Raw genomic sequence first — 68231 nt, 5'->3', positions numbered from 1 at the left:
TTTCCCTAAATGACTGCCTTTAATTAAATCTTTCTGACTTTCATATTAAAATAATGAAAAACCTTAATGTTTCTCACTAAATACAGTTTTAAAGAGGGTATTCTCATTGCCTACAGGGGGAAATTACATCTTCAGACAAGAATTTGCTGTCTGTGAGATATCATCACATAAGTACTAAATACCCATTACAAAATTTCTGTTATATTGGTTATATGGGCCCTTCACATTTGAGAACTGTAATAGCCTTACATTTATAAATATATTTCATAATACAGCAGAAAAGAACATTTAATTATATACATGTTTCTTTTGTGATTCATTATATCTAATGAATTTTAAAATGTGTGACTCTCAAAAAAAAAAGTTAATGGGAAAGTAAAAATGTTGATGGAGGTAAAATAAGGTAGCTTGTGTTTAAAGAGAAATAATAGCTTAGTAATAAGTCTATCAGAAGAAAAATAAATGTACATTTTAAAATTTATGAAACTGGTTTTAGTCCACAAATTTAAAACTTAGTATCTTCAGCAACACACACATTTACTCTACAGATTCTTCAGTTCAAAAATCCTTGCTGGGCTTCCTTGGTGGTGCAGTGGTTGGGAGTCCGCCTGCCGATGCAGGGGACTCGGGTTCGTGCCCCGGTCCGGAAAGATCCCACATGCTGCGGAGCTGCTAGGCCCGTGAGCCATGGCCGCTGAGCCTGCGCTTCTGGAGCCTGTGCTCAGCAACGGGAGAGGTCACAATAGTGAGAGGCCCGCGTACCGCAAAAAAAATTTAAAAAGCCTTGCTGTCAGGGTAATACAAATACACGAAAAGGATAGATCAAATGGAGCTGAACAAGAATATCAGTCTCCTCTCTACCTGATCACGTAAAAACAGTGTAAATTATTGGTTTCTTAATTTGTTATGTGAATTTATTTCCTGTCTCTTCCAAGCCCATGCCTTGGTAGAAATGCTAAAGAGAATGAAATGACTAGAAGGAGAACAATAAGGAAAAGAAAAAATATGGTTCATGGTTACAAATTAAACTATGCCTCTTTCTAATGCCTTCTACTTTGTCAGGTGAAAGTGATCTTATGCTTAACAGTCTTCTAATGATAAATATCCTAAACATTTCCTTTCATGGAGATTTCTACAGACTATTTATTAGATTTAGTTAATGTGCAAAACTTTTCAATGAAATTTCTTTTGATTAAAAGTCATTACCTACATTTTGTTCCCCAAATCTTGCAGCCTTTAAAGTTATAATGTGTTTGACAGGTTTTAAAAAACACGTAAAATATCAAGTGCTGTTTTCAAGATAATTATCAAATGCAATAATATTAACATGCTAACCAAAAGACAGAAGCTTCCCTGACTTCCCTGACAGGGAAAAAAAGACAATGCTAAAAATATCTTTAAAAATAATTAAATTTAAAAAAATTAAATTTTCTCCCAAAATGAACAGAGAAAATAAAGAAAACTAATTCTATTTTTTTAAATAGTTGTATGCAGAATATTAGTAGTTTCAAGTTAAAGTTGTAACTATAAAATATATGTCTTTGTATTTGTGTCTGTATGTGTGTGTGTTTGTATGTCTGTCCACACATGCACTCAGTACATAGTGCCTTAACACACTTTTGCCCTCTGAATCTTTCTCCAGTGCCATACCTTGTTACCATTTTTCAAGGAATTCTCAATGGTCAAAACTTTAAAGAGTCGGGCTTCCCTGGTGGTGCAGTGGTTGTGAGTCCACCTGCTGATGCAGGGGACATGGGTTCGTGCCCCGGCCCAGGAGGATCCCACATGCTGCAGAGCGGCTAGGCTCGTGAGCCATGGCTGCTGACCCTGCACGTCTGGAGCCTGTGCTCCACAACGGGAGAGGCCACAACAGTGAGAGGCCCATGTACCAAAAAAAAAAAAAAAAAAAAAACTTTAAAGAGTCATTTTTACTTGCCATTTTGTATGTTTAAAAAATATTTTATCCTGGAAATACTAAAGGGTTATGGCATAAAGTTGGTTTGATATGTAAACTACTTCTCCCATTTAGATTTCAAAATGAGTTTTACAAAGTTCAAGCTAACCAAAAATAAGATTAAACGTCATAGGTTTTAACATTGTGTTGGTGAATGGATTATGCTCTCAAGGCTCTTATCCAGTGCTGTTGTCTTTCATTCAGATGTCAATATTTATTCAAGGGAAACCAACTTGTTTATTTTCACAAATCTTAAAAGAATTTGAGTCTGGAGCAATCATATAACTAAGAATTTGCAAATGAACATAATAGAGAAGTTTACCTTTAAAAAGCTACAACCATATTAAATAAATTGTATATTACTATAATTGGTAGAATGAAGAGAAAAGGAAGGCTGTTCTACTTATTAAAACAAAGTATTTAAAGTGTAGAGCAACTAACAACAAAAATCATATAACAATGTCAATACTTATTTTTCCTTTACTATGAATCTTGTTTTATTACAATTAGAATATAAGTATAATTTCTAAACTATCTACTAAAATGAACAATTTTGAAATACTTCAGAGAAGAGGAATATGTCTATTTGTATAATACTAGAAAACTTTTCATTTAAAGGAATTTTATATTTCAAAGGTGATATTCTTATGAAGTTATAATAATTTATCCCTATTTAATGACACAAAGCATCTATCTTTAGCTTTAAAAATTTATTTTAGAAAAATCAGTTTTAATAAACGTTATTTATCAGAAACATTTTAAATATACTTAAGAAAATGCATTCTTTTCTGTTTGTTGCTATTTGCTATAATAAATTATATGGACAAAAGCACTTTAGACATAATGACCATAACTTTTAAGATAGGTGTAAAACAGAATTTCAAGATCTTAGATTACATAAGAGTTTGCAAAAAGGAAATTTCTTTCTTTATAATTCTAAAGAAATATTCATAAGAAGCACTCATTTTCACACATAAGAAGATAAATATATAAATAACAAAACAGCTATGAAATAAAATTTCCAACTTCAAATTGTTTGTTCTCTCTTTTTCCCTCAGCCACATTACAGAATGTGAAGGAGTTGTATTCTGTCCTGTTTCCCTCTCCTGCTAGGGAACCTTAGGTAGCACTTGTGCTTCTTGAGTATAACCTGAATTCTTTGGCCTCACCCAAGGCTCTCTATGCCCTAATCTCAAGTTTTATAGTACTAAAAGTTTTTTTTTTTTAAATTCAGTATCTACTGTATGCCAGGATTTTCAATATGTATTTTTTATATTTGATTATGCCCATGCATCAAACTAAACTGTATTGTTGCATAATAAAGAAAACAGTGGAAAATTACATCGAATTTCCTTGAATAATATAGGTGTTTATCTTAAATTTACTAATGGATAACTTTTTTTTTCTTTCTTAGTTTTCCTGTAAAGTAATACTAGAAATAACTAAAATATTGGTATGCATCCTCATCAGTAATTTATGTTTACCAGAAATAATATATAACACTAATATTAGCTGGGTACACTACATATAACCACTGAAATTTGGGAACAGCTACAGTTTGCACAACTCATCCACTTGATCTTCAGCAGTTCTTTTCTAGGGATAGCTTCACTTCAGTTTTGGAATTCTTTGAGAATCACTATTTGATGAGCTAATTTCTGTACACAATTGCATTTACAACACAGCATGACAAAGACAATATTACTTGTTTGCAAACTGCTAATTTCATAAAGGATGAATTTTTAATTCTGCCTAGTCCAGAAGGTATATTCTTTACTTTTAATTTGTGCCATGAGAAAAGTTTCTATTCTCCTGGCAGAAATATGGGAAATGTGCATTCAAGGAAGAGAGAACAGAATGTTTTAAAAGCATGAAAATATGAAGTAGCTCATGTTCAGTGAATGGCAGAAACACAGACCATAGGGTATAGAGGAAGGATAGCATATGATAAGGATAAAAATAGACTGGAATGGATTGTGAAGAACTTTGCATGATATGATCAAGAGTCTAAGGGTGAATTCTATGCACAGTGGAGTCCCATGTGTGGGTTATGCCTGAACATGACAGGATTATTTTCTTCTATTTGAAAGGTTGTTTTTGGCTTTTGTGGATGTAAGTGTCCAGAAGAATGAAAGAATTAAAGATTTATCCAAGTTTTCCAACTAAGATAACTAAGACATGATTATATTAACACAGGGCTCCCCAACCCCCAGACTGGAGAATGGTACAGGTTGGTGGCCTGTTGGGAACTGGGTAGCATAGCAGGAGGTGAGAGACAGGCAGGTTAGCGAAGCTTCATCTGCTGTTCCCCATCTCTCGCATCACTGCCTGAACCACTGCTCGTATTACCACCTAAACCATCTCCCCATGCCCCCAGCTGTGGAAAAATTGTCTTCCACAAAACTGGTTTCTAGTACTAAAAGGTTGGGGATCACTGTATTAACACATATTTTTAAGAAGAGTGTTAATAAATAATTATTGATTCTAATTTGTTCCCTATACTTGAAGTGAGATCAAGTGAGGTAAGTAAATAGATACCTAAAAGATTAACTTAAAAAAGTCATATTAAAAGTAGATATAAAGGTGGTGATAGTTCAATGATCTTTAATTCTTTTTAATCTATATTATTCAGAAAAATACATGAAACTATAAATTTTCTCCTTAATTATATATTCAGGATATAGAAACCTACCTTATTCAGGGTAGTAGAGAGAAAATTAAAAACCAAATTTGGAAAGTCATGTTCATATGATTTGCCAAATTTTACCCTGTTTACTGCATAGCTATTCTTTACCCTGTGTAGACTTATGTATAATTTAATGATTGAATTTGGCATAATATTTAAGTGCAGAGGCTTTGGAGTCAAATAGTCATGAGTAGAATTCCCAGTTCCGTTCATCACTTGCTATGTAAAGTAGATAAAGTCCTCTGCATCTAGGTTCCACATTCCACATTCTATTTCATTTCTAATACAATATGACTAGCAGTACCCATATAATATTATTAGAGAGTGTTTAAATGAAGTTGGGCATGTGAAATATTTATTTCAGTGTTTGGCGTATGATAGTAGTTTAAGATATCATGGAGGAGGCAGAGTCAAGATGGCAGAGTAAGAGGATGTGGAGTTCACATCTCCTCACAAATAAGGCAACTTCCAGGTGCTGGTGTAGGACCTCAGAGACCTAAGTGGTAGGGAGAATCCCCTGAGTGACTGGGTAGGATGTTGGGGGAAGTGAGGAGGGGAGAAGAAGTGGAGGTGGGATGGGACCAGTGCTGCTGAGGGGAGACTGGGGAGGGGAGGGGTTCCTACACTCAGGAGGGGCCCAAAACGGTGAGGGGATCAGCAGGGAGGGGGAGAGAACCTTGGAAGATTGGAGAATCAGAAAGGAATTCAGACAGCATTTCTACCACTCACTTGGGATCCAGTAAGCCTGCTGGGGTCCCAGGCCTAAACGTCACCACTTCAAGACCATCTACATCTGTGCTGAGCCTAAGCCCTACCCTTCAATAGCCAGGGACTTTCCCTGGGCCTAGGCACTGCCCCTGCCTAAGCTCCAACCCTGCCTAAGATGCCCCCACAGCCAAGGCCTTTTCTGGCAATTATTTTTTGCTATTTTGATTCTGCTTTACTGTGTTGTTTTTGTTTCATTTATATTTTTATATTTTTTCATATTTTTTAAATTTTTCTAATTTTATTTTATTTGTTATTCTTTGTTATTTTTCTGCTCTTTTTTTTCCTGCAGCATATGGCTGGAGGGATGCTGGTTCACAGACCAGAGGTCAGGCCTGATCTCCTGTGGTGGGAGCACTGAGTTCAAACCACTGGTCTAGCAGAGAACCACAGACACCAGGTAAAATTAATAGGAGTGAGGTCTTCTGGAGGTCCTAATTTCAGAACCAAGACCCGGCTCTACCCAACTGCCTACAAACTCCAGTGCTGGACACCTCAGGCCAAACAAACACCAAGACAAGAACATAGTCCCACCCATCAAAAAAATGAGACAACAAAAATATATGTTATAGATGAAAGGGCAAGGTCAAAACTTATAAGACCAAATAAATGAAGAGGAAATAGGCAACCTATATGAAGAAGGATTAAGAGTAATGATAATAAAGATGATCCAAAATCTTAGAAATAGAATGGAGGCACATATCAAGAAAATACAAGAAATATTTCACAAAGACATAGAAGAACTAAAAGAAACAACAAACAGTGATGAACAACACAATAACTGAAATGAATAATAAACTAGAAGGATTCAATAGCAGAATAACTGAGGCAGAAAAATGAATAAGTGAGCTGGAAGACAGATGATGGAAAAAACTGCAAAGGAGCAGAATGAAGAATAAAGAGTGAAAAGAATTGAGGACAGTCTCTGAGACATCTGGGACAATATTAAATGAAAAAACATTCAAATTATAAGGATCCCAAAAGAAGAAGAGAAAGAGTCTGAGAAAATATTTAAACAGATTATAGTCAAAAACTCTCCTAACATGGGAAAAGAAATAGCCATCCAAGTCTAGGAAGCACAGAGAGTTGCATACAGGATAAAACCTAGGAGAAAAACACCAAGACATATATTAATCAAATTAACAAAATTTAAATTCAGAGAAAAAATATTAAAAGCAGCAAGGGAAAAGCAAAAAATAATACACAAGGGAATCCCCATAACATTATCAGCTGATCTTTCATCAGAAACTCTGCAGGCCAGAAGGGAGTGGTAGGATATATTTAAAGAGATGAAAGGGAAAAAAAAAAAAAAAAAAAACTACAATCATGATTACTCTACCCAGAAAGGATCTCATTCATATTTGAGGGAGATATCAAAAGCTTTACAGACAAGCAAAAATTAAGAGAATTCAGCACCACCAAACTAGGTCTACCACAAATGCTAAAGGAACTTCTATAAGGGGGAAACACAAGAGAAGAAAAAGACCTACAAAAACAACCCAAAACAATTAAGAAAATGGTAATAGTAACATACACATCAATAGCTACCTTAAATGTGAATAGACTAAATGCTCAAGCAAAAGACACAGACTGGCTGAATGTATATAGAAAAAAGATACATATATACGCTGTCTACAAGAGACCCACTTCAGACCTAGGGACATACACAGATTGAAAGTGAGGGGATGGAAGAAGATTTTCCATGCAAATGGAAATCAAAAGAAAGCTGGAGTAGCAATACTCATATCAGATAAAATAGACTTTAAAATAAAGACTGTTATAAGAGACAAGGAAGTACACTACATAATGATCAAGGGATCAATCCAAGGAGAAGATATAACAATTATAAATAAGTATGCACCCAACATAGGAGCACATAAATACATAAGGCAAATGCTAGCAGCCAAAAAGGGGAAATGGACAGTAACACAATATTAGTGGAAGACTTTAAGACCTCACATATACCAATGGACAGATCATCCAGACAAAAAATAAAGAAAGAAACACAAGCTTAAAATAGCACAATAGACCAGATAGACTTAATTGATATCTATTGGACATTCCATCTGAAACTAGCAGAATACACTTTCTGCTCAAGTGCACATGAAATATTCTCCAGGATAGATCACATCTTGGACAACAAATCAAGCCTTAGTAATTTTAAGAAAATTGAAATAATACCTAGCATCTTTTCCAACCACAATGTATGAGATTAGCAATCGGTTACAGAAAAAAAAAAAAAAATATATATATATATATATATATATATATATATATATATATATATATATATATATATATATATATATATATATATATATATATATATATATATATATATATATAGCACAAACACATAGAGGCTAAACAGTGTTCTGCTAAATAACCAAGTGATCACTGACAAAATCAAAGAGGAAATTAAAAATTACACAGAAACAAATGACAACAAAAATGACCAAACAACCCAAAACATATGGGGTGCAGCAAAAGCAGTTCTAAGAGGGAAGTTTATAGCAATTAAATCTCAAAACAAGAAAAAAGAAAAATCTCAAATAAAAAATCTAACCGTACACCTAAAGCAGCCAGAGAAAGAAGAATAAAGAAAACTCAAAGTTAGTAGAAGGAAAGAAACATAAAAATCAAAGCTGAAATAAATGAAATAGAAATGAATAAAACAATAGAAAAGAGCAATAAAATTAAAAATTGGTTCGTTGAGAAGATAAAATTGATAAACCTTTAGTAAGACTCATCAGGAAAAAATGGGAGATGATTCAAATCAATAAAATTAGAAATGAAAAAGGAGAAATTACAACTGACATGGCAGAAATGCAAAGGATCATAAGAGACTACTGCAAGCAACTATATGACACAAAACTGGACAACTTGGAAGAAATGGACAAATTCTTGGAAAGGTACAACTTGCCAAGACTGAACCAGGAAGAATTAGAGAATATGAATAGACAAATCAAGTAATGAAATTGAAACTGTAATTAAAAATCTTCCAACAAACAAAAGTCCAGGACCAGATGGATTCACAGGTGAATCCTACCAAACATTTAGAGAAGAGCTAACACCTATACTTCTTAAACTCTTACAAAATATTGCAGAGGGAGAACACTCCCAAACTCATTTTATGAGGCCACCATCATCCTGATAGCAAAACCAGACAAAGATATCATAAAAAATTTACAGACCAATATCACTGATGAGCCTAGATGCAAAAATCCTCAACAAAATACTAGCAAACAGAATCCAACAGCACATTAAAAGAATCATACACCATGGTCAAGTGGGATTTATCCCAAGAATGCAAGGATTAATCAATATACACAAATCAATCAATGTGATACACCATATTAACAAATTAAACAATAAAAAGCATATGATCATCTCAAGTGATGCAGAAAAAGTGTTTGACAAAATTCAGCACCCATTAAATGGGTTTTTATGATAAAACTCTTAGAAAGTGGGCATAGAGGGAAGCTACCTCAACATAATGAAGGCGATATTCGACAAAACCCACAGAAAACATCATTCTCAATTTTGAAAAACTGAAAGAATTTCCTGTAATATCAGGAACAAGACAAGGATGTCCACTTCTGCCACTGTTATTCAACCTAATTTTGGAAGTCCTATGCACAGCAATCATAGAATTAAAGGAAATAAAAGGAACACAAATTGGAAAATAAGTGAAACTGTCACTGTTTGCACATGACATGATACTATACATAGAAAATCCTAAAGATGCCACCAGAAAACTACTAGAGCTAATCAATGAATTTGGTAAACTTGCAGGATACAAAATTAATGCACAGAAATCTCTTGCATCCCTATACTCTAACAATGAAAAATCAGAAAGATAAATTAAGGAAACAATTCTATTTACCATCATAAAATACATAGAAAAAAACCTACCTGAGGATGCAAAAGACCTGTACTCAGAAAACTATAGATCACTGATGAAAGAAATCAAAGCTGACACAAACAGATGGAGGAATATACAATGTTCCTGGATTGGAAGAATCAATATTGTGAAAATGACTATACCATGCAAAGCAATCTACAGATTCAATGCGATCCCTATCAAATTACCAGTGACATTCTTCACAGAATTAGAACAAAAAAATTTTACAATTTTTATGGAAACAAAAAAAGACACTGAATAGCCAAAGCAATCTTGAGAAAAAACAGAGCAAAATGGAGATGGAGAAATCAGGCTTCCTTACTTCAGACTATACTACAAAGCTACAGTCATCAAGACAATATGGTACTGGAACAAAAATAGAAATATAGATTAATGGAACAGAATAGAACGCTCAGAGATAAACTCACGGACCTATGGTCACCTAACCTTTGAGAAACGAGGCAAGGATATACAATGGAGAAAATGGAGTCTCTTCAATAACTGGTTCAGGGAAAACTGATCAGCTACATGTAAAAGAAGGAAATTAGAACACTATTTAACACGATACACAAAAATAAAACCAAAATAGATTTAAAACCTAAATGTAAAACCAGACCCTATAAAACTCTTAGAGGAAAACATAGGGAAAACACTATTTGCTGCAGTTTACCACAGTGGGATCTTTTATGACCCACCTCTTAGAGTACTGAAAATAAAAATGAAAATAAACAAATGAGACCTAATTAAATTTAAAAGATTTTGCATAACAAAGGAAACCACAAACAAAATGAAAAGAGAACCCTCAGAATGGGAGAAGATATTTGCAAATGAAGAAATGGATGGATTAATCTCCAAAATATACAGACAGCTCATGGAACTCAATATCAAAAATCCAACAACCCAATCAAAAAATGGGCAGAACACCTAAATAGACATTTGTCCAATAAGACATATATATGGCCAAGAGGCACATGGAAAGATGCTCAACATCACTAATTATTAAAGAAATGCAAATCAAAGCTACAATGAGGTATCACCTCACACCAGTCAGAATGGACATCATCAAAAAATCTACAAACAATAAGTGTAGGAGACAGTGTGGAGAAAAGGGAACCTTCTGTTGGTGAGAATGTAAATTGATAGAGTCACTGTGTAGAACAGTATGGAGGTTCATTAAAAAACTAAAAATAGAACTACCATATGACCCAGCAATCCCACTACTAGGCATATACCCTGAAAAAAACATAATTCAAAAAGAGTAATGTACCCCAATTGTTCATTACATCAGTATTTACAATAGTCAGGACATGGAAACCACCATGGATATGGTTGATAAAGAATGGAATGGATAAAGAAGATGTGGTACATATATACAATTAAATATTACTCAGCCATAAAAAAAATGGAATTGGGTCATTTGTGGAGAGGTGGATGGACCTAGAGTCTGTCATACAGAGTGAAGTAAGTTAGAAAGAGAAAAACAAATATCTTATATTAACACATATATGTGGAATCTAGAAAAATGGTAGAGATGAACCTATTTGCAGGGCAGGAATAGAGACTTAGACATAGAGAATGGACATGTAGACATGGTGATGTGGGGGGAAGGGGAGGGTGGGGTGAATTGAGAGATCAGGATTGACATATATACACTATCATGTGTAAAATAGATAGCTAGTGGTAACTTGCTGTATATCACAGAGAGCTCAGCTTGGTGCTCTCTGTGATGACATATATTGGTGGGATGGGGGGGTAGGGGGGGGGAGGGAGGTCTAAGGAGGAGATATAGGTATACATATAGCTGATTCACTTCATTGTACAGCAGAAACTAACACAACACTGTAAAGCAATTATATTCCAATAAAATAATGAATAAGTAACTAGATTTGGAAACCTAATATTGTGGGGCTCTGATTTGGGCAAAGGCTTGGACTAGGTGGGAGATAAAACAGAAGATGTATAAACATTGCTTCTGATCTGAAACGGAATATGATCTGGCTAGGACCCAGTATTCAAAACTGTTAACCGTATCAGCACTATTTAATACTAAAGGATTTTAGATAGAATATTTAAAAAAAGAAAAAGAGCAATCATGGAACTTAATTATTCCTTTTAGAGTTAGAAACTTCTGTAAATGAGTCTTGGTTTATAGAAGCAGTGTATTTAGGTAGAAATAACTTTCAAACTGGATATGTTTTAATTCAACAGCTAACTTTTATTTATTTTTTTACTTTTTAATGTTTTGCCCTTGAGGCTTGCAGGATCTTAGTTCCCTGACCAGGGATTAAACCCGAACCCTCAGCAGTGAAAGCACAGAGTCCAAACCACTGCCAAAGAATTCCCATCATCTTTTTATAGAAATAAAACATTTCAAAAAACAAAAAGGTTAAAAAATGATAAAATGTAACGTTGTTATATCCTAATTCTTAATTGTATTCTTTAAATTCCAAATAAGTAAAATAATACGAAAATATATTTTCAAATATTTATACAATGAAAAGAAACCACATTAATCATTAAATACTCCTGGATTTTCTTTGCTTCTCCCATAGATGAATTCACATCTGTAAAAACGGATGCACATTTACATTCTGAAGTACAAATCCCCAGCAGCCAAGTAATTATTCAGTTTATTTTGTTATATGCAAAGTAGGCATTTCATATGTACTTGCTATTTAAAGCAGAGTATAGGCTCAATGAAGAATAATCATTAAACACTGATTATTTTTAAGAACAATTCTATTGTAAAAATGTACAATAGTACATATTTTTGGTAATTATGTACTTCTCTTTTAAAGTAATTACAGCTTTTATAATAGATGTAAATCTTTCGAAGGCTATCTCTGAAGAGCAGTGAAATGACTATTATTTCAGATTTGATGAATGAAAATTTGTCAGTAACCTTCTCAAAAACCAAGTCAGGGGGAGAATTTTTTTTTTTTTTCTTCTCCATGTGGTCAGTTTCATTCTTAAGTACAGCCTGATATAACAAGATGTATTTCACAAACCTATAACACAAGTTTGTGAAATGTCAACTGAAGACACCACCTCTGATGTGGATGGTTTCATTCAATCCATGTTCTACCAACTTATCTTCTAGGTCATCTTTTATGATGGTAATCAAGTGGCTAAGGTCTTCCTGTTGTTGTTTCAAAAGCTGCTTGATTTCTCGTAACAGGTCTGCATCTATGTAATATCTTTCTTCAGATTTGACTGCTTCAAAATGATTCTGCCTCCTGATTTAGGACATCAGTTCATTTAATCAGTCCTTAAACTGAGTAGGGTATTTAGTGCACAATGAAATGTATCTAGCTGAATTACTTCAGCTTGGATGGCATATACAGTCTCCCTCTGAATTTCCTGTTTGATTAGGGCCTGAAGATTCTATGGGAAAGTCCATGAGTTTCCTCTTATATTGTGCAATTTTGGCCATAGTTGTAGTTGTAGTTGAATTCTTCTGTAATTCACCAATATCTTCAGATATGATATCTAATCTGGTCTGATGCTGCTTAGTCATCTGATCTTGAACCTTCAGTCTTCAAAGAAGTTCTTTGAAATCCACCATTGGTACAGGAATTAAGTTTTCAGAATCAGGGTTATCCATTTTGACTTGCTCCCAGATAATAGGATCAACATCAGCAGGAGGATTCTGTAAAAGCTGTTTGATCTGTGCAGAAGAATGTTCTGTCCAAGTCATAGAAAGCATTACACAAAGTTGCTGCAACTGTGGTTTTATATTGGTTTGTTCAAAATGGGCATATATTATTGTAGCTGGGACGCTTCTTGAAGTACCATTTGGAGAATGCTCAACAACATAAGTGACAACTTCTGTCTGATCATCTGACAATGTTTTAATACCCTCTACATTTACAGTAAGGGTCTGATTTCCTCCCAAAATTTTATGCAATGATTCTACCAATTGCTGTTGCTGGCTTTGAATATCTGTTTCTTTTTTGTTGAAAACTAAAACCACTAGCCTATCTTCATGTTTATTATTGGACATACAACTATAACCTACTGCCTTAAACCAGCAAAAGGGATTTTCTTGTTTGAATTCCGTTGGTGGAATGTTATTGTTAAAATTTCCTTTTTCTGTTCCCCAAAAAGCCTGTAGTTAAATTCTGTCTTGCCAAAATAGCATCTCTCTCATCTCCCAGTAGTATTGGAACAGAAAGAGCACTGCAGTATTTATCAGTTGTTTGAACAGGGCAGGAGCTTTTATAGGTTAAATGAAGAGACCACCTAATGTAGTTTGTTGCTGCCACTTCTGCTGTGTATTAAATCCTCCAAATCCAAGTCTAGTTACCAAGTCAGTACCTAAACCGTACTAGTTCCAGCTGTTGTGCCAAAACAAGTACCAAATCCAAAACTTTGTTCTGAGTACCACCAAAGAGTCCAGTAATGCTTGTGTTAGCTGGAGAAGAAAAACTGAATGCAGAACCCACTGTTGTAGATGTTGTCCCAAAAGCTCCAAATCCACCTGTGGGGGCCTCAGTGGCTGCAGCAGTACCCTAGGTGCATGAGGGAGTCCCAAAGTTGAAGGTTGTGTTGTGGAGAGCAGGGGGATAAGGTGCTGCTCCCATGAACATACAGAAAAAAAAAAAAAAAAAAAAATCGTAAAGTAAATCAAGCATATAGTGTTCCTAAACATATGGAAAATTAGATGTGGAATATTAAAGTGTAAATAAGTAGAGCATTTAATATTGAAAGAGGTTAAAGTCAACATACAAAAATAATTTACATTTCTTTAACCAACAGTGATCTATCAGAAGACATTCTAATTCAGAATAGCATCAAAAAGAGTAAAATATTTGCAACAAATTTAACCAAGGAATTCAATGATCTATACACTGAAAAATATAAAACATTGTTGAAATAAATTGAATAAGATACAAGTAAATGGAAGGATATCCTTTGTTCATGGATTGGAATAATTAATATTGTGAAGGTGTCCATACAACCCAAAGTCATCTAGGTTCAAGGTAATCCCTATCAAAAATCTAATGGCTCTTTTTTCACAGAAAAAAAAAATCCTAGAGTTCATATGGAACCACAAAAGACCCTGAATAGTCAAAACACTCTTTAGAAAGAAGAACAAATCTGGAGGCATTACATTTTCTGCTTTCAAACCATATTACAAAACTATAGTAATCAGTAGAATTTGGCACTGACATAACAACAAACATATTGACCATTGGAACCAAAATAAAGAGCTCAGAAGTAAACCAACACATATATGGTCAACTAATATTTGGCAATAGTGTCAAGAATATACAATGGGGGAAGGATAGTCTCTTCAGTAAATAGTGTTAAGAAAACTGGATAGCCACATGTAAAAGAATGAAATCATACCCTTATTTTATACCATACACAAAAATCAACTCAAAATGGATTAAAGACTTAAATGTAAGACATGAAACCATAGAACCCCTAGAAGAAGGGAAAAGCTCCTTGACATTGGCCTTGGTAATAAGTTTTTGAATATCATAAAGCATAGGCAACAAAAGAAAAGATAAACACGTGAGACCACATCAAATTAATAGCTTTTGCACAGCAAAGGAAAAAAATATCAACAAAATTAAAACTCAACCTAAATGGGAGAAAATATTTGCAAACTATATATCTGATGAGGGGTTAATATCCAAAATATATAAAAACTCATAAAACTCAATGGCAAAAGAACTCAACAACACCCTGTTTAAAAAATGCACAAAGAACCTGAATAGACATTTTTCCAAAAAGACATACAAATGTCCAACAGGTATATGAAAATGTCCTCAACATCACTAGTCATCAGAGAAATGCAAATCAAAATCACAATGAAATATGACTTCCCAACTGTTAGATGGCTACTATCAAAACTATGACAAGTGTTGGCAAGGAAACCCCATGTATGTTGTTAATGGGAATGTAAACTTTTATAGCCATTATGGAAAAGAGTATTGAGTTTCTGCAAAAATTTAGAAATAGAACTATCATAAGATCCAGTAATTTCTTTTCTGGGTATAAACCTCAAAGTAATGAAATCAGTAACTCTAAGAGATATTTGTGCTTCCATGTTTATTACATCATTATTCACAATAACTAAGGTGTGGAACCGACCTAAGTGTCCATTGACAGATGAATGAATATAGAAAACGTGGTTTACACACAAACACACCACACACACACACACACACACACACACACACACACACACACACCTCACACACACTGGAATATTTTTCAGCCATAGAAGAAAAACCTGGATGAACCTGGAAGACATTATGCTTAGTGAAATAAGCCAGACACAAAAAGACAAGTATCACATGATTTCATTTACCTGTGGAATCTAAAAAAGTTGAATACACAGAAGCAGGGAGTAGAGTGCTGGTTACCAGGGGCAGGAAGGTAGAGGAAATGGGTAAATGTTGGTCAAAGGATATAAAATTGCATTTATACAGGATGAAGGAGTCTAGAGATCTAATGTATAACATACATATGATTCTATAACATATAGTGAATATCCCACAATAAACATGTAAAAATAGCTTCAAAATAAAAGATTTGAGTTACAGTCCATAGAAGATGGAAATAACTATTCCAGGGAAAGGTCTTTGGGTTTCTCAGCAAACAAACTAGCCAGGGTTTTATTTTAGGATGACCAAGACACAGAATATATATTAATATAATAGAGAGAAGATATTTACAGTATTTGGCCAAAGTTCTGTATTCTTTCTCACTTATGTAAATATTGTTAATATTATTAACCTTTCCCATTATCTTTACAGTAAAAACAATCATGTCAATGTCATGTTAATGTTTTACATTCTCTTACACCCTTTGTCAAGTAACTTTCTTTCTTCTCAAGGTTCTCATTAATGATATAATCAACTATCGTCTTACACTTCAAACTATGTTTTAAGGGTAGAGTCAAGCATGTGGGTAATATATATGTTTAAATATATATATTTAAGATTTTAAATATTATATTTTATATATTTAAACATTTTCCACATACATATTTCAAACCTAGGTCACCTCATTTTTCTGTCACTAACTTAGCATTGTCTTCTTGCCTCAAAATTTATACTCTTTCCTAAACCATTTTTTGCCTTCAAAAATACTTTTTAAGTATAATTTTAATACATTATTTTGTTACCTAAAATATACCTTTTTCTTAGAGCCTTTAACTTATATCCATAGAACTACATCCAATATATAGCTTAATCTTACCTTACTTATTTCTCTAGCCTTACCGTTTTCCTTTCGTTCCTCAGATCCTACATTTCATTCATTGTGAAATCCTTGTATTTTCCCACAGTATGTTGCTCTAGTAGATTTTGCATGTTCCCATTTTCCTCAGTTTAGATTACTAGCAATTACCAAATTTTATTGTATAATAATTTTGTAAACAAATATTGTAAATTGTTAATGGTGGACCTTTTTTCAGCCTTTATGAGTAAAAATACTTTACCTAAGCTAGTCCAAAATGTCTTAAGTGAAAATGTCTTAAGTGAAAATTTCTGACAAAAAGTAAATACTGATTTTATATAACAGTATTATATAATATATAAAATATTTGCAAAATATGTTTTTGTCTTAGCTTATTTTTCAAATTTTTATCTGAATTCTGTATAACATAGGCTTATATCAGAGATTTTCCTGCTATTATAGAGAATATACCCCTTTTATTTATAAAAATTTGGTACAGTTTATGGTAATAAGAGATGTCATAGAGGAAATAAAATAATCTGCCTCATTTCCAACCCCATAGGAATTGTGATATAGAGAAAGATTAATGGGTGTATATATAGAATGGAATTGTGATATAGAGAAAGATTAATGGGTGTATGTATAGATTGGAATTAATTGGTGTATGTATATGATGGAAGAAAAAATGCTTGATCTACTAGAGATTGGGGCTCTGAAAAACACTGAGGAGTCTAAGGATAGCTTAATTCCAGATTAAAGCAAGCCATCTAGAAGGCACTACTTGTCCATGAGTAAGTCAGAAAGACTAAATATAATGGTATTAGTTGTCAAAATTAGCTAGGAACTCCAGCAGGGTAAGCCATATCTCATGGGAAAGTGAATTTTCCCCAAAGGCATGTGACAGAAGACAGTGAATCTCCAAATCCTATCATAGAACCAGTTTGTGCTTTCTCCCTGTTTCACATGGATGCATAAGCATGGCCTCAACACTAAATAAATAAATAAATAACCTCCTTTATAGAAAGGAATGGGGGAAGAAATGTAGATTTGTTGTTTCTAAGTGAGAGTACTATCTCCAGGGAGTGTTTACATTATCCTATATTTTTGATCTGGTGCAATATTTAGTTAACTGTCTTTATCTCCTTAGTAATTTTTTGGTAAAGAATTGGGGGAGAAATTAGTATTCAAGTAAACTAATATCAAATATGTTTACTTTATTAATTTGAGTTACAGTGTGAGTTAATTTGCAAAACCTTCATATAATTATCTATTTTCTTATCAGTTTTTCTATCCAAAATATAAATGTCTTAATTCATGAGCCATACATTTTCCATCTATATATTGTCTACCTCAGGACAAGCCCAAGCTGAGTGTACAATAGCTGCTCACTATTAAATATTTGAATAAAGACATGTTAAATTAAAGGGAGACGGTGGTGACAAGATTAAAGAGAATATAGTACAGTTTAAGAATTATTTATAAATCTACAGTAATGGAAAAAGCTAAAAATGAATAGGTTTTCAATAGGTTTCCCATATTTTTCTCTACCTTTGTTTCTTTTTGCCCCCCTTCTCTACTTTTCAAGGATAGTGTTTTTTTTGTTTGTTTGTTTGTTTGTTTTTTAATAATGCACATTTAATTTAAGGGCAGAATTACACAATGTAGTCACATGATAATATTTACATTTTAGTAAGTTTTCTCAGGCAGCAGTCTAGGAAATTTATTCAAAAGGCAGAGTCCTGAAAAAAGAATAAAATTAGAAGACTCTTACAGGGGTCATGGAGATATAAATTTTAAAAGTTATTATAGTTTTCCAAATCAGATTTTATTCAAATATGTAATGTTCATTTCACCCTTCTTATTTTATGCATGAAGATATTTATTGTTAGTTATGGATAGGACATATTTCCTTTTTTCTCTGAAATATATTTACATGTATTTTTTTCTGCTCTGAAAAGAATGCTTATGCAGTATTACAGAAAAATGTATCATCACTTAGGAGATAATGAAAATGTTACTAAAAAACTACTTTTATATTCCAAATAATGTTTCTTTAAGTCATATTTTAATGTAGTTTTCCAAAATACGTCAAAAAATAAAATATTACTTTTAGGAAGTGTGTGAATGTAGGTTAAATGATTTAGACATTCCCTTCCTTCCATCCTTCCTTCCTTTCTTCAATGTTGCCTTCATCTTTTCCACCTTCCTGTCTCTTTCCTACTCTTCTCTTCCTTTTTTCTACTTCCATTTCTTGCCTCTTCTGGGGGAAAAAAGCCAACAAACTTTTGGCATGGGGTATCACTAGTAATCCTTGTGGTAAATACTTAATAACCATCAGGAGGTGAATAGCAAGGAAGCCCTGATTTGTGGATTTGTTAACTATCATGGTGTAAATATTATGCCACGCTCCATTTCAAGCTACCAACCTGTTATAAAATGCTAGCAAAATTCCTGGAAATTTAGCATTCAGTGCCAAGAGGCAGTTCAAGCTCACTGCAGCATACCACTGTTTACTTTAGACAACCTAAAGAATACAAGTTTGTACACCATAAGGACTGTCAGATTTGAAAGGGCTATTTATGTAGAGGTTTACTTGTTATCTGACCCTAGAAGTATGAACTGGTACAAGTAATAGATGTTTGTAGTCACATGGGGAGGGGATTCCTTAAAAAAAAATGGAGTAGTTGGAGTAGCTCAACAGTGAAACCATTTATGTACTTAACATGAGAATTTCTTCTCCTGTAATAGTGTGTTTGTTGATTTGAAGGTTCTACATGGATTGTAATGTTACTAATAGTTTTAAAATACCATGAAATAGAAATTATCATTTGAAACAAGGTACTAACCCAGAGTAGCAATTCAATATGTCAAATTTTAACATAAATAAAGAATTTCAGGTTTTCTGCACTAAGTTCTCTAATTATTTTGACTTTTCAGAAGAACCAGCATAATTTTTCCTTTGCTAGTAAAGTTAATGTTTTCATTCAATTCTCATGATATCTCACAAATGAACAAATAAAATGTTCTAAAACTTGATAACCAAGGGCTAAGCTACATCAGTTTAACACTTTATGCTTTTCAAAGGATTCAGAGGATTTTGACAGTGATGTTGGCATATGTTTACACATGATACTCTTTCTGGACACTAATGAATTAGTAACATGTGTACATTTGCTTCTAAAATATATTCCTAATTTCTTCCTCTGTTCTAGTTTTAAAACATTTATGTGTATGATTAGTAAGTAAGGTATATTTTTGTCTAAGATTCTGCATAATCTAGGGCATTACTGGGCGTGTTATGATGGAAGATGTTTATGATATTTAGCTTTCATATTTATTTTTACATTGGTTTGGAAGGAAGGTAGGAAGAAGGAAAGAAAGGAATAAATCTTACATGCACAAGTATGTTATATAATGAGGACAAATGAGCATTTTCTCTTTTTCTAAATTTAGTTGCTAACTTCATTAGTGATGCCATCAATAGCTTGACTAGCAACAGAGCTTTCATCTTCTGCAAGGAGCTTATGTATCTTTCTGACTTTGTTCTTTGGTTGTGCCACCTTATTTGTTGTTAAAAATCAATGCTTGTGCAGATATTGAGCAGGTAAGAACTTAACGTTTTACCTGGGGATTGAGAAATGTGGAATAAAACCCAAGAGAGTGGCAAACACCCCCTGATCGATAGTGTGCATTTTCTTCTTCCCACATTATTTGGAATATAATTTGGTGAAATAAAATGTAGCACAATTTCTAACCTCTATTGCATATATCAGTCATATATGTTTCCTTATCTGATCTAAGTTTTAGAGTGTTACAACTGTCTATAGCATTAAGATATTTATCTTAGTTAATAAAAATAAACATATGACTCAAATTAGTAGTTTATGGTAATTGATTATTTCAATTGAAAGAAGATGCATATATATCTTTTTCCACAGTATTTTTAAAAATTTCTTATTTTTATTTATTTTTGGCGGGTTGGGTCTTTGTTGTTGTACATGAGCTTTCTGTAGTTACAGCAAGCAGGGTCTACTCTTCATTTTAGTGTGCAGGCTTCTCATTGTGGTGGCTTCTCTTCTGGAGCACAAGCTCTATGTGTTTCAGTAGTTGTGGCACGCAGGCCCAGTAGTTGTGGCACATGGGCTTAAGTGATCCACAGCATGTGGGATCTTCCTGGACCAGGGATCAAACCCATGTCCCCTGCATTGGCAGGCAGATTCTTAGCTACTATGCCACCAGGGAAGTCCCTGTATATATCTTTGACAATTACTTAGAGAACATATTGAATGTTGTTCTTACAATTAGTCATTCAAAATATTTTTTACTTCTCAAATCTCCTTATAGAGGTGTCTTTTATACACAATAAAATGCACCCACTTTAAACATACAGTTGAATGAGTTTCCAAAAATGTGTGTGTCCAGTTAATCACCATCTCAATGAAGATATACACCACTTATATTCCACCAGAAAGTTCTATTTTGTCTTGTTACAGCCAATACCCCTACTCAAACCTGACCCAAGGCTACAGCTCATTTGCTTTCTGTCACTTCAGTTTTGACTGTTATAGATGTTCATATTAATACAATGCCAGCTTCACATAAAAAAAAAAAAAGTGTTCGTTTCATAGCATGCAGATACAACTTTTATAAACATCATTACTACAAGTACGTATGAACACTTCTCTAAATGCAGCACAAAGAAATATCACATCCATTTCTTGAAAGAATACTCGTCTCAAAAATAATAATAGGGAGAGGGGTCAAGATGGCAGCATAGAAGGACATGGGTTCACCTCTTTCTACAGGAACATTAAGAATAAATCTGAAAATGGAAAAATTCTCACAGAGAATTTGCTGAACACTAGCAGAGGACCTTGGACACCTAATATCACAAGAAAATATTCCCTCGTAACCAGGTAGTGTGAAAGAGAGAAAAGGAAAAAAAGAAAAGAGGAAGTGGGACTGAACCAATGCCCCTGAGTGGGGGGTACTAAAGGAGAGGAGAGATTCTCTCACCCAGGGAAGCCTCCTCACCAGTGGGGAGATCAGCTGAAACAGAAGGGGAGCTTTGGGGGCCCAGAGGAGAGTACTGTAATTGATCTGTGACAGGCAAGACAGATTTAAGACCTAAACAGATGGTCCATGCACAGCCCTGCATGTCTGAGCCTGAGATGTGTGTCTGCCAGAGAAGACGGGAGCTGGGGGCCAGAACATGGGTTTGGAGATCAGGCCTGGGGAGGAGACTGCTGTTTGCTGCTCAGAAACAGCCTGAGGTGATGAGACTGAGGAGCTCCGCAACCTGGAATGCTCCTGGAAGAAGCCAGGAGCTCCTTAGAACTGAAGCACCATTGTTGAGTGACATGAAAAGGGCAGGCTGCCAATGAAGCCTCTCTGCCCATGTGCCTGCCCCCACCTCTGCAGGCACTAGGAGGGTCTCCCAGCAGAGCAGGTTCATATGCATCTGTTGGTTGCTGCCTCCACTCCCTCCTCCCTGGGCAGGGAGCCAATGCCTGTGAGTGACCCACACACAGATGTGAGCCTGAAATCAAAGCTGAGTCTCAGGCACTCTGCAACTAAGGAAAAAGGGCTTAAATCTCTCCTTACAGTTTCATGAACCTCAGATTAAACCCCATGACTGACTTGGTAAACTCAGCATCTGTGGAATATCTGAACAGACAAGTGCTCATGCAACTGAGACAGGTCTAGCTTTAGCAGTTGTGGACTTTGTGAGCATGTGCACATGGAAGTTGGGCCAGGTCAGAGTCTGAGCTGCCCTCATGGTACCCACAGTGGGTCCAGATCCATGATTACTGCAACTCTGGGACCTGACTTCAGTGGATCTATGCTGGTTGTCTAGTGGAAACAGCACTTGAGAGACACCAGAGTCAGTTGCTGCCATACCTGTGGTTAAGGTGTGGATGAGAGTAATGCCAACAACAGAGTAATTTGTGAGCTTGCACAATGAGTGAAAGGTGGCACAACAGAGCATGCTCACAGGTAAACAGCTCCAGAGAAGGAATATTCAGTGGCTTCTCTCCCAGTGGGAGTGTTCCAATCCTGCCTAAACTTATACCCTTTACACCGCAAATCAGAAACACAGCTAAGAAACAGAACTGGAGGCCTCTACTGGAAGAACTAAGGAGCAGACCCTGTCCATAACAGGGCAATGACAACCACAGAGCAAAAGGGAGACCCCACTCAATAGCCATGGCAGGGTCTGGTCACTACAACACCAATCAAAGCCCCTATCAAGGGGATAATGGCCAGCATACACTGAGGAAAGAGACAGTAGACATCCATTCTAAAAGCAGTCCTCACACCAATAATAATGATGATGATAATAATAATAATAGTAAAATATTAAACACACAAAATCTACACAAGTAGTTTCCCACATAAAAATAGTCCCCCCCACCATAAGACAGTCTGCGTATCTGGCATCAGGAGGAACCCCCAGAACATCTAGCCTTGAAGGTCAGCAGAGAGTGAGTTTGGGAGTTCCCCAGGGCTGGGGAAAACAGTGACTCCACTCTTCAAGGGTGCACACCATGGCTCACATGCACCAGGACCCAGCACAAAACAGTACCTCCATAGGAACCTAGGCTAGACCTACCAGGTCTCCTGGGGAGGGAGGAGTTAATTGTAGCTCACTGAAGGACAGAGGTAGCAGACACCCCAGGGAATATTAACTGATTTGAGCTCTCACAGAGGTCCGGGTTTCTGCACCAAGACCCATCCCTGCCCAACAGCCTGCAGGCTCCAGTTTTGGAATGCCTCAGGCTGAACAACCAGCAAGAGATGAACACAGCCCCACTCATCAGCAGACAGGCTACCTAAAGTTATACTAAGTTCACAGCCACCCCCAAACACACACTGTGACATGGCCAAGCCCACCAGAAGGTCAAAACTCAACTCCACCCACCAGAGGGCAAGCACGAGTCCCTCCCACCAGGAAGCCTGCCTCTGCACCAACTTAACCCACCAGGGAGCATACACCAGAAGCAAAAGGAACTATGATCATGCTGCCTATTAAAAGGAGACCACAAACACAGTGAGACAAAAATGAGATGATGGTGAAATATATTGCAAATGAAGAAACAAGTTAAAAACCTAGAAGAACAATGAAAAGAAGAGTAGATAGGCAATCTACTTGAAAAATAATTCAAAATGATAATAGTAAAGTTGATCCAAAATCTCAGAAAAAGAATGGATGCACAGATCGAGAAGATACAAGAAATGTTTAACAAAAAGATAGAAGATTTAAAGAAAAAACGGAGATGAGCAACACAATAACTGAAATGAAAAATACACTAGAAGGAACTGATAGCAGAATAACTGAGGCAGAAGAACAAATAAGTGATCTGGAAAACAGAGTGGTGGAAATCACTGTCACAGAACAGAATAAAGAAAAAAAGAATGAAAAGAATGAAAAGAAATGAGGACAGTCTCAGAGACCTCTGGTACATTAAATGCACCATTTGCATTATAGGGGTCCCAGAAAAAGAAGAGAAAGAAAGGGCCTGAGAAAATGTCTGAAGAAATTATAGTGGTAAACTTCCCTAACATGGGAAAGGAAATAGTCACCCAAGTGCAGGAAGCACAGAAAGTCCCATACAGGACACCCCAAAAAAGAACATGCTGAGATGAATATTGTTCAAACCAACAAAAATTAAAGACAAATGAAAACTTTAAAAGGAACAAAGAAAAGGAAGAAATAACATACAAGGGAATCCCAATGAGGTTATCAGCTGATTTTTCAGCAGAAACTCTGCAGGCCAGAAGGGAGTGGCAACTATGTATTTAAAGTGATGAAAGGAAAAACCTACAACTAAGAATACTCTATCCAGCAAGGGTCTCATTCAGATTCAATAGAGAAATCAAAATATTTACAGACAAGGAAAAGCTAAGAGAATTCAGCACTACCAAACAAAATGTTAAAGGAAATTCTCTAGGCAGAGGGGAAAAAGGAGTCCACCACCAGAAACAAGAAAATCACATAGCAATCAAATTGACAAAAATTAAAGACAAAAAGAAAATACTTAAAGCAACCAGGGGAAAACAACAAATAACATACAAGGTAATTCTCATAAGGTGATCAGCTAAGGGAGTGGCAAAGTTTATTAAAATTGATGAAAGGGAAAAACCTACAACAAAGAATAAGCTACCAAGCAAATCTCTGGTTCATAGTCAATGGAGAAATCAAAAGCTTTACAGAAAGCTCACTGATAAAGACAAACATAAAGTAATAGAATGAAATCATCCACACACAGATTTATCAAAACTGGCAACTGTGAGGAGAGTACAAATGCAGGAAATGGGAATTTCATTTGAAATTAAGAGATCAGCAATTTAAGACAACCTTGTATATATACAGACTCCTATATCAAAACCTCATGGGAAATGCAAACAAAAAAACAACAATAGATACACACACACACAAAAAATGCAACCCAAATGCAATAAAACTACCATGTGATCGAACAATCCCACTCCTGTGCATATATTTAGAGAAAATCATAATTCAAAATGATACATTCACCCCAGTGTTCTTTGCAGCACTATTTACAATGGACTGGATATAGAAGAAACTTAATGTCCATCAACAGAGGAATGGATAAACAAGATGTGGTACATATATACAATGGAATATTACTCAGCCACAAAATGAATGAAATAGTGCCATTTGCAGCAATATAGATGAACCTAGAGATTGTCATACTGAGTGAAATAAGTCAGAGAGAGAAAGATAAATATCATATGATATTGCTTACATGTGGAATCTATAGAGTCACAGATGTAGAAAGCAAACTTATGATTACCAGGGGGAAATCAGGGAGCAGGTGGAGGGATAAATTGGGAGATTTGGATTGACATTTACAAACTACTACATATAAAATAGATAACTAATAAGAACCTTCTGTATAGTACAGTGAACTCTTCTCAATACTCTGTAACGACCTACATGGAAAAAGAATCTAAAAAAGAATGGATATAATTGTCTGACTCACTTTGCTGTACAGCAGAAACTAAGACAACATTGTAAATCAACTATACTCCAATAAAAAATTAAAAGAAAAAATAATAAAACATAAAAATAAATCAGAATGGCCATCATCAAAAAGTCTACAAATAATAAATGCTGTAGACAGTGTGAAAAAAGGGATCCCTCCTACACTGTTTGTGGGAATGTTAATTGGTACAGCCACTATGGAGAACAATATAGAGGTTCCTTAAAAAACTAAAAATAGAGCTACCATATGATCCAACAATCCCACTCCTGGACATATATCTGGGGGAAAACATGGTTCAGTAGGATACATGCACCCCAATGTTCATTGCAGTGCTGTTTACATGGAAGCAACCTAAATGTCCATCAAGAGAGGAATAGAGAAAGAAGATGTGGTACATATATACAATGGAATATTACTCAACCATAAAAAAAGAGTGAAATAATGTTATTTGCTGCAATACAGATGGACATAGAGATTGTCATCCTGAGTGAAAGAGAAAGACAAATATCATATGATACCTCTTACATGTGGAATCTAAAAAAGGGGTACAAATGAACTTATTTACAAAACAGAAATAAAGTTACAGATGTAGAAAAACAACTTATGGTTACCAGAGGGTAATGGCGGGGAGGGATAAATTGGGATATTTGGATTGACATATACACTCTGCTATATATAAAATAGATAATTAATAAGGACCTACTGTATAGCCCTGAGAACTCTACTCAGTATTCTGTAATGGCCTACATGGGAAAAGAATCTAGAAGAGTGGATATATGTGTATGTATGACTGATTCACTTTGCTGTACACCTGAAATTGACACAACATTGTAAATCAACTATACTCCAATAAAACTTAAAAGTAAATAAAGAGCTTCCCTGGTGGCTCAGTGGTTGAGAGTCCGCCTGCCGATGCAGGGGACACGGGTTCATGCCCCCGTCCGGGAAGATCCCACATGCCGTGGAGAGGCTGCGCCCGTGAGCCATGGCCGCTGAGCCTGCGCATCCAGAGCCTGTTGCTCCGCAACGGGAGAGGCCACAACAGTAAGAGGCCCGCGTACCACACACACACACACACACAAAGTAAATAAAAAAAGAAGTAAAATGCCGGCACTTTATGAGAGTACAAGTTTGTCCCCATTCTTGCCAATACATGATAACATTTCACCAATGACAGATGATTTTGAGAAATGTTTGTGCTAATTGTTCATTTGTATATCTTCCTTTTCTGAAGTTTACTCAAAAATAAACTTTTTATTATATTATTAGTCTTATTTGTGAACTCGTAGAATTTTGCATATACTGAATACAAATTGTCAATATATATTATGTGTATATGTATATAATATATATAATATGTGTATATACAATATTTACATTTAATTTGTAATTGAAAAGATACATAACTAATTTTAATAAAGCCCAATTAATCATTTTTTAATGTTTAGGACTTTCTATGTCTTGTATAAGTACTCACCTATAAAAATATATTTTAATCTTTTGTGGTTTTCTATATTATTTATCTTGACACAATATTGTGTTTGGTGTGAGATAAACCTTAAGTTATTTTTTTTCTTATGAATGTCTAGTTGTTTCAGCACCACTTTTTTCTATATTGAGTGAATACAGGCAGGGACTGATCTTGGAGGGCGTATTGCAAGGCGTAAAATTTCATGTGCTGCCTTGACATCTTTGAGCTTCGGAGAGGCCCAAAGGCCTAGCTGAGAGTCTCCTGCTTTCACCAGATCTGCCCCCTGCCCAGCGGGGAAAGCTACTCACCCGGCTAGTTCCCTGATCAGTCAGACTGGCCACACCCCACCCTCTCGGCAACCTCACAGGCTTCACCTCCCTGCCAGCCTGCAAAATTATTCAGACAAACCAATCCCATCCTCCTGCGGAACTAGAGGCTACCCCACCCTCTTGTTACTACAAAGCAGGATCCCTTACAGCCCTGGTTGTTCACTCTGTTTCTGCATGCAATCTCCATGTGGCATCACACAGCAGGCCACATCCTCCTCCCCAGGCTGTGAGTACACGTGACTCAAAATAGGCTGTCAGGGCTTCCCTGGTGGCGCAGTGGTTGAGAGTCCGCCTGCCGATGCAGGGGACACGGGTTCATGCCCCCGTCCGGGAAGATCCCACATGCCGTGGAGAGGCTGCGCCCGTGAGCCATGGCCGCTGAGCCTGCGCATCCAGAGCCTGTTGCTCCGCAACGGGAGAGGCCACAACAGTAAGAGGCCCGCGTACCACACACACACACACACACAAAGTAAATAAAAAAAGAAGTAAAATGCCGGCACTTTATGAGAGTACAAGTTTGTCCCCATTCTTGCCAATACATGATAACATTTCACCAATGACAGATGATTTTGAGAAATGTTTGTGCTAATTGTTCATTTGTATATCTTCCTTTTCTGAAGTTTACTCAAAAATAAACTTTTTATTATATTATTAGTCTTATTTGTGAACTCGTAGAATTTTGCATATACTGAATACAAATTGTCAATATATATTATGTGTATATGTATATAATATATATAATATGTGTATATACAATATTTACATTTAATTTGTAATTGAAAAGATACATAACTAATTTTAATAAAGCCCAATTAATCATTTTTTAATGTTTAGGACTTTCTATGTCTTGTATAAGTACTCACCTATAAAAATATATTTTAATCTTTTGTGGTTTTCTATATTATTTATCTTGACACAATATTGTGTTTGGTGTGAGATAAACCTTAAGTTATTTTTTTTCTTATGAATGTCTAGTTGTTTCAGCACCACTTTTTTCTATATTGAGTTGCACCAGTGCTTTTTTTAAAAAAAAAAAAAAAAAAAGTTGACCCTGTAGACATATATTTATTTCTGTTCCATTAATCTATGTATCTGTGAGCCAATACTGTGTTCTCTTGAAAAATGTAGCTTTATATTCTCTCTCAAATTTAGGAAGTTACCTCTTTGAATATTGTTTCTCCCTTTCAAAATTATTTGGCATATTTTTGTTTAGAATCAGCCTGTTAACTCCTACTAAAAAAGGTGTGAAAATTTTGATTTATTATGAATTTAAAGCTGAGCAGGACCTTGTGGGGCCTTTCTGGGTAAAAAAGCCTATCTGTGTCCCCTGTTTCTTGTTTGTAGAAAAAAGGCGTCAGCCTTTTAGACCTTCCCTGAGTTCCAAAGTGTGGATTCAAACAGTTACTAACTAGGGCAGAAAGTGAATGCAGAAACTAAGGAAAGGTATTCAAGGAACAATAGTGCAGTGATGGAACAGGGTCTTGGTTCCTCCTTGGGGCTGTGCATAGCAATCTGATACATATTTCTCAGTTCTTCTACAGGGGGTGGGTTCCCCACCCAAGTTGAGGGTGGTAACTTCAGACAGAGCACAAGCACATAGATACCAGACTTGTTGGAACCAGAAGGTTGATGATTAAGATTCCTAGGACACCATCCTGTTAGCTCACCAGCAACCAATCAGAAGAAAGTCACACACCCTGCAGCCCTCTTCCCAAATTTTGCTTATAAAAACTCTTCCCCAAAAACCATAGGGGAATTTGGGCTTTTTGAGCATGAGCTGCCAATTCTCCTTTTGTGGCCCTTGCGAACTCTGTTCCAAACTATGACATTTTAGCTTGTTGGCCTCACTGTGCATTGGGCACATGAACTCAGGTTTGACAATTAAATGTATTGTTCAAATTGGATAATAATGCTCAGATATTCATACTGTGCAAGTTCTGTGAATTGTTTAGATTACCGTAGATTTTTGTAGTTTTTCTATGACGATCTCCTTCTCTGGTACTCTGCCCCATGAAGTCCAGACTCAGACTACTGAAATCCAATTGCTGTCTCCATATCTCAGTGAATCTTCTTTGTTCTGTTAGGCATTGATCTCCATACTATGAACAGAAAACTGCAACCAGGCAAATTCCAAAGGTGACTGTGGTATTCACTATTCTTATTTTTTTTCTCTCATTGGTCATTGTCCTGCATTATCTATTATCCAATATCTAAAAAAATAGTTGTTTCATATATTTCCCCCAATTTTCTGGTTATTTATGGAAAGTAGATGTGTATGTTTATCAGATATTCCATTTATTAATAGTATGAAAAAGAAGTCACACGGTCATATACTTTTATTATTAAGTTTTTGGTGTGCTTACCCAATCAGTTTTATCACACACACATTTTTCACTATTAGCTTATTAAATACTTAACACAATTCTATTAAATAGGTACCCATATGCCCCATTTCCAGATGAGAAAATTGATAATATTGAGGCGTGATATATTTAAATAACCTGCCCAAGATAAAATATCAAGTAAATAATGGAGGAAGTATTTGAAACCAAGAAATCTGCCTTCAGGAGCAGGATAACTCAGAGGTTTATTCTAATAATTGTATACATTAATAGCTTTCAAAACACTTAATACATGACATAGCACACAATTAATGTTTAGAATATCCTTTTTTCTAATTTGATTGGCACTGTAGTGAGTTGAATAGTGTCCTCCACAAAAGATATGTCCAAAATCCTAACCACCAGAAGCTGCAAATATAACGTTAGTTGGATAAAATATCTTTCCAGATATAATTAAGTTAAGGGTTTCCAGGTGAACTCATTCTGGATTTACAGTGGGCCCTAAATCCAATGAAAGTTGAAGTGTGCTTATAAGATAAAACCAGAGCAAAATTTGAGACACAGAGAAACACCGTGAAGGCAATGCCAAAACTGGAGGTGAATTTGGAGTTATGCAGCAGTAAGCCAAGGAGCACCAATCATTTTTGGTAGCCACCAGAAACTAAAAGAAGGCATAAAATGGATTCTCCTTCATCTTTTCCAAAGGGAATTGACCCTCTCAAAAACTTGATTTCAGACTTCTGGCTTCCAGAATGTGAAAGGGTAACTTTGTGTCATTTTAAACCTCTCAATTTGTGGTAATTTATGATGACAACCACTGGAAATGAATATGGACATTATTCTTGTTTATATTATTGTATTTGCCTTTTTTACCTCATTTTAATTTAATATATTAATGGCTTCATAAAATTCCAGCTCCTTGTACACCATATAATAATATACACCGTTAAATTGATATTTTAAATTTTATCATTAAAACTAATATTCCAATTAATCTCTTCCTGAATAAATATTTTGATGGATTTATATTTCTTTAGGAAGCATTTGTAACTATTTACTAATGCCTAATGAATCCAGATAAATAAAAGCCAAAGTAAATTGCTGATGAGATATCAGAGTGTTGTATATCAATTATAATTTATCATCTTAGTTGTATTTCCACTGTCAATTTTGTGCCATGGAGTAATAAAGTGCAAATAAAAAGTTAGTAGTGTTTTTTTTTTAATTAAATGTACATATAGGTAGAAATTTTAGATGCCTTATTTCATTTCTCTGTTTAAGTTTAAAGAAGTTTCTAAAATATTATTTTTTAAACATTTTAGTCATTATGGAAAACATCAAAATGTAGGACTCTTAAAATTTAAGGTAATAAGAAGAGTTGAATTTACTTAAATTTAAACTCTTATTGGCTGCAGAAATAATGAATTTAAAATTTTATTATTTTAGTGACTGGGGAGTTATAAATGCATATTAACAGTCAAAAACTAAGTTTAAACATATTGCTGATTTTTTTTCTATGTATGAATAAACCAAGAATTATGATCTGAAGGAAAAAAAACATAGTTTTCTATAAAATTGGATATCTTTATTCCATTATTACTGATTTGACAGAATAATTTACACTCCCCCATTCTTGCTCATCACTAATGATTTTCAAATCATCCAATATAACTTTAAAAATACATTTTGATATTCTTGATATTATTCATCAAAGGCAACTATTTTTTTCTGTTTACTGAGATATAGGGTTCGGGTGTCTACAGAAAGGATGGTTAAGGAGTTTCCAATCTAGTTCAGAGCTATAACATATGTGAACTCAGAATAGGAAGATAATCTATCTAATTGAGCAATCCACAAGTATTTTGTTTTAGTTTCCCATTTTACAGCCCATATTTTTGGTTCTTTTCAATAACTTTTATATTCTGACATTTTATTAAGTTCTGTCTTCAAACTTTTCATTTTTCTCTCATTCATTTCCATGTATTCATCTATCTTCTTTTCATATGGCTCCAAAATCCATGTTCTAAAATAATATCTCCCATGTGATTTAGTATGCAATCTTGAACAGCTAATAATTCTACTAGAATGTAATGTCAGTCCCTCAAATTCAATGTATTTACAACCAATCTAATTATTTCCTGATACCAAATTAGTTTTTTTTAAATTATTATTCTTATTGTTTTATTAAAGGCTCCATGCTGAAAAGCCTCTAGTCCTATATGACAACATCCTCTCTTTCACCATACTGCCTCCACCTGAGGGTCACGCTTACTTCAACAAATTTATCATCTTCTTACTTTTCTTTCTATGTCTCTTTGCAATTTGTGAAGGCTCTTTTACTTATCAAGGAATATTTGAAACTTAATTGGCTCTCATGTCTTTACATTTTCTCCCCATATACACTCTGGTTATTATCATTATCGTCATTTCATGGCACTACTTCACTATGTTACTCCCTACCCAAAAATACTTGGCTACCTTTTTTGTCTATATTAAAGTGGATATTATAGAAGAGTGATTTGGGTCATATAAAAAATTACAGTACTTATATTTCAGTAAATGTGTAAAATAGTTAATGTAAAAAATGAATTACCTACAACGTCTCCTTAAAACCCAACACAGTACTTTTTTCTTATAGGTTATATAGACTGAGAATTATTATGTCTTCAAAAAGGTAAGAAAATATATTTCCGTATATTTTAAAAAATTATTTGAGGGAGATAAGGCTTTCAAAATAATTTTATTTAGTCCTCAAATATCAACCAGAATTTGGATGGTGTATTTATTTATCTATTTATTTATTTATATGTAAATATTATATGTGAATGTTTATTTATTTATATGTAAACTAAAATACAGGGGATAAACATGTCTTAAATATTTCACTTAAAAATTAAAATTTTGCAGACCATGAAATTTACTTCTATCAAGCACCTAAGAAGTAATACAATGTTTCTAGTTTAAATATATAAATTGTACCACAGCTTAAAGAGAAACACACTAAAAATTCCATGGTGGGATTCAGATCTTTTTAAATAGGCATATATAATAAATATATGAACTACTTTTATAAGACAATAAATATTTAAATGGTATTAGTTGGTGAAAAAACAAGCTCTAGTAATCTCTTTTCCATCTATTTTTGTCACGTAGGTAGATTGTGAAGTATGTACAAGTTGGCTTTTAAACTTTTCAAAATAAAAAATATTACCCAAATCTTGAATAATTTTAAAGTGTATCAATAATCTTACCAGTCCATTGTAAGCACACATAGGAAATAATGACAATGAAGTGATCCCTACTATACTCATTCATCATCATTAATCCAATTGTCCTGCATTTGTTTATATATTATATATATATTATATATATTATATATTATATACATATCATTATATTAATATATAATATATATATTATTTATGTGATAATAACAAAATCTCTAGATGGCTATGTATATGTGCATTATTTCAATACAGAGTATTAAAACAGACTTAATTACTCGAGTTATCTTTTCTGCAAATTCTCTGTGTGATTTTTGTAACTTACCCTAATTTTATTTTATATATCTGTAAAATAAGAAATTTGTTCTATATATAGAGTTATAAAATTTTTCTAACTCTAAAATTCTGATTTAATATCATGTATATTTCCATTTTTGGAGGTAAAGTGATGAAAAAGTTTATTAATACTATTTATGTTATCTTAAATGACATAACAACAAATAATATGATAAATTTATTGTAAGTATCCAATGAACTCTCCCTACATAAATCATTCAAGATAAATTGTCTTTTTTGCAAAACAAACAAGCCAACAAACAAAACCAAAGAGAAAACATGCAAACAGACAAGCAAAGGAACAAAGTTAATATATGGACACTTTGTCCTTTCTAGTTTTGAATTTTGTTTAAGTATAGCATATCCTAAAGTGTAATTTTGCCTCTGAGATTTTATTCACTTACTGAGCAGTAACAATGATATAGCTTCTAATAATGGATTTGAATATTGTAGAAGTGTAGCAAAGCAGTTAGTTCTGCCAATTAGCTAAACGTTGTGGAAAGTGAATCTCCTACCACCCTGTGGTAGTTTAAAATCATTGCATATTGGCATACTTCATTTAACTCACTCTGCTGAATTGATGCTTTTCTAATGAATGTGCATATCAAGTGATATTTGTGATATATAAACAAAGCACATGACAGAACCAAATGTCCTCGCCCATTCATTTTTGGGGGAAAAAAAAAACCTGCTAAATACGCAGACACATTTTTAAGTTCAAAACCAGAAGTAGCACTGTCTGGCTTAGCATTAATAGTTTAATCAGTAGACCATAGATGTCTTAAACTATACTGTATCATTTTTGAGATCTCTCAAACAAGGTTATCACCCTAAGCCTGATTCATTTCTACAATGATTTAAGAGAGAATATGTCTTTTGGAGTTCCCCTGAATTTCACTTATCCTCTATTAATTGATTCATTTCTGAATCAAGGTAAGTTGTATTCTTTTTTCAAAGAAAATTATGAGAAATACTGAACAGTATCAGGAATTGATGACTGAATTAGGAGAATTGTGGTATTTTTTGTTTAATTTATGTTATTACTTTTGTTTAAACACTTAACTGATGGCAATAAGCTACTACATATTTAATTTATATTTGTAAATTATTGTTGGACATTTTCCATAATCAAGTTATCATACTTACTTGTTGTAATATAAATAACATTCATCAGCTAGTTTATTTATTTGAGAGATCCAAAATTCAAATGATATCAGGACCCAAACAGGTAAATTGAGTAAAGCAGGAATGGTGAAGAGTGAAGAGGACTCAAGGTGTTTAAAGCATTCACATTTTGTGTAAGATCATTATAACATTGTTTTAATTTCACTTTTTGATATACATATGAGACCTGGGAGCTAAGTATGTTTTTTAATGTTTTCTGTCTTTTTCTCTGTCTTGCTCGCATGCTTTTACTTTTCTCACCACTCGCTGCATTCCCTACTACAGCTCTAAAGTAAGACATGACATCACATAACAAGGTAATTTAGGTATATAGAATTACCTTTTTCTTAAATTATGCATAAAACCTAAAAGTACAATTTCAAAAATACAGCAGAATACAAAAAGACATAATCTATGATATATTTGAGTGCATAAAATGGGAAGCCTACCTGTGACTTTGGCAATAGATTTCTGTCTCAAGTCACAAGTACGTTTCTCGTTACTGATATATTTGTTGTCAAAAATGGATGAAATTACAAGCTGTCTTTTTCTCAGTTACATACTAAACATGCCTATTTGTTTTATTTTAAGTGTTGTTTCTATAACAACTATTGGTTCTTTCTCAGAATGAATTGATCAGCTAATAGCATGCCAACATAATCCAGAAATTATAAGATATCCTCATTTCTTCATCTCCTTGAATTATTTTAATAAAGAGCAAAACAAAGTAAAAAAATATATATACAATTTCACAACTCATAGCTTAATTATTGATGCCATAAGGGTGCTTGGAAATCCACCTCCTTCTCCCTTTTCTGAATCTCCTGTGGGTCATATGAGCTCAAGCCTGCTCCTAGGAATTTGAAAACACCAGCTTTATGTACATCTGGAGTATTTGGTCTAATCCCAACTTAATAATGTTGCTAGTTTCTAGGATACCTTTGGGTTTAAATAGAATCATATTTAAAGTGGGCTTCTGCAGCCAAATAGTTATTTTTCCTTTCCTTACCCTGGTTACATATTCAAAATCATCAAACTAAACTAAGAAAAAAAAAAATGCACTGCTCAATTTGAATTTAGTTCAGACGTGTATTGCCAGACTAGGTTCAGATTAAATTATTTTCTTAGCAGCAAAAGCCAGGAATTAATACATCAATTTGTAATAAAATTATTGTTTTCTTTTTTTATCCTTTTTATCTTGTTTATTCCTTTTGTTATCATTAGATATATTTTATTAAGAAGAACATTCCTTATATTATACTTTTACAGAGTAAATGTATAATAAAAACTTCAAACTCTGAAAATGTTGTTAATGAAGAAACAGTCTTCTTATGTTGCTATTAACTATATATATCTTGCTGCATATTAGTCCTCTAGACTAATTCCTTCTACATAACTGAAACTTTGTACCATTATGTTAAATAAAATAAGCCTGATATGGAAATACTTATTTTTTAAAATACATGATCTCGCTTATATGTGGAATCTAAAAAAGTTGAATATATAGAAACAGATTAGAATGGTGGTTACCAGGGTCAGTGAGGTGGGGAAAATAGGGAGAGGTTGGTCAAAGGTACAAAATAGCCCTCTTTTTATTTATATTTTCATTCTAGTTGTTTATGTCTGGTGTCTAGATGTGCAGTTGACTTTTACATTTGACTTACATACAACAACCTTCTAAGCTCATCTAGTAGTTCTTTAAAGTCACCAATATATTCTTTGCAAACTTTATATCTTCTACAAATAAGAATGTTTTCTATTTTTAAACTTTATGAATATAATTTTTCTTTTCTTATTGAATAGATCATGATTTTCAAAGCTATGTTTACTGAAAATAGTGGTGGTAGTCAGCGACGTTATAACCTCCTTGATTTAAAAAGAAATATTTCTGATGAGTGTCCATTTATTGTGACATTTTTCTGTAGGCTTTGATGATATACTTCATCAGGTTAAGAAAGTTTCTCTAAGATAAGATAGTTTTAAATGAATGTATATTAAATATTATAAAATGCTTTTTTCTACACCTAGTGAAATTGTCAAATGCTTCTTCTTTTATCAATATGGTTAGATGAATTTATAGGTTTTCTAACATTCACCTAGTCTTTTATTTTTGAAATAAATACATTAGCCTTTCAGCATTCTCTCTTTTTTGTTTCATATTTTAAATTTCTCTCTATTTCTGCTATCATATAGTACTTATTTTTACTTTGGGACACAGTATAATATTCAGACTCTCAAAATAGTATTTCTTTACTTTATAAAAATAAATTTTGATTCAAAAATTATGCATCATTTCTTTTTTGTCCTAATCACATTGAATGTTGTGTGTGTGTGTGTGTGTGTGTGTGTGTGTGCTTTATTCTTCTTAAATACATAAAGTATATTCTTTTGATTTCTATTTTCTAAATGTTTTGCTATTGGTTTATTTTCTATTTTTTTAATCTTTTTTTCATGTCTATTAAAGTACAGCCAATTCAATTTACATAAAATCACGTGTCTTGTTATATTTTCTTTGAATTTGGTTTGTTTTATGTTTCTTTACTTCATAGAGTCCATGGGAAAAAGTTTATTGTATATATTAATTTGTTCTTTTATTATTTTGTCATGTTCTTCTGTGATTGTTCACATATTTCAGAATCATTTCAATATGCTGTTTTCTGATTACTGTTAATTTTTACTGAAATAAATTTAAAATTAGTTTGAAGCTGCAAGTTTTGTTTGTTTGCTATATATTGAGGACAAGAGCCTTGTAGATATGACACTGAAAATCAAGAAGTTAGGTATGTTTGTTGAAAATACTTATAAAGCCTCTTATATATTTGTGTATACTTTAATTCTGGACTGACAATGAGAAGAGCTGGTTGACCCAGGAGGCCTACAGGTTATACTCCTGTGGTGACTTAGCATTTATTTTCCTTCAAAAGACAAAGTCAGCAGTAGTGGACCAGGTTGAAACTAACACTTTCCTACGTTTTGGCCATCAATCTCTTTAAAAACACAATTACAATCCTCCGGTATCTGAGGGGAATTGGTTCTAGGAACTCTGTGGATACCAAAGTCCCAGGAATGCTCAAGTTCCTTATATAATATGGCATAGTATTTTCATTTAATCTGTATGCATCCTCCTGTATACTTTAAGTCAACTCTAGATAACTTATAGTACCTAATACAATGGAAATGCTGCATAAATAGTGGCCAGTGTGTAGCAAATTCAAGTTTTGTGTTTTGGAACTTCCTGGAATTTATATTTTTCAAAATATTTTTCATCCATTGATTGAATCCATGGATGTGGAAGCTGTGGATACTGAGGGCTGACTATGCCAGTTTTAGCCCCTGTTTTCCCTGACAAGTTTTGGCAAATGATATTTAAAATTTTCTGAAAATAGTGGGGAAAAAAGAGTATTGGTTTCATGTTTCAGAAAAGGAGACTTAGTGTTCTCCAAGGTCTTTACATATGACAACTGTACAAGATGTAATTTATATCTTGTGTAACTATTCCTTCATAGGTAAGAGTCAAGATAGTAGGTATTTTCTATTATTGCTGAAAAAATGTTTCCTCTTACTCCTCCTTTTTTTCTATTAGTTTCAAGAATATTGATGAAGGACTTATTTAATCAATATATTTTCTCCACTAACTTATTATGACTGAAGAAACAAAATTAGGGAAATGGTGTGATCATTTTATTTGGTTAGAGTTGCTGTGATCAGCTTTATTTAGGAGGTTAGTCAGGAAGATTTATTGACTTCACACTTTTATGAAGCATCATGCTAAGTATATAGAAACTGTCACTGAAGTAATTAAGATCTACTGAAAGAAGCCAGAAATTTTTTTTTTTTTCTTGTTCTGGGCTCCTAGGAAGTTTAACTGACCTTCTAAAGACTGAATTTCTTCACTTATAATAAGAAAGATAATAACTTACTATGCTGCTCTTAAGTGCTTATGCTATAATAAAGCAAAACACAAAACACTGACATTGCTGTATCAAATATATTTTTCTCAATTTATGTGAAATAAACAGAAAAAGGAGATACATGAAATGTAGACTTTTTAGCAATGTTTTAGAAGATGAAAATATGAGATAATTGAAATTGTTGACTAAGTGTACATATGGTGCATAACACCTGAAAACTTTGATCAGGCAATTGCTCATAGTTATATTGTGTCTCACTTTTCTATATACTCAATGACTCATTTCTTATCACAACATTTGTGACAATATTATTGAATCAAACTCAACATTAGTTTAGTCTATAACCTAGAACTTGTAGATAACTGATCCTAACACCAGTAATTTATAATAAAATTAGATCAATTGTTTTCAATACTTATCAGTAAAATACATTTATATTTCTTAAAGAAATATTATGAGAAACATTAAAATGAAAAGCTGAGATATGTGGCAGTTTGTATTAAGAACATGTGGTTGGGTTGTTGTCTCACTGGGAGATAGGCTTGCCACTTTCCCCATTCCCTTGCAAAAAAAAATATACCCCTTCAAAGGAGGGCTCACACACTAGATATTAGAGATAACTGAACCTATCAATTCTATTCTATGAATATTCCATGTTACAAAAGTTGTTCCAGGTTTATCATATGTTTTTAACTTTCAAAAAATACTGAGGTGGACAAAGGAAGTGATAGCAAAATACAGATGAAAATAAATCTCTGAAAAGTCACACAGTTTTTATTCCATGTGTGTTGATATTTAAGACAGTCACCAATTCAGTAGAAAAATAGCACCATTGAAAACGTGGACATTTTGTGGGAGCAGGTTTCTGTGGTGCTTTTTGGGTCCATTAAATAGTCAAAAGTACTTAAGAATAAATTGATAAGCATTATTACTACCTTTGTCCATTAGAAATATGGGCAGTTTTATTAATAACACACAGAACAGTGATTTGGACATACTAGCATTGTAGGTCTCTATTAAAAGTTTGTTTAATACATGATAAAACAAATCTAATAAAACAATCTTTGATTGTTAAGAGGGAATAACAACACTACAATAGGATTAAGAAAGATAAATCCAAACAGTAGCTTCAAGGTGGTGTACTAGAAAGAACTGAAGCTCACTTCCCCCCTACAAAAACATCAAAACTGCAATTATATACCAAGCAACTCTGTCTGAGAATGACCTGAAAACTCTTAGAATGGCTATTCTACAACCAAGATTATAAAATAAGTGAACCACAAGGAGTCAGATGGGGAGAAGAAGCAATCTAGTTGGGGTCCACAAATCTGATAGGTAATCCCAGAAAGGAGAGTTTTATTGTAGCCTAGAAGAACCTGTCTAAGGAGCAAGGGGTTCAATACTCATATTGGAGACCCCAGTTGTGGTGTCTGGAACCATGAAGACAAGCCACCTTGGATAGTTTGACAACCAATGGGACTTACTGAAGGGCTGTAGGAACTGAGATTCTGATTTTGAAGAGTGTACACACAGACTTGCCTTCTCCCAGTCCCAGTGCAGAGGCAGCAGATTGAAAACTGTCTTGCATTCTGGCCAGCCAGCCAGGACAACACTACCATTCCCCCCAGACCTCACTAGGCTCTTACTCCAACCCTTCCTGCTTTGGAACTGTTTCCAACCAAGGTGGAAACAATTACCTTGCTAGAAAAATACCAAGCTAGCTGATACTTACAGCTCAAACAAGCTGGGACCTTTCCCTGCCACCATACAAAGCAGAGAGTACCATACTGTGGAGAAGTCCAGCTCCTGCTCCAGTCCCTTAGACTCAGACCCTGCCCCTCCATCAGGCCAGGAACTGCCATTGAGCCTTGAGAAGCCCTGGCTCACACCTGGGCCCTAAACCCACACTCAACTCCAGCCCTATGCTCCACCAAGGTGGTGGCTGCCAATGTACCCTGAGACAAGATGTGGCCAGTTATTACTTCAGATTCAGCTGTCCCACAAAAACAACTGGGTACACACAGACTGCATAGGAATACTCACACATAAGAACCTACCTTCAAGACTGTGTAGATAACTGTTTTGCCTAATATCAGAGACAAAAAGAGAATGTCAAGCAAAATGGGAAGGCAGAGAATTATGTTCCAAATGAAAGAACAACATAAAACCCCAGAAAAATAAAATAAAATAAAATAAAATGGAGATAAGTAATTTACCTAAGAGTTCAAAGCAGTAGTAATAAAAATTCTCACTGAACTCAGGAAAAGAATAGAAAAGGACAGTGAGAATTTCAAATAAGAACTAGAAAATATAAAAGGAAACAATCTGAGTTGAAGAATAAAAATAAGTGAAATAAAAAATACACTAGGAGGAATTAGATGAAACAGAAAAACGTATAACTGAGTTGGAAGATCAAATAGTGAAAATCATCCAGTCAGAACAGCAAAAAGAAAAAAAGAAGTTAATGAGGATAAATTAACGAACCTCTGGGACAACATCAAATGTGCTAACATTCATATTATAGGGTCCCAGAAGGAGAAGAGACAGAGAGAAAGTGGCAGAAAATATATTTGATGAAACAATGGCTAAAAACTTTGCTACTTTGAAAAAGAAATCAGATATAAGTAACACATAAGTAGCAAATATTAATAGACATAAAGGGAGAAATTGATAATACACATTAATAGTAGGGGAATTTAATACCCTATTGGATAGGTCATCCAGACAGAAAATGAAACAGAAGCCTTTAATGGCACATTAGACCACATGGAGTGAATAGATATCTACAGAAAAATTCCATTCAAAACAGCAGGATTCACATTCTTTTCAAGTGCACATAGAACTTTCTCCAGGATATATCACAAGCTTAGCCACAAAATCAATTTCAATAAATTTAAGAAGATGGAAATGTCAAGCATCTTTTCTAAACACAACAGTATGAGACTAGAAATCAATTACAGGAATAAAGTTGGAAGAAACCCAAATGTGTGGAGACTAAAAAGAACCTGCTATTAAAAACAGCAATGGGGCTTCCCTGGTGGCACAATGGTTGAGAGTCCACCTGCCGATACAGGGGACATGGGTTTGTACCCCGGTCCAGGAAGATCCCACATGCCACGGAGTGGCTAGGTCTGTGAGCCATGGCCACTGAGCCTGCGCATCCGGAGCCAGTGCTCCACAATAGGAGAGGCCACAACAGTGAGAGTCCCATGTACTGCAAAAACAAAACAAACAAACAAAAAAAACGCAATGGGTCAATGAAGAAATCAAAAAGGAAAACTTTAAAATACACTGAGACAAATGAAAATGGGAACACAGCTGTAAAAAATCTATGGGACACAGGAAAAGCAATTCTAAAAGGGACATTAATAGTGATACAAGCTTACCCCAGGAAACAAAATAAAATTCAAATAAACAACCTAACTTTCTGTCTAAATGAATTAGAAAAAGAACAAAGTCCAGAGTCAGCAGAAGGAAGGAAATAATAGCAGAGTGGAAATAAATAAAATTGAGAAAATATAGAAAAGATCATTGAAACCAAGATCTCATTTTTTTTAAATGTTAAAGTAAATTGAAAAACCTTTAGCCAGATTCATCAAGAAAAAAGTGAGAGGCCCCAAATATACAAAATTTGAAATGAAAAAGAAGGTAGAGCCTATATCACAGAAATACAATCATAAGAGAATAATACAAACAGTTATACACCAACAAATTGGACAATCTAAACAAATAGATAAATTCCTACAAACAATATCCTAAGACTGAATAAGGAAGAAATAGAAAATTTGAACAAAAAGATTGCTAATATTGAAATTTAATCAGTGATCAAAAAACGCCCAATGAACAAAAGTCTGGGAACAGAGAGCTTCAAAGTGTAATTCTACCAAATATTTACATAAGAGTTCACGCCTATCCTTCTCAAAATATTCCAAAATATTTAAGAGGTGGGGACACTTTCAAACTCATTCTACAAGGACAGTGTTACCCTGATACCCAAAACAAACAAAGACACTACAAAAATAATTATAATAAAGAAATAAATTTATAGGCTAATATTTCTGAAGAACATAGATATAAAAATCTCAATAAAATATAGGAAAATAAATTCAGCAATCCACTAAAAGAATCATACATCAAAATCAAGGGGATTTATAACAGGGATACAAAAATGGTTCAATATCCATGAATCAATCAACATGCTACACCATGCTAATAAAATGAAGGATAAAAATCTCATGATCAACTCAATAGATGCAAAAAAATATCATTTGATAAAATTCAACATCCATTTATCATGAAAACTTTCAACAAACTGTATGCAGGAACATACTCCAACATAATAAAGGCCATGTGTGGGAAAAACTCACAGCTAACATCATGTGCAATGGTGAAAAGCTGAAAGCTTTTTATCTGAGATCAGGAACAAGACAAGGATGCTTACTCTCACCACTTTTATTTAACATAGTATATAAAGTCCTAGTCACAGCAATAAGACAAGAAAAAGAAATAAAATATTCCAAATTAGAAAGGAATAAGTTAACTCTCACTGCTTGCACATGACATGATACTATGTTTAAAAAATTCTGAAGTCTTCACCAAAAACATTTAAAACAAATAAATCAATTCAGTAAATTTGCAGGTTGCAAAATTAAGATACAGAAATATGTTGGGTTTCTATATACTAACAATGAACCCAGGAAGAGAAAACAGGAGAAAGAGCTTATTTATAATCAAATCAAAAAAGAATAAAAAGCTAGGGCTAAATTTAACCAAAGAGGTAAAAAAAAACCTGTACTCTAAAAACTGTAAGTCACTGATGAGGGAAATTGAAGACGTTAAAATAAATGGAAAGATAGTTTGTGTTTATAGATTAGAAGAATTAATACTGTTAAAATATCCATAATAATCAAAGAACTTTACAGGGTCAATGCAACCCCTATCAAAATACCCATGGCATTTTTCAAAAGAATAGAAAAAAGTAATCCCCAAATTTGTTTTGAACCACAAAAGACCCAGAATAGCCAAAGCAATCTTGGGGGAAAAAAAGAACTAAGCTGGAGATATCACAATCCTTGACTCAAACTATTCTACAAAGCTCTAGAAATCAAAAAATCATGGTGTTGGCACAAAGACAGAAACATAGATGAATAGAGCAGAATACAGAGCCCCCAAATAAACCCAAGCACATATGGTCAATTTATATACAAAAAAGGAGGCAAGAATATACAATGGGGGAAATATTGTCTCTTTGATAAGTGGTGTTAGGAAACTAGACAGCTACATGTAAGAGAATGAAACAAGAATATTTTCTTACATCACAATCAAACAAACAAAAAAAATCAAAATGGATAAAAAACTGAATGTAAGACCTGAAGACCTGAAAACTCCTAAAAGAAAGCATAGTCAGGATGCTCTTTGACAATGATATTGGCTATATATATATATATATATATATATATATATATCTCCTCAGACAAGGGATTCAAAAGCAAAATAAACAAATAGGACCAAATCACATTTAAACTTTTGCATATCAAAGGAAACTATCAACAAAACTAAAAGACTACCTCATGAATGGGAGAAGATATTTGCAAATGATATGACGTATAAGGGGTTAATATCCAAAATATATTAAAGAACTCATACAATTCAATATCATAAAAGAAAACATATAATCTGATTAAAAAATAGGCAGAGGACCTGAATAGGCATTTTTCTAAGGAAGACATACATATGGCCAACAGACACATGAAAAGATGCTCAATGTCACTAATCATCTGGGAAATGCAAGTTAAAATCCTAATGAGATATCACTTTACACCTGTCAGAAAGGCTATCATCAAAAAGATGAGAAATAACAGGTGTTGGTGAGGATATGGATAAAAGGGAATCCTCATGCACTGCTGGTGAGAATGGAAAACATTATGAAGTTTCCTCAAAAAATCAAAACTAAAACTACCATATTATCCAGCAACTCCATTCCTAGGTATATATCCAAAGAAAATGAAACCATTTATTCAAAAATATATGTACAATGCAATATCCATGCAGCATTATTTACAATAGCCAAGATATGGAAACACCCTAAGTGACCATCAACAGATGAATGGATAAAAAAAAGATGTATATACATGACGTTTCAGTCATAAAAATATGAAATTTTGAGATGTGAAAAAAAACTGAATGGACCTGGATGGTATATGCAAAGTGAAAGAAATGCAAGACAGAAAGACAAATACTATATATTTTTAGTTATATGTAGAATCTAAAAATTAAAACTAATGAAAAAATATAGCAAAACAGAAACAAACTCACAGATACAGAGAACAAACTTTTGGTTACCATAGGGGAGAGGGGTGGTGGAAAGAAAAATAGGTGAAGTGTATTAAGAGATATAAACTACTAGGTAAAAAATAAATAAATAAATAATTTACAAGGATGTAATGTATAGCACAGGGAATAGAGTAAATATTTTGTAATAACTTAATATGGAGTGTATTCTATAAAAATATTGAATTACAATGATGTACATCTGAAACTAATATAATATTGTAACTCAACCATACTACAATTAAAAAAATAAATATTACTCCCTTTTGTAGGCTACATTAAGCAAATCAGAGATACATGAAAATAGTGAGATTCTAGTAACCACACTGCCATGCAGTGTTCACAAATAGAGCACCTAAGAGCAAAGGCCAAGAGCTGTGTGGAATTTTCAATTACCATTTAATTTAATATAGAATTTAACATATAAAAATCAGTGACTGAACAAATTTCTGTATCCTACATCAACTTCTGAACAGTTTTCCTCAAACTCAGTCAGTAGAATACCTCTAACACTGAGGTTCTGGAATGTAGTTATGCTTCCAGCATTGAAGCAGCACTGATTACAGGGTAATTTTGCCAGGTCAATGCATTTAGAAACTTAAAGTACCAAAGTAATTTTTGAATGATAAGCTGAAAGGATATTTAAAATAAATGATGGATTAAGTTATTTTAGTATGTCATTAAGCATTGCATAAAATAATCTGAAACACTAGATAAAGATATAAACAGTTATTGGTGTTAATAATAGCTTGAGTTCAGAGGTAATTTCTATTTAGCAGACTCAAGTAAAAGCAAAGCAATAATTTCAGATTTTTTTGTTGTATTTTTGTTGTATAATCAGCTACAGGTTTTCACACTCTTTAAAATTGGAATCATCTTTGCACAATAATTTCTTCCCAAAAAATAATACCAGAGATTGAAATAAGGGGGAGTTCAACATTAATTGAACATCTACTATAAGAAGAGATTGTGCTATTTTTTCTCAGAATTCATTAGCTTATTTAGCCCTTACAATTAGCTCTGGAAAAAAATGAAGCTGTATCATGCACAATTTCCAGAAGAAGGTTCAGAAATTCTAGCAAACTTGCTAAGGACACAGAGTTAGTAACTGACAAGAATCTGAACTCGATTTTATTTATTTATTTATTTTATATTGATCCTGGTGTGTGATCCTTTTAGTATATTATTGGAATCAGATAGCTAACATTTTGTTGAGGATTTTTGCATCAAATTTATCAGTAATATTGGCTGGTAAACCTCTTTTTTGTGGTATCTTTTTCTGGTTTTGGTATCAGGATTATAGTGACCTCAATGAATGAATTCAGGAGTGTTACTCCCTCTGAAATTTTTTGGAAGAGTTTCAGAAGGATAGGTGTTAACTCTTCTCTAAATGTTTGTTAGTATTTGCCTGTGAAGCCATCTGGTCCTGGACTTACATTTGTTGGGAATATTTAAATTACAATTAAAATTTTAGTACTTGTAATTCATCTGTTCATATTTTCTATTTCTTCCTGGTCCAGTCTTGGGTGATTCTATCTTTTTAAGAATTTGTCCATTTCTTCTAAGTTGTCCATTAATTTGGCATGTAATTTCTTGTAGCATGTAATTTCTTATGATCCTTTGTATTTCTGTGGTGTCAGTTGTAACTTCTTTTTTATTTTAATTTTATTGATTTGAGCCCTCTCCCTTTTTTTCTTGATGAGTCTGGCTAAAGTTTTATCTGTATTGTTTATCTTCCAAAAACCAACTTTTAGTTTCATTGATCTTTTGTATCGTTTTCTTCATCTCAATTTCATTTATTTATGGTCTTATCTTTATGATTTCTTTCCTTCTACTAACTTTAGTAGAATTTGTTTAGTAGATTTGTTTGTTCTTCATTCTCTAGTTGCTTTAAGTGTAAGGCTAGGTTGTTTATTTGGGATTTTTTTTGTTTCCTGATATAAGCTTGTATTGCTATAAACTTCCCTCTTAGAACTGTTTTTGCTGTGTCCCATAGTTTTTAGATTTTTGTGAGTTTGTTTGTATTTGTCTCCAGGTATTTTTTGATATCCTTTTTGATTTCTTCAGTGATCCATTGGTTGTTTAGTAGCATATTGTTCAGCCTCTATGTGTTTGTGTTTTTTACTTTTTTTTTTTTTTTGGTAGCTGATTTTTAATCTCATAGAATTGTGGTTAAAAAAAGATGCTTGATATGATTTCAATTCTCTTAAATTTACTGAGGCTCACTTTGTGGCCCAGCATGTAATCAATCCTGGAGAATGTTTCATGCTCAATTGAAAAGAATGTGTATTCTGCTGCTTTCATATGGAATTCTCTATAAACATCAATTAAGTCCATCTGGTAATATGTCATTTAAGGGCTTCATTAATTTTCTCTCTGGATGATCTGTCTATTGTTGAAATTGGGGTGTTAAAGTTCCCCATTATTACTGTGTTACTGTCAATTTCTCCTTTTATGGCTGTTAGTATTTGTCTTATATATCGAGGTGCTACTTTGTTGGGTGCATATATATTTACAATTGTTATTTCTTCATGGATTGATCCTTTGATCATTATGTAGTGTTCTTCTTTGTCTCTTCTAACAGTCTTTATTTTACCATCTCTATTGTCTGATATAAGTATGTGTATTGTCACTCCAGCTTTCTTCTGATTTCCATTTGCATGGAATACCTTTTCCCATCTCCTCACTTTCAGTCTGTATGTGTTCCTAGATCTGAAGTGGATCTCTTTTACACAGCATATATACAGGTCTTGCTTTCTTTCTTTCTTTTTTTAAGCTATTCAGGTAGTCTAAGACTTATGGTTGGAGCATTTAATCTGTTTACATTTAAGGTAATTATCAGTATGTATGTTCCATTTTGTTAATTTTTGGATTTGCTTGTGTAGGTCTTTTTTCTTCCTTTCCTCTTTTGTCATCCTCTCTTGTGATTTGATGACTAAATTTACTTTTGTGTTTAGATCCCTTATTTTTTTCTGTGTGGGTATCTATTGTAGGTTTTTGGTTTGTGGTTGTATGATGTTTTGATAAAACAGTCCATATATTAAAAAGATTATTTAATTAAGTTAATTAATTTATTTAATAAATTTATTTGTTTGTTTTTTATTTATTTACTTTTGGCTGCATTGGGTCTTCATTGTTATGTGCAGGCTCTTTCTAGTTGTGGCGAGTGGGGCTACTCTTTGTTGTGGTGTGCAGGCTTCTCATTGTAGTGGCTTCTCTTATTGTGTATCATGGGCTCTAGGCATGCCGGCTTCAGTAGTTGTGGCTCACGAGCTATAGAGTGCAGGCTCTGTAGTTGTATCACATGGGATTTGTTGCTCTGCGGCATGTGGGATCTTCCTGGACCAAGGTTCAAACCCATGTCCCTTGTGTTGGCAGGTGGATTCTTAATCACTACACCATCAGGGAAGTCCTAAACAGGATTATTTTAAATTGCTGGTCTTTTAATTTCAAATGTATTTCCAGTATCCTGCATGTGTACTCTCCTCTTCTCATGATTGCTGGTTTTGATATTGTATTTGTGTATGGATGATTTCCAACCTTTACGGTATATTTGCCTTTACTGGTGAATTTTTCCACTCATAATTTTCTTGCTTCTAGTTGTGGCCTTTTCTTTTCCACTTAGTGAATTCCTTTAACATTTGTTGCAAAGCTGGTCTGGTTTTGCTAAATTCTGTTAGCTTTTGCTTATCTGTAAACCTTTTGATTTCTCCATTGACTATGAACCAGAGATTTGCTTGGTAGCTTATTCTTTGTTGTAGGTTTTTCCCTTTCATCAATTTTAATAAACTTTGCCACTCCCTTAGCTGATCACCTTATGAGAATTACCTTGTATGTTATTTGTTGTTTTCCCCTGGTTGCTTTAAGTATTTTCTTTTTGTCTTTAATTTTTGTCAATTTGATTGCTATGTGTCTCAGCATGTTCCTTCTTGGGTTTATCTTGCCTGAGACTCTCTGTACTTCCTGGACTTGGTTGACTGCATCCTTTTCCATGTTAGGGAAGTTTCCATCTACTATCTTTTCAAATATTTTCTCAGGTCCTATCTCTCTCTCCTCTCCTTCTGGGAGAAGATAATGCAAATGTTGGTGCATTTAATGTTGTACCAGAAGTCTCAGACTGTCCTCATTTCTTTTAATTTTTTTTCTTTATTCTGCTCTGCAGCATTGATTTCTACTATTTTGTCTTCCAGCTCACTTATCCATTCTTCTGCCTCATTTATTCTGTTATTGATTCTTTCTAGTGTATTTTTTAATTTCAGTTATTGTATTGTTCATTTTGTTTTTCTGTTCTTTAGATCCCCTAGCTCTTTGTTAAATATTTCTTGTATCTTCTCAATCTGTGCCTCCATTCTTTTTCTGAGATCTTGGATCATCTTTACTATAATTAACCTGAAGATTTTTTTTGTTTTTTTTGTTTTTTTTCAGGCAGATTGCCTATCTCCACTTCACTTAGTTATTCTTCTAGGGTTGTTCCTTCATCTTGGACATATTCCACTGCTACCTCATTTAATCTAACTTCTGTTATTGTGGTTTCCATTCTGCAGACTGCAGGATGGTAGTTCTTGCTTCTGCCATCTGCACCCTGTTGGATGAGGCTGGCCTAAGGGGCTTGTGCCAGCTTCCTGGTGGTAGGGACTGATTCCTCCCCACTTGTGTGTGGAACTTGGTCTTGTCCTTCTGTTGGGTAAGGTCATGTCAAAGTGTGTGTTTAGCAGGAAGCTATGGGCTCAGGAAGACTTTAGGAAGCCTGTCTGCTGATTGGTGGGGTTGTGTTCCCATCCTGTTGGTTGTTTGCCCTGAAGCATCCCAGTACTGGAACCTACAGGCACCCTACACCAGTGGGGCCAGGTCTTGGTGAGAAAATGACAGCCTCCAGGAAGGATCACACCAATGACTCCTCCCCAGAACTATTGCCATCAGTTTCTTTGTCCCCACAGTGAGCCACAGCCACCCCCACCTCTGCAGGAGACCCTCCAAGACAAGCAGTTACATCTGGCCCAGACCCTTATGAAATCACTGCTTTTCCCCCTTTGTCCTGGTGCACATGAGACCTTGTGTGTGTCTTCCAAGGGTGGAGTGTGTGTTTTCTCCAGTTCTGTGGCATTTCTGCAATCAATCTCTGCTGGCCTTCAAAGCCAGAAGCTCTGGGGTCTCCTCCTCCCAATGTCAGGCCCCCAGACTTGGATGTCTGATATAGGGCTCAGAACTTTCATTCCTGTGGGAGAACCTCTGTGATATAATTACTTTTCAGTTTGTGGTCACTCACCCAGTGGTTATGGGATTTGATTTTATGGCTATTGCATTTCTCCTACCATCTTGTTCTGTCTTCTTCTTTGTCTTTGGATGTAGGAAATCTTTTTTTTGTAGTTTCCAGTGTTTGTTTTTTTTTTTTTTGATGGTTGTGATTACAGTAGTTAGTTGTGATTTTGCTGTTTTTGTGAGGGGGTGGGCTTACATCATTCTACCCCACCATCTTATCCCAGAGGCCTGAACTCTACTTTAAAGCCAACACTTTCACTTACAAGATGATAGATCATTCTTCCTAATTATATCCATGGTATTTTATTTAAAAAAATGTACACAAAGTTACACTGCATAAATATAATATATATATATATCTGTAATTTGAACAGTTGTATGTACAAATTCTTACACACACAGACATATGTAGATATAGCTATAAATATATTTTTATGCATCTGTATATGCATATGTACATATATAAAATATATGATTAAAGTACACACATATTAAACTATAAAGTGTGGTATGTATGTATATATATATATATATATATATATATATATAAGTTTAATGGAACTTTAGCTATATACACATGGTTTAAACCATTTTCTAGTTATTTAGAGTGCAAAATAAATGATGCTTCACTGGATAACCATATGTAAGGTATTGATTACATACCATTGAAATTTATAATTATGTATACTTTTGTTTTATAAATACACAACTGAGTAAAATTCAGTTTAATGTGACATTTACATCATCATTATTTTTACAAATTTTCTCAATTTTTCTAGCCAATTGATGCATTATTATATTTTTCTATGTGATGAAAAAAAGAGGAGGTTATTACAGTGGAGGACAAAATCAAAAGACAAAGCAAGAAATATAAGTAGAAAATGAGAGGATCCTGTAAAAGCCAAAATGATTAAAGGGAGTCTTCCACTATGTTTGTATATGTTGTCAAAATTGCCAAGACATTTTTTTCTGTGATCTTTTGCTCATGTACTGAAAGAAACAATGAACTTTTCCTTGTTTTATGTTTGACAAGTTGAGGCTTCAGTTACATGACACCTGATTTGTGATCTCTTTCTTGTACGTTTAATGATAAATTCAACTGGTAACTGAAGAGAGAATAAAATAACAAACTTCCAAATTAATATATCTTTGTCAGTAAATTATTTATGCCTAGTCTTTAAAAATGCTATATGTGTATAAGTACGTACTAAGGGATAGCTGTGGCTGTACAAAAGAATCCCAAATTTCTTATTTTTTTTTCTAATTCAAATAATAGACCAAGTTTTGTAATGAGAGAATATGTAAAATGTCATTGAATTTATATTTACAGATTTCCATAGTCCATTTTTGTGTAAACTTCATAGACATTTATCTCTGACACTCTGGATGTGGTTAGTTATTCAAGACCTTACACAAGCATCTATTTGAGAATCCTGAGCAAGAAAAAGAGCTTACTTAATTAATAAAATTATCTAACTTTTTTCAATGTTCAGCCGTGACAGGTAAGAGAAATAACAAAAATCTAAGCCTCAAGTACTTCATTGATTGTAATTTATTAAATACTTTAGAATTAAGATAATATTATCTGTAATAATAATATTTTTTAAAATTATATGAGTTCCCAGGTATAAACCATTATTCTATGAACAGAATGGATATAAAGTTATTATTTTGCTATGTCAGTAATTTCAATATATATTTTATCTGAGAAAACATTAATATCTGTATCGAGGTTTCTGTCTTTTTACTAGGAAAAGAATACTTGTAACAAATACCCAGTGATTGTAGAATATGTTTTTCTCAAATTATATAAAGTAAATAACAGAAAAAAGTCCTTACTGTATTGGATCTAAGGGAAAAATTGAGTTCTGGCAAGATTACTTTTAGAAAAAAATTAATATGTACTTGTGCATATTTATGGTTAAACAGCTTTTATAACTTATTAATTAAAAAGTAAAATACAACATCAAGGTTGGGGAGAGTGGAGGATCTCTTCTAACACTTCTTATTGAGAACTAATTGTATTAAGATAAAATATATAGCTAAATATTTTAACAAGCTTTGTTCAAGGCCAGACACTATAATTGCAAAAACATATACAATATTATCCTAAAGTAACTAGATGACAAGATTGAAATCCAAGCCATGTCTGTCTTTTCTATTATTATGGGCCTAGCAGAGTGGCTCATAGTGGGTGATCAATATATTAAAAAATGATAAAGAGTATATAAGTTTTTGTCATGCATGGTTTAAAAGAAAGAGAGCACTAATTTGACAATAATATTCTAAGAAATTGTTTTGATAAGAATAATAGATGTTTAATAAATATTTACTTAGTGTACAACATTATTTAGATTACAATTATTCTTTAAATGTAAAAGATAAATATTTCCAAACTCATAACCTGATGCTAGTATTCCTTAGAATATCAAGTTCCACTTGTTTGAGTTAGATGATTATCAATTTCTCATCTAACTTAGCTTCTATACCAGAACAAATGACTCTGAGGAAGTGATTTGTGCAGGCAACCAGTAAATACTAAATACATAAAATAGGAATTTGGCTTATAATATGCTATCATGAGAGCAATTTTTGTGAAATTCTTGCTTGGAGATCCATTGCTTTTCTTTATTCCTTTGTATTCTCCAATGTGTTTAGATATTATATACATTGAGAACCAGGACAAATGTTACACTTTTAACCCTTCCATGGCCATGACTAACACAGTTATTGTACAGTTATTATTATAGACATTTAACAAATATTTGTGAAATGATTGAGTAAATCACTTAGTAAATGAAAAAAACAAACAAACAAACAAAACCTACAGACCTGGAGACCATATTCTGCATGCGTGATGCAAAACCTCTAACTCTGCTATCACCAAATCACTTTCCTTTAAAATCATCTATCTGTTTCATTTAGCTCAAAAATACTATCATTTGGTGATCTATTTTAATATCGTGACTAAATTAATAGTATGTTTTGAAATTTAAAATGTCTTTGTTTATTGTTCCCTTTCTTAATCTATTTATTCATTAACAACATATTTATTAAGCTACTGAATGTTTACTGAATAGTAGAAATTGTTTTCTACATTTTGTGCAAGTAGGTGCAAAGTCAATTTTTTCACAATTTATATCAAGGCATAATTATATACAATTGGAATCTAAAATACACTTGTAAAATATAATTAAATTTTTTTTTGCCAACAACATATCATCTAAACCTAATTTCTATCTTAAAAATTATATCTGTAAAATTTATTGAGAAGCAAATTTGTAGGACATTTCAATTCCTTGCACCGATTCAATACTATACTAAAATTTCCTGAACATTTTTTTATGAATGTCTTCACTAACAACCTATGCATTAAAATATTTTAATTATTTTTATTTTTCTAATGGACAAATGGAGATAGATAGTTTAATAACCTATTACTTTTTAAAAAGACAGTTTTCAATCTATTAATTTCTTAGAAGAAAGAATACCAGATGCACATAATTGACCAACTTGTAAGATCTAAATTTAATAGCTCATGCCCAGTATTTCTGAAGGAATCTAAGTACAATGGCACTACCAATATTTATAGATATTCTATTTTACTTAGAATTAGAAAAAAAAATTAGGAATAGACATCACAGAGCTTCTTTCTAGTTTGTGGAAAAGACAGTTGCCTCACTTAATAAGATATTCTTTTTTTTTTTTTTTTTTTTTTTTTGTGGTACGCAGGCTTCTCACTGTTGTGGCCTCTCCCGTTGTGGAGCATAGGTTCCGGACGTGCAGGCTCAGCGGCCATGGCTCACGGGCCCAGCTGCTCCGCGGCATGTGGGATCTTCCCGGACCGGGGCACGAACCCGTGTCTCCTGCATCGGCAGGCAGACTCTCAACCACTGTGTCACCAGGGAAGCCCAATAAGATATTCTTGACAATATTTTGTTAAGAATTTTCTGCACCGATGAACACATTTGTGACTCCCTGACTTTCTGGAGAAGTTCCCACAGTTCATAGTGATGGGAGAACTTCATTTTTATCTCAATACAAACTGAATGCTCTTCACAGGAGAACACTTCTGGAATAACTTAGCTCTATTTTCTGTGTAGCCCTTGAAAAGAACATATTCATATTGAAGGACTATGTAAGAGATTAAAACATCTTATTATTGTTTTAAGTGTATTATTTGCTATCTTCAGGTTGCAGAGCTCATCAAAATATTACAGGATTGTGCAAAATATGTTTTTATCCACTCTCTCCATAAACTGTAATTGTATGTACGCAAATAAAGCCCAGGTGATAGAGCTGCAAAATTAGTCCTCAATAACTCAATAACATTGAGCTAACGTTGTGACATCCCAATACTTTAAATTCCAACATTTTTTCTTTCTTTCCCTGGAAACATTACTTTCAAGATATTTTACTATACTCTATGTTTATTATGAAAATCAACATCTCTATTCAATTTTATCCTCTCAAAATACATTTTGCTCCCAACCATCCAGGACTATTTACCTGATAGAATATTAGCAATGAATCTTACTACCTGCCTTTTATCCAAACACTACTCTGAGGTAATGACAGCCTCTTTCCCATTGTCTCTTTGTGTGAAGACTTAGCAAACTCTAATTAAATAAGATATCTTTATAAAGATTCTTCTTTATAAAGTTCTAACCTTAAAAACAAACAAACAAACAAACAAACAAAAATCTTCAATTTAATTCTAAGGATGATTTGTTTTCTTGATGTCCCGCACCTGGATGGGGAGTGATGTACTAGAAACTAAAGTCAGACATTGCTAACATAACTTTTCTTTCAGAAGAGATAACAATCATAAAACACAACGTATTTTATTTATTTTATCAGGGATTGAGCTCGGGCCATGGCAGTGAAATCGCCTAGTTCTAACCACTGGACCTCCAGGGAATTACCCACAACAACTTTTATAAAGATAACCATTCTACTGATATTTGATTTAGGCAATTAAGAGAATGTAATTATAGCACCTGAAATTTAGCTGAAATGTTTTCTCATAGTACTTGCTCCTAAGACAACAGGTCAGTAAGGCTAAATCTCTACAATTTAGAAAAAAGTAAAAACAAAAATACTGGTAAATCATATTACCATTTCCTTTTTACTAAAGAAATGAATTCAAATGTAAAACATATACTTATAAATAATTTACTTTCCTTTCAAGTCCCCATTAGCAATACATTTTCAAATAAGTGGTATTGATTTACAGAAAATAGCTTCATTTCAGATTTGTAAAATACTAATTAACCATACAACCTATAGTTTATTTTCAAATTCTCTAGTTAAGGCCATTATTTAGATAGCAAGTTATACTCAGTGTTACTTCAAAGTTTTCCTACTAATAACCTTTCCAATGGTTTTATATGAGGAATAAAGAATATGTCTACAATTAAAGAAATGTCATTTGGATATTAATTTTTCTCATTGCTAGTAATTTAAAAAATAATCAGAAGATAAAGAATCATAATTAAAAATGCTCCTAATTCAATGATTTAATTAAAAGTTGGAGAATATATTTTCCCTTGAATATTACAATAAATTTAAGTTCTCTGTAAATTTATTGTTGTTAGTGTTAATTGCTATAAACTTCAAATATATGGCAATGGAATTGTTTTTATCTTTCTTCTATTCTTTCCTCTTTAAAGGCTATATGTCATAAGCCTGAATTTGTGTCCTAACTGGATATGAATCCATACATTTATTTCTCGGAATCCGTACTCATTTGCTTTCACACCAGAATGCCACCTGGAATAACCTTTTTGGTTCCTGTTTTGAATAACTGAAACAATAACTTTTATTTTATATGTTTTAAAGATCACAAGATGTTTTCACACACATTATGTTTTTATTGTCACAAAAGCTCTGGAAATCCTTATTGTTAAATCTATTTTACAGATAAGGAAATAAAGACCAAGAGGTTATAAAATAGCACACATCTAATAAGTTAAAAATAAATAAATCTATGACTTAAACCTCTTCATCTGATTTTGAATCTATTAATTTAGAATTTACTAATGCTTATTTTTCTAATATTCTAGAACTGTGGAAGATCCCACTTTCTTCTTCTGCATTTTTTTCTAAAAGCTAAATCCATTCAAATATGATCCTAATAATTACCATGACAGCTTAGTCAGCTCTCTACAATTTCAAGGGCATAAAATAACTGGTTACTGGCTGATAAAAGGCACTCAAAAAATCTTTTCAAATTCATGAATGAAATTTTGAGAGTTACTCTATTCCTTAGCTGCTACCACATTCAGGAACCAACTGGGTTATGTGGGAAAATGAGGAAATTCAGCAGAATTGAAGTTTGTGAATGAAGGTGTTGTTGCTATTATTATTATTAGTTTGATCCAAAAACTGCAATAATTATAAGAAATTGTTTAAAATAATGCTTTCTTTTGTGTTTGACATTTCACATCTGATATTCTTGTAACAAGTTTGTAATGATGTATTTTAATATTCAGGCTCTCTATATAAGCGTATGTGTATATATATATATGTGTGTGTGTGTGTGTATAGCAAGTTTCTTTTCAAACAGTAATTGTCAAATAAACAAAATAGGAGTCTATCTTTGCTTATTCTTCACATTTGGCTATTCTATGTCATGTACTTTTCTAATCATCCATAGCAGTGAAAGAGTAAATCAAAGAATCTGCTCTCTTCTAGTTTTCCTTTTAGTAAGATAAAAGATATAAGCAGATACACAAGAGATATGTGCAGTCTCTTTTACTGAAGACACACCTATTTCTTTTTGTTTTAATAATCTGAAAATTATTTCCCAATTGTCTTGTGAAATTTCCTGAAGATGTGATTCAACATTATTTCTCATCTTTTTCCTTTGGTCCAATAAGCTTACACCTACTTTTTTTCCCTCATTATATCCAGGACCCTAAGCTACAGCAAGTAATGTTTCATGATTTGTCCATTTAAAATACTATGACCCAAATATTGATGACACATGCTAATAGAGAATATAATGCATACTGTCATAACATTAGGATTCTAATTTAAGTCATTCTACTGATCAATATTTCATTATTTTTTTGGTTATTTGATGTACATTCCATATTTTATTGATTGTTAGACCCTTTGACCAACAGATGCACCATTAAGCTATATACCAATCAGTAAGAAAAAAATGTTATCAATTAAATGATGACACAATGCCTCAATCTCAATGCACAGTCCACAAAGAGGTAAGACCACTTTTTGATTGTTTGGAAATGTCTTTCATTATGTGGGATTTGACAATTTCTCATGCATTCAGTTGTATCATTTGGTGGGTAACAGGCCTCATTTTGTAACTATCTCAAGAATAAAATATTCACACATTTATCTATGAAGTATTTTTCCCCTTAAGTTCATAAAGCACTTGGTTATTACTGTACAAGAAAGTATAAAATTACAATCATTCCTCCAAACATAAAAATTTATTTCTCTGCTTTCTTTCCTGATTTTCTACCATCCAAATACATAGTGCTTTTGCTGAATTGTAATGTTTTGAACACATTGTAATTAGCAGTGGTGAGTATGTGAATAAGTCTAGCCAAACTTGCATGTGCATAATGATAACTAAGTCATGAGGACTGTTGCATAACTACAATTTTAGGAAACATTAATGGCAGACATCTTATTATCAAATCTTATTAAATCTATTAAATCTTATCTTAAAATATGAAATAAAACAATACATGTTATAGAATTCATAAAATGTGGTAGTATACTTGTGGATATTTTGTACAAATACACTAGTAAAATAATAGTGGCTGTTAAAATATTCAAGTAATCCAACTTTGATTGTTATATAGTCCTTTTTTCTTAGTTTCTCACATGCTCCCACTATATTGTTCACCTGGTCTGTCCACTAGGGCCTGGAATACTGGCTTTAGGGGTAAAATATGATTCAGCAAAAGTAAAATATGATTCAGCAAAGGTCTGTTTCACTGCTATGTCTGGTATCTAGTTAGATTTATAAGGGTCTCCTTTACCAGTTGGCAAATATGTTTAGCATCACACTTGTATTATACTGTTAATTTGTACTTTAACCTCTAAATTAATGGTAAATCTTTAACCTCTGTCATCCATATATAGATTTAGCATAGATAATTTCAAATTTTATGCATCTTTTAAGGTTCAACATTACTAATTATTTTGTTTACATCAAGTAATTAAAATTTAATGTAAATAAACATGTGTTCTCAACGCATTAACATTTACATTGGACTAACCTACAGAATAATTTATTGAAAAAAAGCATGGATATTTGCCTCATCCCTACAGAGTATAGAACAAAATTCTGCTAATTACAGCAGAAAAAAATTAACATTCAAAGATGCATACTGATTTAAAAAATAGTATAATAATGTATATATCAGAATGTGAAATGTTTTCAAAATAACCTAAACATCTTTTCTTTTAAACATCTTTATTGGAGTATAATTGCTTTACAATGGTGTGTTACTTTCTGCTTTATAACAAAGTGAATCAGTTATACATATACATATATCCCCATATCTCTACCCTCTTGAATCTCCCTCCCTCCCACTCTCCTATCCTACCCCTCTAGGTGGTCATAAAGCACCGAGCTGATCTCCCTGTGCCATGCAGCTGCTTCCCACTAGCTATCTATTTTACATATGGTAGTGTATATATGTCCATGCCACTCTTTCACTTTGTCCCAACTGACCCTTCCCCCTCCCCATATCCTCAAGTCCATTCTCTAGTAGGTCTGCGTCTTTATTCCCGTCTTGTCCCTAGGTTCTTCATGACCATTTGTTTTGTTTTGTTATTTTAGATTCCATATATATGTGTTAGCATACTGTATTTGTTTTTCTCTTTCTGACTTACTTCACTCTGTATGACAGACTCTAGGTCCATCCACCTAATTACAAATAGCTCAATTTCGTTTCTTTTTATGGCTGAGTAATATTCCATTGTATATATGTGTCACATCTTCTTTATCCATTCATCTGTTGATGGACACTTAGGTTGCTTCCATGTCCTGGCTATTGTAGATAGAGCTGCAATGAACATTGTGTTACATGACTCTTTTTGAATTATGGTTTCCTCAGTGTATATGCCCAGTAGTGGGATGATTTCAACATACCTAAACATCATTAATTTTCAAAATTTTTGTATTTTTTTATATAAGATTCATATATTCAAACAGCTTATTAAACCCCCTGAATTTTACATTCTTCATCTGTAACAATTACATTTAATTTTCAGGATTGTTTTAAGCAGTTATGGAAATAGAGTATGTTAATATATCATATGATTAGGGGATCAAATGTTATTTTAATATTCTCTTTTGTATGGGTTACATGGACAGTTAAAGTAATTGCTATGCTTTATAGATATGTTTACCACAAGTTTCTTGGAATTTCTAGGAAAGTTTGAGTTTTGAAATTGACTCTTTATTTGAAATAAAAAAAGAGTTTGATAGAAAACAAAAAAGGAAAGAAAAGGGAGAAATAAAACATATGTAGATAATGACTATATATTGAAACTTTTAGATTTCAGATGTTAAGGTTAAAACAATATATCTATTTAATTCATTTATTCTGTAAAATAATTATGCCAAAGTTATTGAATGAGGAAAGGAATTCCTTTCAACACATGGCTCTGGAAAAACTAGTTTGGATACACATAGGGAGAATAATAATTCTTGGGCTCTACCTCAAACAATATACAAAAATTAACTTTAGATAGATAATATATTTAAACAGAAAATCTGCTTTATAAATCTTCAAACATAGGAAACTATTTTTGTGAGTGGTAGAAACATATTTCTCAGAAATAACACAGAAAGCTCTAATAATAAACTTTAAAATACTATGGTCTACATTAATTTTATAAAATTTCTGCTCATTAAAATATGATGTCAAGAAAATAAATTGACAAGAATTAAAGAAAATGTTTCTAAAATGTATAAATGACAAAGGCCTTACATTCACAATGTACAAAGAATACCTAAACCAATTACAATTAACCCAATAAAATATGAGGAAAAGACTTAGATTTTTCATGAATGAAGATTTTCAGGTAGCTAATAAATGCATGCAAAAGTACTCAGCAAATTAATCATTGTGGACATGCAACTTAAAACACAATAAGTTATCAGTACACAAACACACTAGAAATTCTAAGAATGAAAATATCAAAATACTAAATATTGATAAGTATTTATGGCATTGGTGTAACCACTTTGCCAAATTTGACAAACCTTTGTAAAAGTATATATTCATTCACCACACAATCAGTTCTAAGGTATTTGGGAAGAAGAAATGAAAACATATATCCATCCAAACACTTGTACACAAATCTTTCCAGCAGCTTTATTCATAATAGCCAAACAAGTCAAATATTCATGAACCAGTTGAATGAATAAACACTTAATGGTATATATTTTATAATTGAATATTACTCAGCACTGAGGCAAACGCCAGATAAGCAAAAAGCATGGGTATATCTCAAAAGTTTGCTGAGAAATAAAGAGCTGGGTACAATAGAAACCATGCTTATTTTATTTATATGATTCTGGAAAAAAAGAAAATTTATATGATTCTATGGTTCTAATTTAATATATGCTACTATATGATCTATGTTGAGTGGGGAATGGGTAAAGGTTATCTTGGGATGGGCATAAGGGAACTTTCATAGGTAATTATAATATCTATATCTTGGTATGTGTATGGATTGCATAGTTTATGCATTTGTCAGAACATATTCACCTGAAATCCTTAAGATCTATACAACATCTGAATTCTGTCTCTATTAAAAATTAAAAGACAAACAAAATAAATAAAATCTTGTATGCTCTGATGGCAAATACTAAAGAATTGATTAACATGATCTATGTGGCCATTTTTGTTGTTTTTCATTACTGCCATATAGCACATACTTAACACATACACATGACTGATATATATATATAAAATTATTTATTAGTTTGTTAGTAATGTCATAAATCTGGAATCTTTACAGCATTATAGAGAATGGTAAGTACTTTGGGAACATATCATTAATATTAATAACCATATGATTTAAAATTCTGGAAAGTAGATAATCCTGTAGTGTCTTTACATTTCATCAATTTTATTTGCTTATGATCTCTGAAAATAAAGCATAACAGCATGGATTGTATACTTACATAAGTTAGAAATTTGATTAGAATATTTTTTCTCTGTAAAAAAGGTAATATTGTTAGAAAAGCTGAACGTTTTTGACATTTTAACAAAGAGTTCAAAAGACGATTACTTCAAACAACTCACCTTTTATCTACTTTATTTACACTCAGCTCATTTTCGTTTTCAAAGAGTAATAAATTTTACTTTTAAATGAAAATATTATTTTATATGCTAAATGGTGAATTTAAACTGTTAAGAAGTAGAACCAAGAAAATTATTTAAATGGCCTCAGTCTCTGAGACAGTCCATGACCAGTCAATTATTCTGTTTTACAGAAAACAGAGTAACCAGAAGACAATTGAGAGGATTCAAATAATGAGAGGAACAGGTTAATGTGATTTTGCCTAATACTTTTGTGGTTAAACAGATAAAAACAGGAATTATTAATAACTTCATAATATTTGAATACTTTTGGAATAATCTTCTAGTTCTTTTTCTGATGAACCTTTTCCAATAAATCCAACCTGAGTTTGAGTAACACTGTGTGTGCATTGGTGAAGTGATGCATATACTAATAAATGCCAAAGTTTTGTTGGTGTTACAGAAAATATGACATTGGAAACTTGGACTATGAAAGAGATAGAAATATCTTCCCATTTTGGCTGTTTCATCTTCCTGTGTTTACTCCAATCTTAATTTGGATAGCATTCTTTATACAATGGATTGTGCTGTGTGATTTGCAATAGGATTGTTTTAGCAGTTTTCCAAATGTTGTAGATCTCACCTTACTCTTGAATTTCATAAGTCTTCTTGAAAGGATTACATAGACTGCACATTTTGTTAAAGTATAGCTAGTTCAGTGTAATTAAATTCTTTTCAAAGATTTTGATGTTTCTTGAAATAATTTAAAATATATTAGTATTTTGATAGACTTTGATCAGGAGAGCTAAAAAATTACAAGATGGCGAACAAAGATTATAAAACCTGATGATGTTTCTTTATTATAAATATTATTTTTCCTTTATTGGAGATACCACAATTGAATGCTGTGTTCTTCTACACCTAGTATAACACTAACCACCTCAAGTCATTAACAACAACAACAAGCATAAAAATGCTATGAATTTTGAGCAACTCATTAGTAAAAACTGAAAAAAAGCTAAGAACCTTGAGCATTCATGGTACATTAGACTTTTATTGGAGAAATACAGGAAGCTCTTTCCTGGCCAGTGAGTAATGGTACTTTTTTTTTTTTTTTAAACCCCATATAGCGTCCTATAAATTCATTCTGTCCTATCTGGAGTACAAGATTTCCAACCTCAAGTAGCATAACCAGCATGAACTCTCTTGCCTTTCTAGAACATATTCACCTTCTATCCTGCATTTTCTCCTTTCCTGAATCAGAGAACTAATCTTTATTGTTGTTTTTATTGCTGTACTTTTTGTGTTCTCTTTCCTGAAAGGCATATTGACTCAGTGTGACAACATGATTACCCCCACCTCCAGTATTCTTTATTTTATTCTTCCGCAACATTCTTCTCTAACCCTCTCTTGAGAGTTACACTGCCATTATTTCCACTTCTAATTATTTACATCTGTTAACCAAAATTTCAGAAATGGAGACTTGATGGAAATTAAGAAGAATTTATTTGGATGTTGTTAGGCCTGCAGCCAGGAAGACAAAGATTCAAGAAGCATTTGATTTGTGTTCCACTGAACTACAAACTGGAGGAAGTTAATAAAGGTAAAAATTGCAAGGCCACAGCTTGTTATGTAATTGTTTGTAAGAATTATGATTGGAGTTGGCAAGAAGAAAGGGTGCTTGTTAAGCAAGGATCAGTTGAATTATGAAATAGTTGCATAGTTACAAGGGGGGAACTTGAGACCACAAGCTGGCAGATAGTTTTTTCTGAACAGCCTGGTGGTGTTCTTGGGTTTGGTACCGTTCGAAGAAAGTTCAACTTCTCTGTGGTGCAGGAATGTGTCTGAGATGAGAATCTCAATGGCTGTTCAAATCCATTTTTGTATGCCTGAATTATGGTTACTCCATTATAATTTCAGTGTCATCATTTTCTCCTTTTGATCACAATTTTCCTCTGGAAAGCCTTTAGGTTCAACCTTATTATCAGTTAGATGTTTTTGTCCCATGGACGTGGGATGGACCTGACCCAGGAAGTTTGTGTTACTGGGGAGTGAGAGGAGTCAATTTCAGAGTTTCAGACTTGGGGCACATTTGATTAATGTGGGGCCTCAGGGATATGGTCTCAGGCAGGTCACAACTTGATTAAAATTGGAGCTAGTTGTTCCCTTAAGGGATATAACAGTAGGTCACAAAGAGAAGATTCCATGAATAGTCTCCAATCTCTGGTTCACCATCATCTTAATAGATCCAGTGTTTAAACATTTTGAAATAAAAGCACAATTAGTTTAACATTATAAAGACAAAGCAGATAACAATAATTAATAGAAAGATGATTTACAGTCCTGACCACAGGAGTTCTCCAATGCCAAAGGGCGGCAGCTGAAAATATCAGAAAATTTAAAGTTAAGCCATTTGAGTGGAACACTGGAGTCCCTTTTAAGGGTTTTGGCAAGTTTGAAAAGTTTACTGATTTCAAGCTCTACTTGAAAGGAGATATTGACCCAAGTGCAACAAGAAGTATTAACAAAACAGACACCTCCTTTGGTTGTAAGAAGATAGTATAAAGCAATATGGTTATCAAGCACTATGTGAGCCCGAATCTAAAGCTCTTTATTGAGCCTTAATAGCTCTTGCAGAGGCTCTAGCAATTTTGACAGTTTGGGTAAGGTTTCTCTTTATCACTTCTACATCAGTGGTACCAACTCCTAGCCAAGAGACCCAAATCCTGAGGAAACAGTTAAATTGGTTCCCCTGAATATCCTGCAGGAAGGCCACACTCCTGAGTGTGACCACAACTATTATCTTCATATTCAAAGGGGTCTTCATCAGGGTAGTCTTCAACAATTGAGGGGACTCTTTTTTATTTATTTTTTTTTTCAGCTATGATCATTAGTGTTAGGGAGTGCTCAAATGTCCCAGCTGAAAGATTCCTCCTATTTTCCAACTATCTAAACATTCATATGACAAAGGCTAGTTATTGTAACTACAAGCAAATATAAATCCTTTAGAGGCACATAGTACTCTAAGTATTGAGTTATTTTTTGAAAGGTATGCAACCACATTTCCTAACCTTGGGCTAGTGCATGGGAGTTTCCAAACAGTCAAATTGAGCTTGCACGTAGGGAGAGGAGTGGGTCCCCCATTAGCCCAAGTAGGTCAGATTCTAAACCTCATACATAAAGGAGAATTTTATTTGATTTTAGTCTTACTGTAACAGGTGATCAGTAAGTATAGTTAAAGAGGATAGGGAAGAGAAGTAAGTGGCATTGACTTTGCAAATAATGTACGTTCTTTTGTAAAGACATTTTGAGTAATGTCATTGTCATAAACACTAGGCTGGTTACATCTACGTCCCCTAAGTTTCCTTGGGATTTTTTCCAGTGAGGTCAGGAAGAAATGAAGAACAGGTGCGGCGTGAGGGAACCTCTGTGTGTTCTCCTTTATAAGCCACAGTAAGTTTAAGTACATTGATAAAGTTCGTTATGGGTACAACTACAGCATCATTATTTTTTACAGAGGACCCAATAGGAGAATGGTGACATACCCAGCACTTGGATAGATTTACAAAAGAGGCAAGGCACTGACACAAATGTCAAAGACAATAGCATTGTCTTTCCAAGAATAAGAGTGAACTATAAAGATGGGATGAACAAAGAAATTGAGAGAAGATTTAGGATTAAAGAAAATATGATGAAGGGGTAAAAAGGTTTATCAGCCATTACTGTAATGGGGTCAAGAGTATAGGTACATTAGTTAACAAGAAGAAAAACAATCTGAAAGCAGATTGGGGTTACAGGTCTTGTCCTGACTTTTGGAATGTGTTGTCTACCCAGATGTTGTCTGCTTCTGATTCAGGGAAGTTTTTCTTATATGACCCATCTCAGCTGGAAGTTACCAATGGGTTGAGAAATACATTTGGGATTGGATAGCTTTTTAAAATGAGAAATATAAATCCATGAGTCAGTAGTAGCAAGTTTTGCCATACATGAATTAGTTAATAATACCTGGTATGGCCTCTTTCATCCAGGTTGTAAAGCATTGTTAAGGAGGTGTGTTTTCCTGTAAATATAGTCACCTTGTTGTAGATTGTGTTCTTTTAGGTCCTCCTCTCCCAGGAGCTCACTGTTTAAAGATTCTCGTACTAGGGAAACATTAACCTTTAATGTTTTGACTAATATTGGCAATACATGAAAATGTTTCCTTTAACCAAATTGAGTTTATGTAGTCCAGTATAAACTTTCATTGACCTTCCTGTAATTATTTCAGAAGGAGAAAGCTGGTGCTTACCAAAAGTATTAGACCCTATGTTGAGCAATACCAGGAGCAGGACTTTTGGTCAGGGGAGATTAAAAGATTCAACTAGTTTAGCCAGTTGAGTCTTCGTGATTCTTGTGTACTAACCCACCGGATGGTGGATGATAGAGGCAGTGGAAATGTTGAAAAATAGACCAAATTTTACAAATTGACTGAATAACTCACCCAATAAAGATGAGTCCCTCCATCACTGTGAAGCTCAGAGGGAATACTTTATGTAGGAGTTATTTTAACCAAAATAATTTTGCCTACTGAAAGTTCTGTAGGTCTCTGACATAGAAGTACTTTAATCCAGTGAAAAAAATATACATATTAGTACAAGTACATATCTATATCCCTGAGATGGTGGCAATTGGATAAAACCCATTTGCCATTCCTACAAGTATGCTAAAGATAAAGGAAAAAAAAAAAGTTAGTGGAAGGTTTACCTGGATTATATTTGGGGCAGAGGTGACATTTCAAAAATATGTTAGTGGTTATTTTGCAGGGTAGTTTCCAATAATATCATTTTTTCCATATCACATTATCTGCAAAATGGGTGAGTCTGTTTATGATGCATAATATATATTCCTGGAGGCTGCAGGGTAAAACTGGAATGTCATAAAACCTGTACCATAAATTATGATCATCCCCAAATTTACATTCCCGGTATAGCCATTTGTCTGGTTCCTCCTGGGAAAAAATCATTTGGGTTTCTTCTAGTAAATCTCATAAGCTAATAGAAGTTTTGGTAATCGTAATTGAAGGTTCTTCTGAAATGGGAATAGCTATCATATCAGCTAAATTATCTCCTTTACTTTCTTCTGAACCTAGCTTTGACTTGCCTGGCATTTTTTATAGTTTTTATAATGGGTGAAGTTTTCATTTGTGAATGTCTTTCTGGAGGTCCAACACACACTGGCTATATTTAATTGGTTGTCCTGTTAAAAAGCCCTTTGCTTCCACAACATATAGAAATCATGGAAAATGCTGAAATCTTATTGGTAATTTGACCCTTTGCTATAAAGCAGGCTTGAGTTAGGGTTATTAGTTCAGCTTGTTGGGCTGAAGTAGAAAAATTTCTTCCATGACCTTATGAAGGGAGATCACAGCACACCAGTTCAACATTTTCCTTGGTTGCAATTTAAATAAGAATCATCAGTGAATATCACTAGGTTGGGATTATCCAAAAGAGTTTCATGTAAATCCAATCTAAGGGTTAATAACTGAGCAGTGAAATCAAGTTATTCATAGGGGATTTCATCCAAGAGCAAAGGAGGGAGGGTTGCAGGTTTGAGAGTATGACATCTAGATATAGCGACATTTGAGGAAGATAGAAGAGGTATTTTATAATAAGTTTATCTACTAACAGAGATGTGCTGGGTATGGTGAGAATTTATAAGAACTTCAACAGAATGGGATGCATAGACAGGAGAGATCAAATGACTATTTCTTTTATTTCTTTAAGTAAGTCTGCAGCAATTGCTCTCATGCAAAGGGGCAAACCCTTAGAGACAGAGTCTAATTGTTAACTCTAATAACCGCCTTATCTAACCACCTTACCTATTTTGATCAACATGCTTTTGAGTTAGTACTTCTAAGACAATTCCTCATTATTTATGTATGTAGAGTGAGAAAGGCAGTTTACAATTGGGATGTACAAGGCTGGAAACTTGGTAAGTTTTTCCTTTAATTGGCTAAAAACTGGATGACATTCTTCAGTACATTGAAGATTTGTTTGGTCTAATTTCAGAAATTAGTAAAAAGGCTGAGACACTAGAGAAAAATTTGGGATCCAGCTCTCTTGGATTCTTGAATTTGGGATCTGATTAATTCAAAGAATCCTTTTTTCCTTTTTTGGTCTTAGGAAGTAAGAAGACCAAGATTCCTTTAATTCTTTCCCTCAGAGTTCACTGTCAGGGGCAGCTGTAGTAGCTTTATGGCTACAACACTCTGTTTACTGATATGGAAGGCAAAATTTTTCATTCACAATAGGATAACTTTGGTATCAATAAAAATTAAAACTGTACCATCTCATTTCAATAAATACAATGTTTTAAGGTTATTATATTTCACTACTCTTGAGTTTCTATTTCATTCTTTTTACACTTATGTTGATTCCTATTTCTGGCATGCATAACATTTGCTTACATCTTAAATGATCACATATGCCAAATCCCAATACCATTTTCTATCTAGTTTTGTGCAATATTTACATGATGATACTCTTGACATAATACGAAAATAAACAGCACTTGGAAAATAAAGAGGATATTTTCCAGGCATTGTTTTTCGCATTTTATACTTTATTTTGTTGCAGAAAAATGGGTCATGAGAGGCTGCTTATGTTCCAGATCTTGGACAAGTCTCTGGGACAGTGTGCAAGTGAGGGTCCTTGGCTTCACACAAGAAAGAATTCGAGAGTGAGCCATAGTAAATTGAAAGCAGGTTTATTTAGAGAGATACGCACTCAATAGACAGAGTGTGGGTCATCTCAGAAGGTGAAAGGTGGCCCCAAGATGTGGGGTAATTAGTTTTTATGAGCTGGGTAATTTTATAGACTAACAAGTAGAAGGATTATTCCAACTGATTTGGGGAAGGGATGGATATTTATAGGAACTGGGCCACTGCCCACTTTTTGGCCTTTTATGGTTAGCCTTGGAAATGTCATGGTGCCTGTGGATGTGTCATTTAGCATGCTATGTATTACAGTGAGCGTATAAAAAGGCTGAAGTTCTACTGGAATTCAAATCTTCC

The 68231-nt window shown here is 33.6% G+C and overlaps 1 pseudogene; it reads right to left on the bottom strand.

The window, feature by feature from the left end:
- Positions 1-12340: 12340 nt before the first annotated feature.
- Positions 12341-13892, bottom strand: LOC103077280 (nucleoporin p54 pseudogene; annotated as a pseudogene).
- Positions 13893-68231: the final 54339 nt, after the last annotated feature.

This window comes from Lipotes vexillifer, unplaced genomic scaffold, assembly GCF_000442215.2.
Source record: "Lipotes vexillifer unplaced genomic scaffold, Lipotes_vexillifer_v1.1 scaffold799, whole genome shotgun sequence".
Taxonomy (NCBI): domain Eukaryota; kingdom Metazoa; phylum Chordata; class Mammalia; order Artiodactyla; family Lipotidae; genus Lipotes; species Lipotes vexillifer.
This window is presented reverse-complemented; position numbering and strand designations above follow the sequence as displayed.